Consider the following 71,717-nt stretch of genomic DNA (forward strand, 5'->3'; position numbering starts at 1 on the left):
CAGGTCTAATGTTCTCACATCTAACACTCATTTACAAGAAATGAGACACAATAACATGGTCAATTTGGCCAATAACTGCTTTTTAGAAATATATCTATTGTTCGGCCAAGAATTTAGCAATCTCAAGACCATATTAACATCCCATAAACCTGAATATTTAGGTTGAGGAGGTCTTACTATCTGAATACTCTTTATTAACTTGCACACCACTGGGCGCTCTCCCACCGGTCTGCCATATATTAGGGAGTAACTCGCTTAAATGGATGATCTAAAATTATTTACTGACTGATACGCCCTGCCTGAAGCCACTAATGAGGATAAAAAATGTACAATTACACTGCAATCTGCTCCAAAGAGATCTGCATTCCTTTCACTACATGAACTACACCAGCATCTCCATCCTGATGCATATCTCTTGTGTGAACTTGAAGACCAGGAATAGCTATTGAAGTCTTGAGACTCTTACGAAAGGCCAGGGAGGCTCTATCTTTTCCTTAAATTTCGAAATCGCAAAGGACCCCGACAGGAGTTCCAGGCAAATGGTGTGGAAACTCAGTTCTGCTTTGGACCAACGGCCCCCCTATGAAGATCTGGCTACAGTGGGGCCCCCCACCCCACCCGAACGGCTGGCGTCGGATTCTATTATCATCTCCTGGGTCGAGCAAAATACAGCTCTGGCATTCCAGGCTTCCATGTGGTCTAACCACCGGGATTTTTCTGTCGTGGCTTCCTCCGAAAGAATGACCGGTTCCGAGTAAGCAAGACCCTAGCAGAGATGCTGGATTTTTAAGCGTTGAAGTGTGCGATATTGAAGGGGACCCAGATAGATCGCCTGTATTGACAAGGCCAGCAGACCCACCAGTTGAGCTATGCACCTCAAGGATGTAGCTGCTAGGCTCCAAACTGATCTCAACTCCTTCTTGATGGTCTTCACTTTGTGGGGCAGAAGGATCAATTGGGCTGAACGAGAGTCCACCTGAGAACCCAGGAATTCTAAGCATTTACATGGGCTCAGGATTGATTTCTGAACGTTGATTATGAATCTGAGGTCGTGCAGGAGAAGAATAGTCCACTCAAGGTGTTTTATGGCTAGCTGGGGATATTGGGCCATAATGATGATGTTGTCCAGGTAAATGATTAGGTGAACTCCCTGAGCTATCAAAGATTCCACCACTGGCTTCATGGTCTTCGTGAAGCACCATGGAGCGGACGAAAGGATGAAACGCCTAATTCGTAACAAACGTTTCACCAATGGAATTGGAGGAAATGTCGGTGAGGAGGAAACATAGGAATGGTCAGATAGGCATCCTTCAGATCCAATCGAACCAGCCAGCCCCCTTCTTGTAGGATATCTCTTAAGAGGCGGATTGCCTCCATCTTGAAATGATGATAAAGTGTCCAACCATTGACATCTCTGAGGTTAAGTACCAATCTTGATCCACCACCCTTCTTTTCTACCAGAAAAATGCAACTGATGAAGAAGTTTGGGTGAGGGCACGTCACTTCTATTGTGCCTTTCTGCAAGAGCTCTTGTTTTTCTGACGAGATGAATTTCTGTTCTAGTTGGGAAAAATACATTGTGTGTGCGGGGGAGTTTTGAATGGGGGGATTCATAAAACTCTAGTCTATAACCCTGTATTGATTCTAGAATCCACGGATCTTGAGTCAACAATTGTCTGTTGTGCAAAAACAGGATTGATCTGCCCCCCCAACCCCTCCCCCCAGCGAAACCTCAGCTAAGGGAATAATTCTGACCTGTGGAGCCAGACTCTAGGAAAGCACCTTGTAGTCTTCCGAAGTATGCTTTCAGGAAACACCCTCTGTAGTTTCGGGAATGTGAGGTGTAGAAAATTGGATTGTACAAATCCTGGTTTCCTCCTCTACCTTTTTGGTAGTGTTCCATTTGTGGACCTTGAGGGAATCCATGGCCGAATGTTCGCCCCCTAAAGCGTCTAGCCCTGCCAAAAAGCGGTCAGAAAACCTTTTTAAGGGATCCTGGGAATTGTCTAAATTGGTATAGGTTGATACAAATTTTGATGGCTCTTTTAGAAATGGAGCCCCAAACAGGAGACCCTGGGCGATCGGTCCAGATCAGAAGAGGCAAGTTCTGTGAACTTTAGATCTAACTTGAGAAGTATAGATCTGCAACATTCGCTAGAGATAGTGCAGTTAGCGTTGCCCTGTTGACATACTGCTCTTTGAGCCCAACCAACCAGTACCTCAGTATTGATGGGTGACTTTGATTCTTTGGCTTGATGGCCCATCTTCAATATTTTAGTTAATGGGCCAGATACATACAAGAGCTTATCTTGTTAAGATTGCCAAGCATGACCTTGACCCTTCTTTGGGTTCTTGTCATACTTTTCTTATATAGGCACCATGTTGGGGGCACCTTCTGGTGTGTCTGTGACCTTGTCAGGTAGAGCTGGTCTAGGACATTCTGACCGACATGCGCTCATACTTCTTCATCAAAACTCTGGCGTATATGCGCCTGTGGCATCATGTGTAGGAATGTAGAATGTTAGGAACGTAGATGGTGGAATGTAGGGATTAGGTTGAGGGATTGTGGAACACTGTGGGTGGCGGTTGGAGGTCGGGACACTAACGGTGCGAGTGGTCGGTGCCGCTCTTTATGCGTATCTTCAATAAAGGAATCTCAGAAGATTAATTGCGCTACTGTTCATCTTTATATTGGTGACGAGCATGGGATCGGTACCTGCAGCGGGAACAGCTCTTGTACTGCACCGTTAATACTGGTTGAGTTACAGGAGAGACCTTGGAGGAAGTTGGCAATTGATTGTAAGGGTCCATTTTCTACTTTACCAACGAGGGAAGCGTATGTCATAGTGTTGATTGATTATTTTTCTAAATGGCCAGAAGTCAAATTTCTGAGCACTATTTCCACAGAAACAGTAATTGAATTTTTGTAAAATATATTTTCCAGGGAGGGGGTCCCAGAGATTCTTGTGTCGGACAATGGTGTGCAGTTTACTTCTGCGAAAATGTCTGATTTTTTTTAAAACAAATGTTATCAAACATGCAAAGGTGGCTCTATATAACCCTTCTTTGAATGGTCAGGTCGAGAGATTCAATAGAGTTGTTAAAGAAACTATAAAATCGGCCTGCAAATCTGGTATTTCGTGGAAACAGGCCCTAAGGAATATGCTTTCATCATACAGAGTGACTCCGCATTCTGTGACGGGGAGGATGCCTTTTGAATTGTTAAGAGGAAGGAAGCTGTCTACTGGCTTGGTTCTATGGTGGATAATGGAGAGAAACCAAGTGAAATTTGGCGTAGAGTGTGATAAGGAGATGAGGAACAATGTACAGGATTATCAATTGTGCACCCAACTGTGTCATAATGTGAAATCCAGTATGAGTGGATTGAAGGTGGGGCAAAGTGTCCGTGTTAAGGTATTGTATTGTAATAGTATTTATATAGCGCTTACTACCCCTGACGAGGCGTCGAAACGCTTTTCGGCGAGTAGCACACTACTCTGGAACCCAACAAGAATTAGTGATGGATTAGTATCGGGAAATATGAGTACAGTTTTAGTATTATTATGAGTTAATTTGAGCCGCGGATATGAGAGTTTGTTAGATAGATTGACTGGAGAAATGGAGGGGTGGAGGAGGAAAGAAATCCAGAAATGTTAATTGGGAGTATATCCCTCATTTACCCAACCCAAAGGCTTGGGATGAGTAAAGGGGGATGGAGGAGGGAAGAGTCTGTGGAAGGGTTAGGGAGATCATAGTAGTAGGGTGAGATGAATGAGGGTGAATTTAGTAGGGTTGTGTGGGAGGTCACGGTAGTAGAGTGAGGTTTGGTGAGTTAGATGTGGAAGCGGAGGGAAGAGCTTAGGCAGAGTTATTTAGGAGATGAAAGTAGTAGAAAGGATTTGGGATGAGTCAGAGTGGGAATGGAGGATAGTTTGATATAGACATGGCATATGATGATGGGTAGATAATTGTGATAAGATGAGAGCAGGGATTCATAGATATCTAGTATAACAACCCACCCAGGAGCCATGCAATGATCCACGAACATGACAAGCACAGAAACAACATATACATATATATATATATATATATATATATATATATATATATACATACACACATACACACACACATACAAACACACATGAATACACACATATGCACACATATATGTACATACAATACATAATTAGAACCGTAGGTAAATATACTTAGTCAAACAGGTTTAAAGAGTGTGTGTGTATTTTATTGTTATGACATAGTAGCGATACATATTTTCTAAAGAACTATACATAACTAGAAATAGACACATAATCAGAAAAAATATTTATCAACATAGGCATATGCAGTCCATAGTTGTTTGAATATGGTGGTTATGAAGGAAAGAGCCAACTCTTGAGTAGTTTTCTGAAGACAAGAAAGTTATCTGTGGCTCCTATAGTTGGGGGTAATGAATTGCATAGTTTGGCTGCTTGAATGGAGAAGGATGTACCACCTGTAGTCTTTTTCTTGTATGGTGGTGTTCTAAGGCAGGGTGCCAATCTTGAGCGGAGGTTTCTTTGTTGGATGTATTTGGTAATTTTGTTTCTGATAAAAAGCGGTCCTGTTCCATGTATAGCTTTGTGGGTGATACAAAGCAGCTTGAAAGTGCATCTTCTGTCAACGTGTAACCAGTGTAGTGCTCTCAAGGCAGGGGAGATGTGGGCTTGCGGCTTTACATGTAATAGTAACCTGGCTGCGGAGTTCTGGATACGTTGTAGTTTTTTCATAATAGATAGAGATGATCCATGGTAGAGGCCATTGGCATAATCCAGTTTGGATAGTACAAGCGAGATAGTAGCTTGCACCTTGTGTGGAAATCCGAGGTGGGGGAATATGAGTTGCAAAGTCTTCAAGGTGATGAAGCTTCTTGGTGCTAATTTGTCCACTTGGGCATTCATAGTTAACTTGGAATCCATGGTGATTCCAAGGCTTTTACCTTCCTTGGATAATTGAGGAGGTGGTCCGAGATCGTCAGGCCAGACGCACAAAGGGTCATAACTTTTCCAGTCACCACATATGAGTATTTCTGTTTTGGAGGTATTTAGTTTGAGATGGCTCCAGGTCAACCACTGATCAACGGCACTGAGGCAACTGAAAATTTGTGAGTTTTCAATGTTTTTGGGGCATTCTAATTTAGGTAGTATTTGTGTGTCATCTGCATAGTTTAGCATGTGAGATGGAAATCATTGATCAGTTCTGGTAAAGATATCATGTAGATGTTGAAAAGCAAAGGTGAGATGATTGATCCGTGGGGACCCCTGCTTTTGTGAGGTAGGGTTTGGACGAGAAGGGGGGCGAGTGGATGATATTAGATCTTTTTTGAAGATAGGAAGTAATCCAGTCGAGAGCAATCCCTTGTATGCAGGCTTCGTGGAGTCTTTGAATTAGGGTGTCATGGTCAACCGTATCAAAGGCAGCCGAGAGGTCGAAGAGAAGTAGTGCAGCAACTCCATTGCGGTCGACTGTGTTTTTAAGATCATCCCAGATTGCTGTGAGTGCCGATTCAGTGCTTCTTCCTGGGCGGAATACAGTTTGGAAGTCTGAAAGTATAGAATTGTCTTCAATGAATTGTGACATCTGGGCGAATGCTGCTCTTTCTATCAATTTGCCCAGGAAAGGTCCATTTGTGATTGGTCTGTAGTTGTTGGGGTCTTGCAGGTCTAGGTTTGTTTTCTTTAATAACGGTCGTATGTATGCCTTTTTCAGGTCTACAGGAAAAGTTCCTGTAGTTAAAGAGTTGTTGATGATTCTTCTTACAGGTGTGGCAGCAGAAGTAGATAGAAGAATGTTCTTGAAGATTTGTGGTGGGCAAGGGTCAGAAGGGCAACTGGAAGGTCTGGTTGCTTTGACCAAATCCATAAATTCACCTTGGGATATTTGAGAAGGGGAAATCACAATGGTCTGAACCAAGGAAAATTGTGAACATTTTGAGAAATGCAGTGAAGTTGGATGATGGTAGAGTGTGGAATATAAGGCGGTTGTCAATATGTAGGAGGGATGATTCATGTATCGAGAGTACGGAAGATAGGGAGTGTTTAAAGGAGTGTAATGGGTACTTGTTTGGGAGTGACTTCGATGCAGGGGATTCGACTGCCCATCATGAGAGACATCTGAATGTGGATGGAGCATCGTGACGTAGTGTGAGAGAGAGGAAGAGTCCTGTATATTTAAAAGACTATGTAACAGACCAATGAAGTTTCTATACGTCTTTATGGTGTTCGTGTACACTTAACTTTTTAACTCAAGTTGTATTTGGAGATCTATGTATGTACTACTGCAATTGTTCTTATTGTTGTTGTTCCTTTCTGCTGAACAATTGTATTTAAATGTTGTTGGGGAAGGTGTGTGGCATCGTGTGTAGGAATGTAGAATGTTAGGGACTCAGATGGTGAAATCTAGGAGTTAGGTTGAGGGATTGTGGAAAGCTGTGGGCGGTGGTTGGAGGTCGGGACACGCACGGTGCGAGTGGTCGGTGCCGCTCTTTTTGCGGATCTTCAATAAAGGAATCTCAGAAGATTAATTGTGCTACTGTTCATCTTTATAGTGCCTGTACATATTCTGCCACTTCTTGTGAGGGGCCCGTGTTGTAGCCCTTGGGAGTATGATAACCCCTGGTTCACATGTAAGAACCTTTGGCTGTTTATGGTTTGCGCCATGGTGTGTTTTGCTCTTTCGTTTGCTCGGCCACGGCTGTCCCCTTGGTCAGAACTCTGGGCCGAGGAAGAATCTGCGTCCTCTGTCCTGTGAGTCGGACAGGGTTCTGATGGGATGCTGTAAGCGTGCTCCTTGGTCAGGGAAGCGGGCAATTTATCAAAAGCCTCTGTGTGGGAGCCCTTAATAATGTTAGGGCTGGGCTTGTCCAGTGCGATTCCCTTGCCACCCTCAAGTATCCCTAGAGCTGAGGGTATCCAGCCTTGTTGCTGTGCAAAGCCACATAAGTGACGTTCCAGGGGCCCAATGGCCCTCACTAGGGCTTCATTAACCATATGCCTCACTTCTGTGTCCAGTGCATGCACCAGATTTTGCTCCAAAGATCCTGTGGGATCGTCATAGACATAGCCCTCTCTGTCTTCCTCATACATCATGTCTGCTATGCAGCATCAGAGGGTTAACATATTAATGTGCCCAAGCAGTAGACAATAATATTAGTGACCCCAGGTGAGGCAATCAGGGGAAGTAAGTGCTCATTATACCCCTAAACAGTTAAAAATACTGCCAGGATGGAGTAATCTTTGTTTGAAAGTAGAGGGAGGATCAGTTCATCACTCTGGCCAGAGCCTTTGCACAAGTGTCACTAGAAGCTTGTTTTTGATGGGTTGAGGCAAGAGATTGATCAGGCGTCTCTTCTTGCGTTCAAACTGCCCGCACTTGTGAAAACAGCAAAATGGAGGAGTGCGCATGCGCGCTGATTCCCCTTCTAAAACAATAGAAAGGGGACACCGTGGCCGAAAGTAGCGTCATCCTTGCTCCCTTTCTCCCACTCCACAAGGACTGAAGTGTGGGCGGCACGCCGCCCCGCCGGGAGGATAAGCGCTGCAGAGTAAAACACTGTAACGAGCCCCTTTCTGACGCCCGGAGTAATCGTGCGCTTGGGAAGCAGTGTCGGCAGAATCAGCGAGTATAAAGTCTTGGTAAAAACACAATCGTTTGCGTAGCCTGTCGGCGACCCAAGAAAGCACCTGAAGCACCTGCACGTGTCAGAAATCAAAGCGTCACACAATTCTACTATAGCAATAATACCTGATATACAAAACATACTTATTAATAATGAAAAATGCAATACAATTCTCCTACAGAAATCAATCAATCAGAGAATTTGTAAAGTGCACTACTCACCCGTGAGGGTCTCAAGGTGCTGGGGGGGGTGCTGCTATACCTCCTATGCAAAAATCGTAGGAGTGTATTTAACTGGCTGCAAAGCAGCAAAGAAAGAGGGAGTGGAATTGCAGTAGGTTGGACATATAGGGCTACGACTCTATGGTTGGACATGTGATTATGGGGTGTTCATGGGCTATGTAGTGTTTGTAAAAAAGTTTGTTTGATTGCTTGCTAAAAAATAAAGAGTGAAGAAAGAGAAGCATAATCAGAGCCTCCGGTCCTGACTCAGACTCACTCCAACTCCTTAGTGAAACCCCATAATCCATGCCCCTTTCTGGCTCTTGACTCATCGCTCGGAGACCCGACCAGCAAGGTGTGAGACTAGAGCTCATGCACCACCCTACATGTTTCAATTCAGAGTCTGCCACTGATTCTCTGTTTGACCTGAGGAAAGCCATTCACTACCCTGAGTATCCCCCTCTGACGATAGCCCACTGACCTACAAGATGTGCCTGATTCAGCCTCTTTAGGGTAAGGTGAGCAGTGTCCAGTCACAGTGGTGGCTGCCACAAATCTCAAAGGGGGAACAGGGTGGGGAGGCAGAAACAATAAAATTAAAAATAAAATTAAAAAAACCCTACCTGTCCGCCACAGGCCACCTCACTGCTTACCTGATGGTGTTGATGTTCCAGCAGACTCTGGTACACCAGCACAGGCTCCTCGTGCAATCCTGGTGCTGCTCTCATGCTATATTTAGCATGAGAGCAGTGTCAGCATTGGTCTGAGCTGCTTAGTCTGCTGCTCAGTCAGGGCACTGGAGTCTGTGCTGTTTCTCCAACCTGGCTGTGCAACACAGCCGGGTTGCAGAAACCTAAGTGTGCATGTCAGTTTAGCCAGCCCAAGACTGCTGGCCAAACTTACATGCGCACTTAGGTGCACTCACGCCACTCCTCCTCCTTCCACCCACGGCCCAGCCCCGTTCCTCCCTTCACATGCTGGCTCAGCCAGCAGCTGAAAAATAAAACGATAATCAAATATTGTTTTATTTTTCAACTCTGACTCTGAGCCAGAGGGGGAACGTCCCTTCCCCATTGTGGAGTAGCCCCTCCTGTCCACTCACTACCACTCACTCCCCTGCTTGTGCGGTTCCTTTCTGAGTCACTGACTATGTGACTGAAGAAACCCATTCATTATAACCCACAACTTTCAAAGATCCCCGGTCACCACTGTGGCACCCCTTGAAAATCTGATCCCATTCAATACCCCAATTCTGTGAGACCCACCCAAGCCCGGCCCCTAAACCGCCTCTAAACCCTCCCCATCGCGCTGACCACTCAGTTGAGTGAGTACCTGCATTTCTTTTTTCTCAGTTAAAGCGCTGTTTACAAGTATTCCTCCATCACCATTTGTGAATCTCATTAAATTTTAAAAAAAAGCGCATTTGATGTTTTTCACGTTGTTTACCTCGTTTTCGAATGCATCCTCGTATTTTGTTTAAAAACGAGGAAGCTCAGGAATTTAGTGTGGAAATACGAAGTGGTCCCGAGAGGAAAGACCCCGATTGACCCAGATCAAGCATTTCCTTATTGTGTTGAATCGGATCACATATGTCATTACTGTGTTCACTAATTGTTCTTCTATTGTGAATAAAATGTGATTATTTGAACCCCCTGTAGGCTGCGTTATTAGAAGGGAGTCTGACCTGAAACATCCGCGTCTGACTCAAAGTCTCCCTTAGTTTCAGGTAAAATACATTTTAAAGTGAAACAAAAGACGTCGTGTCCGTGCAGGCCGAGCTCTGATGCAGGCGACCTCTGCCCGGGTCTTAAAATCTTAAAATATCCTGTTGTTTCCACCATCTTCCCATTAAACTTTTCCACGCGTCAGTACAAATTAATTGGGGGTTAAAGTTCCTCGTTTGTTTTGTACATCTGTCTCTTAGTTGTTCCAGAACGTTGTAATTTCATTGTTAAAAATGCAATTTAACACTAAAACATATGTCGTCCTAAAAGCAAAAATATATTCACCCTCCCCGTCGGGGAATTGAACCCCGGTCTCCCGCGTGACAGGCGGGGATACTGACCACTATACTAACGAGGAATTGTTGACTCCCTGGTACCTGACCTCCTACTGATTGTTCTACCTGTCCCCCTGCTGGGGGCGCTGCACCCACATAAATGTCAGTGTTGACCCCGCCTGTGCCAGGAAGGAGCCGGTCTCTGTGTATCACTGATTTACAGCTTCCTCTGCACAGACTCCTCCTTTTCTCTCTCTGACAGTCACTGGGATCAGCGGCTGCACCTCCGTCCATCTGTGCTCTGGCTAAATTCACTTCTTGGTGCCATCTGAGAAAAATGGGGGAGACAAAAAGAATTGTCAAGCTCTAGCGTCGTTGCTTCAAAACATGGCGTATTTTAATTTCAGAATGTGAAAAGAAATATGAAGAGCAAATACGAAAAAAAAACCTTCGAGCCGGATTTGAACCAGCGACCTAAGGATACCAGCTTCACCACTACAGTCCTCCGCTCTACCAACTGAGCTATCGAAGGGACGGAAGCAGCATGTGACTGCAGCCTTCAGGTTATGTACCTGCCAGCAGTGGGGCCCAAGGTAACCATGTGTATGTTTGCTGTGCATTTAAAGACCGAGGTCACATATCAAGCTGTGTCTTCAGGATGCATGCTGGTTATTTTCAGATGCCTATCTCATTCTCCAGCATCACAAACCTACAATCAGCATCATTTCATCTACCACCTGAGTACTTTTTGGAAACTCATCGCACAATAACTACAAAGGGTGACTCTGCATTTTAATCGGCAAGGCGTGCTTTTCCTCTTCATTTGCGTACTCTGGAAAACACATGCCGCTTTAGCAATGCACATTTTCAGTGCTTTTCTAATATCTCAATATTTCAGCAGCAAGCATGGGGGAGGGCTTTCTGTTGAAGTCAGTCATACAGCCATTGTCTTTCCATCTTGATTACCTTTACTTAGAATTCAAAAAAAAAATGTGTCTTGTCGCAGACGCACAAAGTGATTTCTCAGCATTCACAGTGGTTTATTAAAAATAATGGGAACTAACTTTCTTGAGAAAAGTACAGCTCAGGAAATAAAATGGCAAAACCATCACAACAAGTATGTCGGCCAATGAACTCAGCTGGAATGCTGAAAGTTGTGTAGATTCTTAAACTTTGGAAAGCTTGGCGCTCAGTGTAAGAATGATAGGGAGTGTGCGGTGAGGATGCAGGCATGTTGCCCCCCCTGTGATTGGTGAAGGCGTGAACAATGACAATATTAACACTTACCAGTTTTACATAAAAAACCTTTCTCTAGTGCAAGGGTGCCCAACATAAGTCCAGTAGAGTCGTATCCATGCCGGATTTGCAGGATATCCAGAAGATATATATCAATGCCAGAAATGAACAACAGTTACATATTAAGCTCATCAGAGGTCACCTTGAAAACCTGGCATGGACGGCCCCGCCTCCCACTGCAATGGAAACCATTCTCTAACACACAGGATGGGGGGAGTGATACTGCTTCCTACCTGGCCTCGTGCAGAAAGGAAGCCAGAGACAGTGTATATTAAACTCACTACAAACAGTGGCAACTTGTAACCATTTCACATTTAAGGCTACACCCAACATTGTCTGCAGCTTGCCAGGCTGTGAGAGGCCCAGGGTTTGCACAGACATGAACAGATCCAGCTCTGCTTAAGAGGCTCAGCACTGGTTCTGTAAAGTGTCCATCCCTGGCCAGCCACAGTGCACGTGAGGAGCTGCTCATCCGGTTCTGTGCTCTTGTGCAACAAAAGGAAAGTAAAGTGACCTGATTTCTAAAGTGTTTGCTAGTTCCATATGCCACGTTCATAGCACCGTAAATAACAAGCATACATATCAGCCCCTTTATTTACCTTGTGAGGAAAAAGCGTTGAGCCCACTCGGTTTGGATTTAAGAATGTGACCTGTAAGTCATGCTCAGGTACCAGCAGGGGGCACTTTACTAGTGAGCCAATTTGGAGGCTGCCCATGACTGACTCTGCCCCAGCCCACCCCACCTTTTTGAGACAAGCATCTGTTGCGAAAACTCCTCGTCCCCCGGTAGGCGAGACCCCCCCTGGCTCCCAGCAAAGGCCTGACAGCCATCATCTCACCCCTGGAAGCACCTAGAAACTGCTGCTAGGCGCTCTCGAGCACAGTGTCAGTCCCACGGCTGCCTGCGTGTCTTTGACTTCTTCAGGCATCCCTCGCGCTTCCACATAAAGTGTAGCTCGTGACGCGCATCACCAGAAGGGAGATTATGGTTGGGGCATAGAAGCTAGACCCCAGGCGCTACATTACATACCCTGCACTGATGCTACAGCAATTGGGCATCGTCATTTGAACGTATTTGCCCTGGTTAGTCAGCGCAAATGTCTTTTTATTTAGCACGTTGATGTGCCGCACATGTCATCACAAAACTGCATCATTACAAGTGTAACATATGCATCCCAGAAATGCAGAAGCGTTGGTTCAACACTGCAATGTATGTAATCCCTCCCCCCCCCCCCAACCAGGACTGAAAAATGCACTTAAGGAGCAAACACTTTTTTTTTAGCTCAAATCACTCAGCTGTGTTTTTATAAAACATTACTGGTTTCTTGACAGCAGTGTGAATGATGACCCGAATTGCAGTCTGAACAGGGCCTGGCTATTGTTGGCAGCTCTTTCATGGCAGTACCACAATGGCTCCAGATGACAAACAAGCCTTGGTAAAGCTAATAGATCTTGCCTATGTGGGATCTATTGGTTTTGTGAATGTTTTTTTAGCCACATTGTACAGCAGCACTGGCTTCAGTGCAGCATGGATGAATGTAAAAAAAGCGCTATGAAGTGATCAATGCTGGCTGTGTCATATACAGCTTTTTTTCTTTACTTTCAGCCACATTGCAGAATGGCTAAATCACTGGTAAAACCAGTAGCTATCACATAGGCGATACCTATTGGCTTTGCCAATGCTTGTGTTCCTTGCCATTAATAACCTGACATCTGAAAAACATCAGGACTTTTACAAGGAGACGTGCACACTACAGGATACTGTCATTTCACTACTAACGCACCGCACGCTTGTCAATGGAAGGTTCCATGGTGTAATGGTTAGCACTCTGGACTTTGAGTCCAGCTATCTGAATTCAAATCTCGGTAGAACCTGCTGTAGTTTTAATAATTTAACATTCATTTCTTTAGTTTTGTATTATTTTTAAATTTTCAGTCCAGTACTAGTTACAAGCGAGCTAATATCTTTTGCACAGTTTACATCATCTATGCGTTGCTTACCTTGTTTATTTGAAATATGTTACTATATGGATGATATCAATTAAAATTGTAGCACAGAAGTATAGCTCGTCATAGATATTAATAATGCAGAACAAGTTAGGTGGTCATAGATATTAATAATAATGCAGAACAAGGTAGATGGAAGTTTTAAAAGTGTTTCCGCCCAGTTTCAAACCCGCGACCTTTCACGTGGGCAGCGAACTTGATAACCACTACACTGCAGAAACTCGTGTGAGCTGATGTCACCTGTACATTATACTGAGAAGTATAAAGGGGTGGGGCATTGGGGGTGACGAGCAGTGAGGGGAGTGCACTGTGCACTCCCCTCAGTGCACATGTGTGTTTGGCCGGCCATCTGGGGCACACTGCTGCCGGGCTGGAGAGAGCAGGCACAGGCTCCCAGTCTGTCTGGGAGCGACGTGGCTGGGCACTCCCAGCCAATCCTAACGCTTCTCTGAGCAGCGTCAGGATTGGCCGCAGGGCAGGCTGGGAGCCTGCTGCTGACGGAGGAGCAGCGGTGCGGCGGAGCAGGTGAGTTTTTAGTTTTTTAACTTTTTAATATTGTTAATACTCTCCTTGCCTCCCCACACCCGGCTCTCCACCTCACCTCTGGTAACCTCGTGAGTCGCGACCGCCACTTAGTCAAGGAGAGTTATCTTTCCCTTAGAGTCCACTCTAGTCAAGGGGGCAAAAAGATTCTGAATCTCTGCCTAACTAAACAACACTTTAATCACCCCAGAGCCTTCCAGTAGCTGACATCACACCCAAAGAAACAATTACTAACAAGACACCATTGTCAATTATGTCCAATTCACTTTTATCCTCTTCTGAACACATCTGCTCCACCTTGGATTACATCCATGCCCAGGAATATAGTAAGGGAGCCGTTCTTGTAGCTCCTTGTTACCAAGTTTCGTCCTTGGCAACCCAACTCTCTCTTCCTTACCTATCACCTGCAGACGAAAGAAAAATAGCGCACAAACAAAGCAAGTTTCATGTTGAAATTAAACATAGGAATTGGCAGAATTTAACTCCAGCCTGAACAATGGAATGGAAGCACATTTTAGTTATGTTTTTACAAATGCAATTCTCTTAAACACAATAAATGATGAGTGACTATAAAATATATCATTTGTTAAGATACCAAGGTATAAATGCATCTGGTTAACATTTCATAAAAGCAGTTTATATCTAACAAGTGTAATATCACTCACAAAGGCACCATAATGTTGTGGTCTTTTAATGCATCACATTTACATGGGTATAGTTTTTCACACAATATATGAAGGTAAATGCTGTCCTTCTCTTCTTCCAAAGAAAGCATAATGGCACAGCCATGTTATGCTCTGTCACACCCATTGCTGTGAAACATCTGGTGGAGCCATGGGGGTGCATCTGTAATGTTATGGGTACTTGTAAGGCACGCAATCACCTGCAAGGGTTTCCTGGCGCTGAGCAGGCGTGTGTGTGTGTAGCCCTGTCTAAGGTAGGTTGGTTTATTAAAAACGCAGGTCTTCAACTTCTTGCAGAATTGAAGAAGAGAAGAAAATGCTCTGATGTGAAATGGGAGTCCATTCCATGCTTTAGGAGTGATGCAACAGAACACCCATCCTCCTGATCTGGTTCTCTGTATGTATGGGATGTGTGTGAGTAGGAGACCTGAGTAGATGGAGGTCTCTTGGTGGTTGTGGAAAGAGATGCAACTGGTCAAGTAGGTGGGGCCTACGTTGTGTTCTGCCTTGAATGTGTATGTAAGGTGTTTGAAATTAGTTCATTTCTGTGTCGGGAGACAGTGGAGCTCTCTGAGGTGTGGTGTGATGTGAATTCAGAGCGGGAGGTTGAGGATGAGTCTGGCTGCCAACTTCCAGGTAGTTTTCTAGTGAGTTATCTGATGTTTCAAGCATAGAGAGCATCCCCGTCGCCCAACTTGCTGGTAACTTGGTCATGAGTGGCAGTTTTTTTGTGTTGCTGGCTGTGGATTCTAATGATGAGTATTGTCTGCTTTCAAGCCCTGCGGGAGGGTTGCCACTTTTTCAGAGAAGAATTCTAAATATTTCTGTCTAGACTCAGGATACGGAAGGTCCGGGAGATTGTATTTAAATAGTAGTTTGTGTAAAGTTGCACTCCACTCTTTCGGACCTTCATACAAGGAGTAAAACTTTCCTCTTAGCAGTGAACTTACAGCCTGTGATAGTATTCTCTCAGTTCTGAGACTCACACTGAGTAGGGCTTTGAGAAACTTGTTCCAATAAAGAAAATAAAGACGGACTGAAGGGGGCTCAGAAAGAAATGAGGGGTGAAGGAAGAAAGAAGCTGGAATGTGGAGGGAAATAGATTGATGTTGTTAAAGTAATGTTTTATTTTACCAAGTTTGAGAGGGTTTAAAGTTTGACTACTCAGCACTGAAGGTAATGGATATCAAACAAAAAGTCACTATGGAAACCTGGGATCTTTAGAGCTTCAGTCTAACGTCCTAGTCAAGAGCCCATGGAGGGGCTCTGTTGTTTTGGAGAGTTCACAGGTATCTTTACAGGTGTCCAGGTCTCTCATCACCTCCCCCCTTAGTCTGAAAGAAGCCTCGCCGGGGGTCGCTGCTCTCTTTACAGCAGTGTGGACCAGACATCACCACACAGGCTTAAACCTACGCTTTCGCCGACTGATCAAGATATGCAAAAAGCCAGAATAAAACACCAGACATGGAAGACACACTGCATTCATGGAGACCACGAAGAAAGAGATACTGCACATTAAATAGATTTACATTAAATAGATGGAGAATACTTGACGGAGACACAAACTATTAAAACAAGCATTTGCAATGCAACGGGTCTCGCGTTTGCTCATGTTAGAGCTGATCGCGTTGTAAACTCCTAACCCGACTTTTCACCTATCGGGCAAAAGTGCATTTATGTACATAACCCGAAAAAGTGAAGTTAATTATGTAAAGTGCTCGACTTCTGCCAAGCGAGATCGCGCTCGTAAATGAGAGAAAAAGAAGTCCATGAGCCCGATGGAAAACAGCGAGCCTCGCATGTTTTCTGTACTTGGTCGCTGCGCTGGAGGAGGGCTAGCCACGGGAAAAGGCATGACCTATGCGTGCCTTCGACTAATGAAAGCAAGCAGATTTTATTAGGCAAGCCCACGTACCAATAAAAAACACTGACGTGACGTTGACAGGGCTCTGAGCCCTTTTCTAAACACTAAAGCGTCTCGCTGCGATACGCATGCGCGAGCGCATGCAACGCAGGCTCGACCCTAAAAACATGAATAACCAATACACTACTGGGAAGCCTACGTTTCTTCGTTACTACAATTTGCGTTCACTCCAATTTCAGAAAAGTACGTTCGTTATTAAAAAAGATACAGTTTGGTTCTAATTGTTTGTATAGATGATATATAGTTTTAGTTGAAAATCAGAGGCGCAACTAGAAAAAGTAATAGTGATGAAGCTTATAATACATTTAAAATGAACCATGACGCGATTACGTGGAATTGATAATCAAGCAAAACAGCCAGTACCAATTGTTCACCACATAGTACTTTGTTTTTCTGTAAATAATAAACATTTGCTGTCGACAAAGTGGTCCATAACTTAAAATCAAAATTTACAAATGTGTTCCCAAAACTTGATTCCTTCATGTTGAAAGCTTTCTCTGTTGGATTTCCAAGCCTGCCAGCGCTCTGCTGGAGGCGCCTCGGTGTTGGTATTTATTACAATTCTATATGCTGCCACTGATCATATTATACAGTGCACTTCATATACATTAAATGGCAATACTTCTAAAATGTGGAGATTGTAAACTAAAAAAATAACAAAATGTATTTCTAAAGTCTATACGGTGGACATAGTAGATGTCATAAATATAGCCTCCCCGTCGGGGAATTGAACCCCGGTCTCCCGCGTGACAAGCGGGGATACTGACCACTATACTAACGAGGAACTCATGACTCGCTGGTACCTGACCTCCTACTGATTGTTCTACCTGTCCCCTGCTGGGGGCGCTGCACCCACAGAAATGCCAGTGTTGACCCCATCTGTGCAAGGAAGGAGCCGCTCTCTTTGTATCACTCATTTACAGCTTCCTCTGCACAGACTCCTCCTTTTCTCTCTCTCACAATCACTGGGATCAGCGGCTGCAACTCCCTCCATTTCTGCTCTGGCTAAATTCAGTTCTTGGTGCCATCTGATAAAAATGGGGGAGACAAAAATAATTTTATGACAAGACCGGAGGCTCCTATTATGCTTTCTTTTCCTGCTTTATTTTAAATAGCAGCCAAGAGGAAAAGCACCAATCCCAGAGGATTGCAAACAAGCAACCAATGGGATAACGAAACTAAGAACGTTGACCAATCAATGCAGTGCATCACATAAGGTATACCTATCCTGACTGCAGGCAGCCCTCTTTTCTTGCTGCTCGCAGTCAAGATAAGTATATCTTTCATTGCTCCTCATAATATTTGTCTTTACCTTATATATATATTATTTTCCATCTCTATTTATAAGCGTATTATTCTATTTATTGTATTGTGTCCAGCGTGTATCTGTTTTGTTGAATTGTTTAGCGCGTAAACGCTTAATTTTCTTTCAGTCATTTCTGCTCGTGAGGCGGCTGCCGTGAACGTTCTATCTTGAACGCCGGCTGACGCGACCTCCATTTGGCAGCAGGCTTCAGGAGGACTACATTCCTTTCATTCCGGAGAGCCATCATAAAAGCTTTGAAAGCTTTTATTGATTTTTTCAGCTGGTTTCACTTCCTCTTTTCGCTCCACTTTACAGACACAAGTCAAGAGCTTGAAAGCTCTTATTGACTTTCAATTAGACTCCGGTTGAAACATTAATCAGCCACAAGTTAAAGCTTGAAAGCTTTATTGATTTTTTCAGTTACCCTCCCGTTTATAGAACAATTACAGCTTAGGCTGTTCACTAAGAACCAGCATTTATTCTTTTCAAGGATTTCCCTGATTTTCTCTTGGTGAGTCACACTCCATTAATCTTTAAGCTTGTTATTTACATTTAATCCTTTTAAATACCGTTTTAAATACCTTTTTTCTCTCACTCTCCATAGCTATGGATTTCTCAGATTATTTCAAATCTAATGAAGATTCTGAAGAAGATTTCTCCTATAATTTAAATAACTTCATTCAATCCTCTGTTAAAAAAGCAGTTTCTGCTTCTATGGATAAAATTTCCAAACAAATTCAGTGCACTATGTCCTCATGTTTATCCCAATCACAAAAGGCCCATTCTGCGGGGGAAAGCAGAAAGCGCAAAGCCCCGGAGGCTTCTCAAAGTCAGTCTAACGACTCGTCTGCGCTTATGGTTGGTGAGTCAAACTCACACGGGATAGAGGACAAAGTCCCTCAAAGGCCTCCCAGTTCGGAGGGGAATAAAAATTTGGGTCAAAAATGTAAAAGTAAGTCAAAAAATGTCCCCAAGACCCAAAAAATTGTGATTGAGGATATTAAAGATACCGACGACGATGCTGACTCTAATGTCTCCTCGTCAGACATTGAGGACGATAACTACTCTAATTTTTGGATCGGACCTCTCCCTAAAAAATCTAAATTAACTTCATCTAGCCAATCCCATGCCCCCCTCTTAGATTCTGACGGCAACCTCATGTTTGACCCTGGGCTAATCCACCATCCTAATTCTACAGAATGGGTTCCCTCCAATCATGTAGCAAAATATATTTTAGCTAAATTGCGACTTCCTCTAGACAAACAAGTTCGTTCAAGACTACGAGCTGAATGTCCCAGACCTTCTCTCCCGTTACACATTACTGATACCCCTGCCATAGACCCGTCCCTCCTAACATTCTTCTCCAACTTTGGCAAAGACCCACGCAAAGGGGTGGACAGAGCATGGGCTCTATGTCAAGATAAAGTACTGGATCTGGTCGGACCATTATCCCGCATTTTTGATTTAGCTGAATCAGCTAGAACCAATGATGAGTCTATTGACCCAGAAGAACTCTCTCTGGATTCAGAGAGCTTTTTGCTTGTTGGGTAATGCCAACTCAGCCATGACGCATGAACGCCGTAAAGGTCTTCTGCTTAAACTGGACCCTAAACTTGCAAATTTGGCGCCTAAAGATCCAGGAGCTAAAGCCGATGGCTTACTGTTCGGGGACAATTTCATCAAGGAACTAAGTAAATATGTTACCACTTTTGCTTCAATTAACAAAGCCCAACAATCACTTAAAAAGGTTTTTAATTCTCGGGTTTTTGTCAGGGCCGGTAGAGGCAGAAGCCGCTCCACCGACCGCCCTTCCAGAAACCAAGGCTTCAGAGGATCATTTGCTTACCAGCAACAACAGCAACAAGACTTTCATCCCCAGTTCTATCCCCAGCACTCCAGAGGATACAGAGGGAGGAGCCAACGCAGATCCTACAACAATTCAGGTAAACCTTCCTTCTGGCCATCCTTCTGTAGGGGGTCGTCTAAAATTGTTTCTCCACAAATGGATAGAGATTACCTCAGATCCCTGGGTACTCAACACAATCAAAGGTTATTTAATAGAATTTTACGAGATTCCCTATCAAAACTTCCCACTGCTCCCTCTCAAATTTTCAAAAGAAATATCAGACTTAATCTCTGCAGAAATACAAGAGCTCCTTCAAAAACAGGCTATTCAACTGGCATTTCCCCTTCCTTCAGGCTTCATAAGCCCACTGTTTTTAGTAATAAGAAAAAACAAGAAAATCAGACCTTTCATCAATCTCAGGCAACTCAATCACTTTGTTGTATACAGACACTTCAAGATGGAAACCATTCTCCATCTACGAGATTCCCTACTGCTCAATGACTGGATGGTCCGTCTAGATCGCCAAGACGCGTACCTAACAGTTCCAGTTCAGTACTCTCACAGAAAGTTTCTGCAATTTCAATGGAATCTCAATACCTATCAATTTACTTGTCTTCCCTTCGGTCTCTCTTCAGCACCTTGGTGTTTCACCAAGCTAATGAAACCTATAGTAGCTCTTCTTCGATCTCAAGGTTTCAGATTAATAATATACTTAGACGATATTCTTCTAATGCATCAAGACATTTCTATTCTGAAGTCCCAACTCGCTTACACCATCTCTCTTCTTTCAGACCTAGGCTTTCTAGTAAATCAGCAGAAGTCAATTTTTACCCCTTCACAGGAGATGGAATTCTTAGGATTCCTGATCAATTCCCCTCAAGGTCTCCTTCAACTCCTGATCTAAAAAATAAAACACATCAAATCCGAGATAACCCTATCTTTACAGCAGACTTCTCTCTCCCTCAGGTCTCTTGCAAGAATTGTAGGTCTTCTTTCTTCTTCAATTCAAGCAATCTTTCCAGGTCCTCTTCACTATCGGGCTCTTCAGAGTTTAAAAATTCGTCATCTTCGCAAGGGTCTTGCTTATTCAGATTTCATCCCCCTCGATCTCGAATCCCGTACAGAACTCCAATGGTGGCTGGATCACCTCGAAGCCTGGAACGGCAGGACCATCTTTGCCTCAGTCCCAGATCTTGTGTTAGAATCCGATGCAAGCCTAACAGGTTGGGGCGCAAGGTGTGGTCACGTATCGACTGGAGGCACATGGTCTCGACAGGAGTCTTCATTGCACATCAATTATTTAGAGATGCTTGCAGGATCCTTTGCAATAAGGACTTTCACCAAAAACAAAGTTTCTTGTTCCGTACTTCTTCGTATGGACAATCTTACAGCGGTAAGATATATAAATCACCTTGGCGGTACTAAATCCAAACCACTAGCAGAACTAGCAAAAAGCTTTTGGGATTTCTGCCTTCACAGAAAAATTTCAGTTCAAGCAGAATACTTACCAGGTTCTCTCAACTCAGTATCAGGTTGGTTTTCTCGTCACCTTTCAGATTACAGCGACTGGAAACTTCACTCTTCAGTTTTCAACTCTATCCATCACAAATGGGGTCCCTTCCACACAGACCTGTTTGCATCCCGTCTGAACACTCAACTACCTCGTTTCTTCAGCTGGAGACCAGACCCTCATGCGTTAGCGACCGATGCCTTTCTCCAACAGTGGCATCCTGCAACGCACTATGCATTCCCTCCGTTCATAATGATAAACAGAGTCCTCAATCATCTCCGATGACAAAAAGCCACTATAGTCTTAATAGTCCCGTTCTGGCAAGCTCAAGTATGGTTTCCCTCTCTCCTGGAATTAGCCGTCTACTTTCCCGTCCTGCTACCCTCCTTTCCCTCACTACTTCTCAATCCTCAAGGTCTTCCCCACGATCTCATTGTCAACAAAACCCTGTTTCTATCCGCTTGGAAAGTCTCAGGTCTTCATCGTCTTATCCAGGAATTTCACTCAAAGCTTCAGCTTATATCAACAGCTCCTGGGCTCCAGGCACTTCCAAAGCATACAAGTCAGCTTGGTCTATCTGGTCTAGCTGGTGTCTGGGAAAATCATGCGATCCCTTTTCAACAGATCTAACCTTAATAGCTAATTTCCTTGCCTCTCAGGCTAGCGCAGGCAAATCTTACAGAACCATTAATCTATATAGATCAGCATTGTCGCTACATCTTCCTTTTATAAACGGGAAATCAGTAGAAGAACATCCTATGATTTGTCGTCTATTAAAAGGAGTGAAATTTTCCAATCCACCAATTCCCAAATACTCCACCATATGGGACGTCAACCTAGTCCTTCAAATGTTTATCTCTTGGCAAGATAATGACTCCTTATCTCTGAAAATGCTTTCAGCCAAATTAACAATGTTGCTGTGTCTTGTCTCTATAAAACGTTTGTCAGATGTAAGAGTCTTAGATATCTCGGCTCGTCAATTCACTCCGTCTGGTATTCTGTTCAATGTGTCCCGTCGTACCAAAACCAATATTACCTCTGTGTTTTATCCCTTTTTTCCAAATCAACCAAAACTCTGCGTAGGAAACTGTTTAAAGGTTTATGAACAAAAAACGGTCGATCTTAGAACATCTTCTGCTTCCCAACTGTTAATCTCCTTTAGGAAACCTTATAAACCGGTCTCTTCTCCTACCTTGGCTCGTTGGGTCAAATGGGTAATGTCTCTAGCGGGCATTGATACTTCAAAATTTGGCGCCCATTCTGCTAGAGGTGCCATGGCATCAAAAGCCTTTTGGGCTGGTTCAAGATTGGAGGATATTCTAAGATCGGCAGATTGGTCTAATGATTCTACCTTTCGTACATTTTATTGTAAACCTGTTAATTCAGCAACTTCTATTGTAATTGACATGCTTTAAACAAGCATAATAGGAGCCTCTGGTCTTGTCATAAAATGTAGATTTTCCAAGTAGTTTATGATGGAAAGTCTTAATTTTATTAAAGACACGGAGGCGAGTATTATCCCACCACTTATTGTATTAATCTTGTTATCTCCCTCCCTTTCTAGCCAATACCAACGCTTCAACATCCTCCTCAACTTAAGTCAGCGGATGCCTTTCCTTCACGAGGATCTTGTTCACCACGTCTTTCACTAACCTCGGACCTGTACACTCCTAATTTGGACAGAATTCAAGACTTTTTTGCTCTAATTCTAGCAATATGTTTGATTTGTTGTATAGTACCTTTGTTTAAATCTGTTTCTTGACTGTCTCGCAACCGAAAAGAGGGCTGCCTGCAGTCAGGATAGGTATACCTTATGTGATGCACTGCATTGATTGGTCAACGTTCTTAGTTTCGTTATCCCATTGGTTGCTTGTTTGCAATCCTCTGGGATTGGTGCTTTTCCTCTTGGCTGCTATTTAAAATAAAGCAGGAAAAGAAAGCATAATACTCGCCTCCGTGTCTTTAATAAAATTAAGACTTTCCATCATAAACTACTTGGAAAATCTACATTGTCAAGCTGTAACGTCGTTGCTTGAAAACATGGCGCCCTTCAATTTCAGAATGTGAAATGAAATATGAAGAGCAAATACGAAAACACATCCTTCGAGCCGGATTTGAACCAGCGACCTAAGGATATCAGCTTAACTACTACAGTCCTCCGCTCTACCAACTGAGCTATCGAAGGGATAGAAGCAGCCTGTGACTGCAGCCTTCATGATATTTACATGCAAGCACCGGGGCCCATGGTGACCATGTGTATGTTTGCTGGGCATTTAAAGACCGAGGTCACATATCAAGCTGTGTCTTCAGGGTGCATGCTGTTTATTTTCACATGACTATCTCATTCTCCAACAGCACAAACCTACAATCAGCATCATTTCATCTACCACCTCAGTACTTTTTGGAAACTCATCGCCCAATAACTACAAAGGGTGACTCAGCATTTTAATTGGCAAGGCCTGCTTTTCCTCTTCATTTGCGTACTCTGGAAAACACATGCCGCTTTAGCAATGCACATTTTCAGTGCTTTTCTGATATCTCAATATTTCAGCAGCAAGCATGGGGGAGGGCTTTCGGTTGAAGTCAGTCATACAGCCATTGTCTCCTTGATTACCTTTACTTGCAATTCATTAAAATAAATGTGTCTTGTCGCAGACACACAAAGTGATTTCTCAGCATTCACTGTGGTTTATTAAAAATAATGGGAACTAACTTTCTTGAGAAAAGTACAGCTCAGGAAATAAAATGGCAAAACCATCACAACAAGTATGTCGGCCAATGAACTCAGCTGGAATGCTGAAAGTTGTGTAGATTCTTAAACTTTGGAAAGCTTAGCTCTCAGGGTAAGAATCATAGGGAGTGTGCGGTGAAGATGCAGGCATGTTGCCCCCCTGTGATTGGTGAAGGCATGAACAATGACAATATTAACACTTACCAGTTTTACATAAAAAACATTGCTCTAGTGCAAGGGGGCCCAACTTAAGTCCAGTAGAGTCGGATCCATGCCGGATTTGCAGGATATCCACAAGATATATATCAATGCCAGAAATGAACAACAGTTACCTATTAGGCTCGTCAGAGGTCACCTTGAAAACCTGGCATGGACGGCCCCGCCTCCCACTGCAATGGAAACCATTCTCTAACACACAGGATGGGGGAGAGTGATACTGCTTCCTACCTGGCCTCGTGCAGGAAGGAAGCCAGAGACAGTGTCTGTTAAACTCACTACAAACAGTGGCAACTTGGAATGATTTCACATTTAAGACTGCACCCAACATTGTCTGCAGCTTGCCAGGCTGTGAGCAGGCCCAGGGTTTGCACAGACTTGAACAGATCCAGCTCTGCTTAAGAGGCTCAGCACTGGTTCTGTAAAGTGTCCATCCCTGGCCAGCCACAGTGCACGTGAAGAGCTATTCATCCGGTTCTGTGCTCTTGTGCAACAAAAGGAAAGTAAAGTGACCTGATTTCTAAAGTGTTTGCTAGTTCCATATGCCACGTTCAAAGCACCGTAAATAACAAGTATACATATCAGCCCCTTTATATACCTTGTGAGGAAAAAGCGTTGAGCCCACTCGGTTTGGATTTAAGTATGTGACCTGTAAGTCATGCTGAGGCACCAGCAGGGGGCACTTTACTAGTGAGCCAACTTGGAGGCTGCCCATGACTGACTCTGCCCTAGCCCACCCCACCTTTTTGAGACAAGCATCTGTTGTGAAAACTCCTCGTCCCCCACTGGCTCCCAGCAAAGGCCTGACAGCCATCATCTCACCCCTGGAAGCACCTAGAAACTCTGCTAGGCGCTCTCGAGCACAGTGTCAGTCCCACGGCTGCCTGCGTGTCTTTGACGTCTTCAGGAAGCCCTCGCGCTTCCACATAAAGTGTAGCTCGTGACGCGCATCACCAGAAGGGAGATTATGGTTGGGGCATAGAAGCTAGACCCCAGGCGCTACATTACATACCCTGCACTGATGCTACAGCAATTGGGCATCGTCATTTGAACGTATTTGCCCTGGTTAGTCAGCGCAAATGTCTTTTTATTTAGCACGTTGATGTGCCACAAATGTCATCACAAAACAGGATCAGTACAAGTGTAACATATGCATCCCAGAAATGCAGTAGCGTTGGTTCAACACTGCAATGTATGTAATACCCCCCCCCCCCAGGACTGAGAAATGCACTTAAGGAGCAAACACTTTTTTTTTTAGCTCAAATCACTCAGCTGTGTTTTTATAAAACATTACTGGCTTCTTGACAGCAGTGTGAATGATGACCCGAATTGCAGTCTGAACAGGGCCTGGCTATTGTTGGCAGCTCTTTCATGGCACTACCACAATGGCTCCAGATGATAAACAAGCCTTGGTAAAGCTAATAGATCTTGCCTATGTGGGATCTATTGGTTTTGTGAATGTTTTTTTAGCCACATTGTACAGCAGCACTGGCTTCAGTGCAGCATGGATGAATGTAAAAAAAAGCGCTATGAAGTGATCAATGCTGGCTGTGTCATATACAGCTTTTTTCCTTTACTTTCAGCCATGTTGCAGCATGGCTAAATCACTGGCAAAACCAGTAGAAATCACATAGGCGATACCTATTGGCTTTGCCAATGCTTGTATTCCTTGCAATCAATAACCTGACATCTGAAAAACATCAGGACTTTTACAAGGAGACGTGCACACTACAGGATACTGTCATTTCACTACTAACGCACCGCATGCGTGTCAATGGAAGGTTCCATGGTGTAATGGTTAGCACTCTAGACTTTGAGTCCAGCGATCTGAGTTCGAATCTCGGTAGAACCTGCTGTAGTTTTAATAATTTAACATTCATTTCTTTAGTTTTGTATTATTTTTACATTTTCAGTCCCGTACTAATTACAAGCGAGCTAATATCTTTTGCACAGTTTACATCATCTATGCGTCGCTTATCTTGTTTATTTGAAATATGTTACTATATGGATGATATCAATTAAAATTGTAGCACAGAAGTATCGCTCGTCATATATATTAATAATGCAGAACAAGTTAGGTGGTCATATATATTAATAATAATGCAGAACAAGGTAGATGGAAGTTTTTAAAGTGTTTCCGCCCAGTTTCAAACCCGCGACCTTTCACGTGGGCAGCGAACGTGATAACCACTACACTACAGAAGCACGCGGGAGCTGATGTCACCTGTACATTATACTGAGAATTATAAAGGGGTGGGGCATTGGGGGTGACGAGCAGTGAGGGGAGTGCACTGTGCACTCCCCTCAGTGCACATGTGTGTTTGGCCGGCCATCTGGGGCACACTGCTGCCGGGCAGGAGAGAGCAGGCACAGGCTCCCAGTCTGTCTGGGAGCGCCGTGGCTGGGCACTCCCAGCCAATCCTAACGCTTCTCTGAGCAGCGTCAGGATTGGCCGCAGGGCAGGCTGGGAGCCTGCTGCTGACGGAGGAGCAGCGGTGCGGCGGGGCAGGTAAGTTTTTCGTTTTTTAACTTTTTAATATTGTTAATATTCTCCTTGCCTCCCCACACCCCGCTCTCCACCCCACCTCTGGTAACCCCTGTGAGTCGCGACTGCCACTTAGTCAAGGAGAGTTATCTTTCCCTTAGAGTCCACTCTAGTTAAGGGGGCAAAAAGATTCTGAGGGGCATATTTATACTCCGTTTGCGCCGAATTTGCGTCGTTTTTTTCGATGCAAATTCGACGCAAAACTAACTCCATATTTATACTTTGGCGTTAGATGCGTCTAGCGCCAAAGTTCATGGAGTTAGCGTCATTTTTTGCGTGAACACCTTCCTTGCGTTAATGATATGCAAGGTAGGCGTTCCCGTCTAAAAAAATGACTCCGATGCATATGCGTCGTATTTATACTCCTGGGCAAAAATGACGCCCGGGAGTGGGTGGGGCAAAAAAACCCGCATTAGCGCCGGATTTTAACGCCTGGGTCAGGGCAGGCGTTAAGGGACCTGTGGGCTCAGAATGAGCCCAGAGGTGCCCTCCCCTGCCCCCAGGGACGCCCCCTGCCACCCTTGCCCACCCCAGGAGGACACCCAAGGATGGAGGGACCCACCCCAGGGACATTAAGGTAAGTTCAGGTAAGTATTATTATTTTTTTTTTTTTTGTGGCATAGGGGGGCCTGATTTGTGCCCCCCTACATGCCACTATGCCCAATGGCCATGCCCAGGGGACATAAGTCCCCTGGGCATGGCCATTGGGCAAGGGGGCATAACTCCTGTCTTTGCTAAGACAGGAGTCATGTCAATGGAGGTTCGGCATCGTAAAAAAATGGCGCAAATCGGGTTGAGGCGATTCTTTTGCCTCAGCCTGACTTGCCCCATTTTTGGACGCCCAAACGCCATTTTCCCCTACGCCGGCGCTGCCTGGTGTACGTCGTTTTTTTTGACGCACACCAGGCAGCGCCGGACAGCTAACGCCGGCAAACGGCATTCAATAAATACGGCGCCCGCATGGCGCTTCAGAATGGCGTTAGCCGGCGCTAATTTTTTTGACGCAAAACTGCGTTAGCGCAGTTTTGCGTCAAAAAGTATAAATATGGCCCTGAATCTCTGCCTAACTAAACAACACTTTAATCACCCCAGAGCCTTCCAGTAGCTGACATCACACCCAAAGAAACAATTACTAACAAGACACCATTGTGAATTATGTCCAATTCACTTTTATCCTCTTCTGAACACATCTGCTCCACCTTGGATTACATCCATGCCCAGGAATATAGTAAGGGAGCCGTTCTTGTAGCTCCTTGTTACCAAGTTTCGTCCTTGGCAACCCAACTCTCGCTTCTTTACCTATCACCTGCAGACGAAAGAAAAATAGCGCACAAACAAAGCAAGTTTGATGTTGAAATTAAACATAGGAATTGGCAGACCTTACCTCAAGCCTCAACAATGGAATGGAAGCACATTTTAGTTATGTTTTTACAAACGCAATTCTCTTAAACACAGTAAATGAAGAGTGACTATAAAAATATCATTTGTTAAGATAGCAAGGTATAAATGCATCTGGTTAACATTTCATAAAAGCAGTTTATATCTAACAAGTGTAATATCACTCAAAAAGGCACCATAATGTTGTGGTCTTTTAATGCTTCACATTTACATGGGTATAGTTTTTCACACAATATATGAAGGTAAATGCTGTCCTTCTCTTCTTCCAAAGAAAGCATAAGGGCACAGCCATGTTATGCTCTGTCACACCCATTGCTGTGAAACATCTGGTGGAGCCATGGGGGTGCATCTGTAATGTTATGGGTACTTGTAAGGCACGCAATACCTGCAAGGGTTTCCTGGCGCTGAGCAGGCGTGTGTGTGTGTAGCCCTGTCTAAGGTAGGTTGGTTTATTAAAAACGCAGGTCTTCAACTTCTTGCAGAATTGAAAAAAGAGAAGAAAATGCTCTGATGTGAAATGGGAGTCCATTCCATGCTTTAGGAGTGATGCAACAGAACACCCATCCTCCTGATCTGGTTCTCTGTATGTATGGGATGTGTGTGAGTAGGAGACCTGAGTAGATGGAGGTCTCTTGGTGGTTGTGGAAAGAGATGCAACTGGTCAAGTAGGTGGGGCCTACGTTGTGTTGTGCCTTGAATGTGTATGTAAGGTGTTTGAAATTAGTTCATTTCTGTTTCGGGAGACAGTGGAGCTCTCTGAGGTATGGTGAGATGTGAATTCAGAGCGGGAGGTTGAGGATGAGTCTGGGTGCCAACTTCCAGGTAGTTTTCTAGTGAGTTATCTGATGTTTCAAGCATAGAGAGTGTAAGGAAATGCCTCCTTGGCATGGTTACCCCCTGACTTTTTGCCTTTGCTGATGCTATGTTTACAATTGAAAGTGTGCTGAGGCCTGCTAACCAGGCCCCAGCACCAGTGTTCTTTCCCTAACCTGTACTTTTGTATCCACAATTGGCAGACCCTGGCATCCAGATAAGTCCCTTGTAACTGGTACTTCTAGTACCAAGGGCCCTGATGCCAAGGAAGGTCTCTAAGGGCTGCAGCATGTCTTATGCCACCCTGGAGACCTCTCACTCAGCACAGACACACTGCTTGCCAGCTTGTGTGTGCTAGTGAGGACAAAACGAGTAAGTCGACATGGCACTCCCCTCAGGGTGCCATGCCAGCCTCTCACTGCCTATGCAGTATAGGTAAGACACCCCTCTAGCAGGCCTTACAGCCCTAAGGCAGGGTGCACTATACCATAGGTGAGGGTACCAGTGCATGAGCATGGTACCCCTACAGTGTCTAAACAAAACCTTAGACATTGTAAGTGCAGGGTAGCCATAAGAGTATATGGTCTGGGAGTTTGTCAAACACGAACTCCACAGCACCATAATGGCTACACTGAAAACTGGGAAGTTTGGTATCAAACTTCTCAGCACAATAAATGCACACTGATGCCAGTGTACATTTTATTGTAAAATACACCCCAGAGGGCACCTTAGAGGTGCCCCCTGAAACTTAACCGACTATCTGTGTAGGCTGACTAGTTTTAGCAGCCTGCCACAAACCGAGACATGTTGCTGGCCCCATGGGGAGAGTGCCTTTGTCACTCTGAGGCCAGTAACAAAGCCTGCACTGGGTGGAGATGCTAACACCTCCCCCAGGCAGGAATTGTCACACCTGGCGGTGAGCCTCAAAGGCTCACCTCCTTTGTGCCAACCCAGCAGGACACTCCAGCTAGTGGAGTTGCCCGCCCCCTCCGGCCAGGCCCCACTTTTGGTGGCAAGGCCGGAGAAAATAATGAGAAAAACAAGGAGGAGTCACTGGCCAGTCAGGACAGCCCCTAAGGTGTCCTGAGCTGAGGTGACTCTGACTTTTAGAAATCCTCCATCTTGCAGATGGAGGATTCCCCCAATAGGGTTAGGATTGTGACCCCCTCCCCTTGGGAGGAGGCACAAAGAGGGTGTACCCACCCTCAGGGCTAGTAGCCATTGGCTACTAACCCCCCAGACCTAAACACGCCCTTAAATTTAGTATTTAAGGGCTACCCTGAACCCTAGAAAATTAGATTCCTGCAACTACAAGAAGAAGGACTGCCTAGCTGAAAACCCCTGCAGAGGAAGACCAGAAGACGACAACTGCCTTGGCTCCAGAAACTCACCGGCCTGTCTCCTGCCTTCCAAAGATCCTGCTCCAGCGACGCCTTCCAAAGGGACCAGCGACCTCGACATCTTCTGAGGACTGCCCCTGCTTCGAAAAGACAAGAAACTCCCGAGGACAGCGGACCTGCTCCAAGAAAAGCTGCAACTTTGTTTCCAGCAGCTTTAAAGAACCCTGCAAGCTCCCCGCAAGAAGCGTGAGACTTGCAACACTGCACCCGGCGACCCCGACTCGGCTGGTGACGATCCAACACCTCAGGAGGGACCCCAGGACTACTCTAAGACTGTGAGTACAAAAACCTGTCCCCCCTGAGCCCCCACAGCGCCGCCTGCAGAGGGAATCCCGAGGCTTCCCCTGACCGCGACTCTTTGAATCCTAAGTCCCGACACCTGGGAGAGACCCTGCACCCGCAGCCCCCAGGACCTGAAGGACCGGACTTTCACTGGAGGAGTGACCCCCAGGAGTCCCTCTCCCTTGACCAAGTGGAGGTTTCCCCGAGGAACCCCCCCCTTGCCTGCCTGCAGCGCTGAAGAGATCCCTAGATCTCCCATTGACTTCCATTACAAACCCGACGCTTGTTTCTACACTGCACCCGGCCGCCCCCGCGCTGCTGAGGGTGAAATTTCTGTGTAGACTCGTGTCCCCCCCGGTGCCCTACAAAACCCCCCTGGTCTGCCCTCCGAAGACGCGGGTACTTACCTGCAAGCAGACCGGAACCGGGGCACCCCCTTCTCTCCATTCTAGCCTATGTGTTTTGGGCACCACTTTGAACTCTGCACCTGACCGGCCCTGAGCTGCTGGTGTGGTGACTTTGGGGTTGCTCTGATCCCCCAACGGTGGGCTACCTTGGACCAAGAACTAAGCCCTGTAAGTGTCTTACTTACCTGGTTAACCTAACAAATACTTACCTCCCCTAGGAACTGTGAAAATTGCACTGTGTCCACTTTTAAAACAGCTATTTGTGAATAACTTGAAAAGTATACATGCAATTTTGATGATTTGAAGTTCCTAAAGTACTTACCTGCAATACCTTTCGAATGAGATATTACATGTAGAATTTGAACCTGTGGTTCTTAAAATAAACTAAGAAAAGATATTTTTCTATATAAAAACCTATTGGCTGGATTTGTCTCTGAGTGTGTGTACCTCATTTATTGTCTATGTGTATGTACAACAAATGCTTAACACTACTCCTTGGATAAGCCTACTGCTTCGACCACACTACCACAAAATAGAGCATTAGTATTATCTATTTTTACCACTATTTTACCTCTAAGGGGAACCCTTGGACTCTGTGCATGCTATTCCTTACTTTGAAATAGCACATACAGAGCCAACTTCCTACATTGGTGGATCAGCGGTGGGGTACAAGACTTTGCATTTGCTGGACTACTCAGCCAATACCTGATCACACGACAAATTCCAAAATTGTCATTAGAAATTGATTTTTGCAATTTGAAAAGTTTTCTAAATTCTTAAAAGACCTGCTAGGGCCTTGTGTTAGATCCTGTTTAGCATTTCTTTTAGAGTTTAAAAGTTTGTAAAAGTTTGAATTAGATTCTAGAACCAGTTGTAGATTCTTAAAAAGTATTCCAACTTTTAGAAGCAAAATGTCTAGCACAGATGTGACTGTGGTGGAACTCGACACCACACCTTACCTCCATCTTAAGATGAGGGAGCTAAGGTCACTCTGTAAAATAAAGAAAATAACAATGGGCCCCAAACCTACCAAAATACAGCTCCAGGAGCTTTTGGCAGAGTTTGAAAAGGCCAACCCCTCTGAGGGTGGCAACTCAGAGGAAGAGGATAGTGACTTGGAGGACAATTCCCCCCTACCAGTCCTATCTAAGGAGAACAGGGTCCCTCAAACCCTGACTCCAAAAATAATAGTCAGAGATGCTGGTTCCCTCACAGGAAAGACCAACACCTCTGAAATCACTGAGGATAGCCCCAGTGAAGAGGACATCCAGTTAGCCAGGATGGCCAAAAGATTGGCTTTGGAAAGACAGATCCTAGCCATAGAGAGGGAAAGACAAGAGATGGGCCTAGGACCCATCAATGGTGGCAGCAACATAAATAGGGTCAGAGATTCTCCTGACATGTTGAAAATCCCTAAAGGGATTGTAACTAAATATGAAGATGGTGATGACATCACCAAATGGTTCACAGCTTTTGAGAGGGCTTGTGTAACCAGAAAAGTGAACAGATCTCACTGGGGTGCTCTCCTTTGGGAAATGTTCACAGGAAAGTGTAGGGATAGACTCCTCACACTCTCTGGACAAGATGCAGAATCTTATGACCTCATGAAGGGTACCCTGATTGAGGGCTTTGGATTCTCTACTGAGGAGTATAGGATTAGATTCAGGGGGGCTCAAAAATCCTCGAGCCAGACCTGGGTTGACTTTGTAGACTACTCAGTGAAAACACTAGATGGTTGGATTCAAGGCAGTGGTGTAAGTAATTATGATGGGCTGTACAATTTATTTGTGAAAGAACACCTGTTAAGTAATTGTTTCAATGATAAACTGCATCAGCATCTGGTAGACCTAGGACCAATTTCTCCCCAAGAATTGGGAAAGAAGGCGGACCATTGGGTCAAGACAAGGGTGTCCAAGACTTCAACAGGGGGTGACCAAAAGAAAGGGGTCACAAAGACTCCCCAGGGGAAGGGTGATGAGACAACCAAAACTAAAAATAGTAAAGAGTCTTCTACAGGCCCCCAAAAACCTGCACAGGAGGGTGGGCCCAGAGCCTCTTCACAAAACAATGGGTACAAGGGTAAAAACTTTGATCCCAAAAAGGCCTGGTGTCATAGCTGTAAACAGCATGGACACCAAACTGGAGACAAGGCCTGTCCCAAGAAAGGTTCCACTCCAAACTCCCATCCAGGTAACACTGGTATGGCTAGTCTCCAAGTGGGATCAACAGTGTGCCCAGAGCAAATCAGGGTCCACACTGAAGCTACTCTAGTTTCTGAGGGTGGGGTGGATTTAGCCACACTAGCTGTCTGGCCGCCTAACATGCAAAAATACAGACAGCAACTCTTAATTAATGGGACTAGAATAGAGGGCCTGAGGGATACAGGTGCCAGTGTCACCATGGTGACAGAGAAACTGGTTTCCCCTGGCCAATACCTGACTGGAAAAACTTACACAGTCACCAACGCTGACAATCAGAGAAAAGTACATCCCATGGCAATGGTTACTTTAGAATGGGGAGGGGTCAATGGCCTGAAACAGGTGGTGGTCTCCTCAAATATCCCAGTGGACTGTCTGCTTGGAAATGACCTGGAGTCCTCAGCATGGGCTGAGGTAGAACTAAAAACCCATGCAGCAATGCTGGGTATCCCTGAACTGGTGTGTGTGAAAACAAGAGCACAGTGCAAGGCACAGGGTGAACAAGTAGAGCTGGAGTCTGGAAGAATGGCCCAGCCTACCAAGAGAACAGGAAAGTCAGTTGGGAAACCAACTGCAACACAGCAAAAGAAAGGGAACCTCTCTTCTCAGGAAGAAGTTCTGCCCTCTGAGGGAACTGAGCCTTTGGAGCTTGAACCTTATCAGGTTGAGCTCTTAGGCCCAGGGGGACCCTCAAGGGAGGAGCTGTGTAAGGGACAAGAAACCTGTCCCTCTCTTGAAGGCCTTAGGCAGCAAGCTGCTGAAGAGTCCAAGGGCAAGAAAAATGGAACACATAGGGTCTATTGGGAAGATGGACTCCTGTACACTGAGGCCAGAGACCCCAAACCTGGTGCCACTAGGAGAGTGGTAGTGCCTCAGCTGTTCAGAGAGTTCATCCTAACATTGGCCCATGACATTCCCCTTGCTGGACATTTGGGACAAACCAAGACGTGGGAGAGGTTAGTCAACCACTTCTACTGGCCCAATATGTCCAACATGGTTAAGGAGTTTTGCCTCTCCTGCCCCACCTGTCAAGCCAGTGGTAAGACAGGTGGGCATCCAAAGGCCCCCCTCATTCCACTTCCAGTGGTGGGGGTTCCCTTTGAAAGAGTGGGTGTGGACATAGTTGGTCCACTAGAACCTCCCACAGCCTCAGGAAATATGTATATCCTGGTAGTAGTGGATCATGCTACCAGGTATCCTGAAGCTATTCCCCTTAGGTCGACTACTGCCCCTGCAGTAGCCAAGGCCCTCATTGGTATCTTTACCAGAGTGGGTTTCCCTAAGGAGGTGGTGTCTGACAGAGGTACAAACTTCATGTCAGCATACCTAAAGCACATGTGGAATGAGTGTGGAGTGACTTATAAATTCACTACACCATACCATCCACAAACTAATGGCTTGGTTGAGAGATTCAACAAGACATTAAAAGGCATGATCATGGGGCTCCCAGAAAAACTCAAAAGGAGATGGGATGTCCTCTTGCCATGCCTGCTTTTCGCTTACAGAGAGGTGCCACAGAAGGGAGTAGGATTCTCACCCTTTGAACTTCTGTTTGGTCATCCTGTAAGGGGACTACTTGCCCTTGTTAAAGAAGGCTGGGAGAGACCTCTCCACGAGCCTAAACAGGACATAGTGGACTATGTACTTGGCCTTCGCTCTAGAATGGCAGAGTACATGGAAAAGGCAACCAAAAACCTTGAGGCCAGCCAACAGCTCCAGAAGTTTTGGTATGACCAAAAGGCTGCACTGGTTGAGTTCCAACCAGGGCAGAAAGTCTGGGTTCTGGAGCCTGTGGCTCCCAGGGCACTCCAGGACAAATGGAGTGGCCCTTACCCAGTACTAGAAAGGAAGAGTCAGGTCACCTACCTGGTGGACCTGGGCACAAGCAGGAGCCCCAAGAGGGTGATCCATGTGAACCGCCTTAAGCTCTTCCATGACAGGGCTGATGTGAATCTGTTGATGGTAACAGATGAGGATCAGGAGGCAGAGAGTGAACCTCTCCCTGATCTTCTGTCATCAGACCCAAAAGATGGCACAGTAGACGGAGTGATCTACTCAGAAACCCTCTCTGGCCAACAGCAAGCTGATTGTAGGAGAGTCCTACAACAGTTTCCTGAACTCTTCTCCTTAACCCCTGGTCAGACACACCTGTGTACCCATGATGTGGACACAGGAGACAGCATGCCTGTCAAGAACAAAATCTTTAGACAGTCTGACCATGTTAAGGAAAGCATCAAGGTGGAAGTCCACAAGATGCTGGAATTGGGAGTAATTGAGCGCTCTGACAGCCCCTGGGCTAGCCCAGTGGTCTTAGTCCCCAAACCTCACACCAAAGATGGAAAGAAAGAGATGAGGTTTTGTGTGGACTACAGAGGGCTCAATTCTGTCACCAAGACAGATGCCCATCCAATTCCAAGAGCTGATGAGCTCATTGATAAATTAGGTGCTGCCAAATTTCTAAGTACCTTTGACTTGACAGCAGGGTACTGGCAAATAAAAATGGCACCTGGAGCAAAAGAAAAGACAGCATTCTCCACACCTGATGGGCATTATCAGTTTACTGTTATGCCCTTTGGTTTAAAGAATGCCCCTGCCACCTTCCAAAGGTTGGTGAATCAAGTCCTTGCTGGCTTGGAGTCCTTTAGCACAGCTTATCTTGATGATATTGCTGTCTTTAGCTCCACCTGGCAGGATCACCTGGTCCACCTGAGGAAGGTTTTGAAGGCTCTGCAATCTGCAGGCCTCTCTATCAAGGCATCCAAATGCCAGATAGGGCAGGGAACTGTGGTTTACTTGGGACACCTTGTAGGTGGAGGCCAAGTTCAGCCACTCCAACCCAAGATCCAGACTATTCTGGACTGGGTAGCTCCAAAAACCCAGACTCAAGTCAGGGCATTCCTTGGCTTGACTGGGTACTACAGGAGGTTTGTGAAGGGATATGGATCCATTGTGACAGCCCTCACTGAACTCACCTCCAAGAAAATGCCCAAGAAAGTGAACTGGACTGTGGAATGCCAACAGGCCTTTGACACCCTGAAACAGGCAATGTGCTCAGCACCAGTTCTAAAAGCTCCAGATTATTCTAAGCAGTTCATTGTGCAGACTGATGCCTCTGAACATGGGATAGGGGCAGTTTTGTCCCAAACAAATGATGATGGCCTTGACCAGCCTGTTGCTTTCATTAGCAGGAGGTTACTCCCCAGGGAGCAGCGTTGGAGTGCCATTGAGAGGGAGGCCTTTGCTGTGGTTTGGTCCCTGAAGAAGCTGAGACCATACCTCTTTGGGACTCACTTCCTAGTTCAAACTGACCACAGACCTCTCAAATGGCTGATGCAAATGAAAGGTGAAAATCCTAAACTGTTGAGGTGGTCCATCTCCCTACAGGGAATGGACTTTATAGTGGAACACAGACCTGGGACTGCCCATGCCAATGCAGATGGCCTTTCCAGGTTCTTCCACTTAGAAAATGAAGACTCTCTTGGGAAAGGTTAGTCTCATCCTCTTTCGTTTGGGGGGGGGTTGTGTAAGGAAATGCCTCCTTGGCATGGTTACCCCCTGACTTTTTGCCTTTGCTGATGCTATGTTTACAATTGAAAGTGTGCTGAGGCCTGCTAACCAGGCCCCAGCACCAGTGTTCTTTCCCTAACCTGTACTTTTGTATCCACAATTGGCAGACCCTGGCATCCAGATAAGTCCCTTGTAACTGGTACTTCTAGTACCAAGGGCCCTGATGCCAAGGAAGGTCTCTAAGGGCTGCAGCATGTCTTATGCCACCCTGGAGACCTCTCACTCAGCACAGACACACTGCTTGCCAGCTTGTGTGTGCTAGTGAGGACAAAACGAGTAAGTCGACATGGCACTCCCCTCAGGGTGCCATGCCAGCCTCTCACTGCCTATGCAGTATAGGTAAGACACCCCTCTAGCAGGCCTTACAGCCCTAAGGCAGGGTGCACTATACCATAGGTGAGGGTACCAGTGCATGAGCATGGTACCCCTACAGTGTCTAAACAAAACCTTAGACATTGTAAGTGCAGGGTAGCCATAAGAGTATATGGTCTGGGAGTTTGTCAAACACGAACTCCACAGCACCATAATGGCTACACTGAAAACTGGGAAGTTTGGTATCAAACTTCTCAGCACAATAAATGCACACTGATGCCAGTGTACATTTTATTGTAAAATACACCCCAGAGGGCACCTTAGAGGTGCCCCCTGAAACTTAACCGACTATCTGTGTAGGCTGACTAGTTTTAGCAGCCTGCCACAAACCGAGACATGTTGCTGGCCCCATGGGGAGAGTGCCTTTGTCACTCTGAGGCCAGTAACAAAGCCTGCACTGGGTGGAGATGCTAACACCTCCCCCAGGCAGGAATTGTCACACCTGGCGGTGAGCCTCAAAGGCTCACCTCCTTTGTGCCAACCCAGCAGGACACTCCAGCTAGTGGAGTTGCCCGCCCCCTCCGGCCAGGCCCCACTTTTGGCGGCAAGGCCGGAGAAAATAATGAGAAAAACAAGGAGGAGTCACTGGCCAGTCAGGACAGCCCCTAAGGTGTCCTGAGCTGAGGTGACTCTGACTTTTAGAAATCCTCCATCTTGCAGATGGAGGATTCCCCCAATAGGGTTAGGATTGTGACCCCCTCCCCTTGGGAGGAGGCACAAAGAGGGTGTACCCACCCTCAGGGCTAGTAGCCATTGGCTACTAACCCCCCAGACCTAAACACGCCCTTAAATTTAGTATTTAAGGGCTACCCTGAACCCTAGAAAATTAGATTCCTGCAACTACAAGAAAAAGGACTGCCTAGCTGAAAACCCCTGCAGAGTAAGACCAGAAGACGACAACTGCCTTGGCTCCAGAAACTCACCGGCCTGTCTCCTGCCTTCCAAAGATCCTGCTCCAGCGACGCCTTCCAAAGGGACCAGCGACCTCGACATCTTCTGAGGACTGCCCCTGCTTCGAAAAGACAAGAAACTCCCGAGGACAGCGGACGTGCTCCAAGAAAAGCTGCAACTTTGTTTCCAGCAGCTTTAAAGAACCCTGCAAGCTCCCCGCAAGAAGCGTGAGACTTGCAACACTGCACCCGGCGACCCCTACTCGGCTGGTGACGATCCAACACCTCAGGAGGGACCCCAGGACTACTCTAAGACTGTGAGTACAAAAACCTGTCCCCCCTGAGCCCCCACAGCGCCGCCTGCAGAGGGAATCCCGAGGCTTCCCCTGACCGCGACTCTTTGAATCCTAAGTCCCGATACCTGGGAGAGACCCTGCACCCGCAGCCCCCAGGACCTGAAGGACCGGACTTTCACTGGAGGAGTGACCCCCAGGAGTCCCTCTCCCTTGACCAAGTGGAGGTTTCCCCGAGGAACCCCCCCCTTGCCTGCCTGCAGCGCTGAAGAGATCCCTAGATCTCCCATTGACTTCCATTACAAACCCGACGCTTGTTTCTACACTGCACCCGGCCGCCCCCGCGCTGCTGAGGGTGAAATTTCTGTGTGGACTCGTGTCCCCCCCGGTGCCCTACAAAACCCCCCTGGTCTGCCCTCCGAAGACGCGGGTACTTACCTGCAAGCAGACCGGAACCGGGGCACCCCCTTCTCTCCATTCTAGCCTATGTGTTTTGGGCACCACTTTGAACTCTGCACCTGACCGGCCCTGAGCTGCTGGTGTGGTGACTTTGGGGTTGCTCTGAACCCCCAACGGTGGGCTACCTTGGACCAAGAACTAAGCCCTGTAAGTGTCTTACTTACCTGGTTAACCTAACAAATACTTACCTCCCCTAGGAACTGTGAAAATTGCACTAAGTGTCCACTTTTAAAACAGCTATTTGTGAATAACTTGAAAAGTATACATGCAATTTTGATGATTTGAAGTTCCTAAAGTACTTACCTGCAATACCTTTCGAATGAGATATTACATGTAGAATTTGAACCTGTGGTTCTTAAAATAAACTAAGAAAAGATATTTTTCTATATAAAAACCTATTGGCTGGATTTGTCTCTGAGTGTGTGTACCTCATTTATTGTCTATGTGTATGTACAACAAATGCTTAACACTACTCCTTGGATAAGCCTACTGCTCGACCACACTACCACAAAATAGAGCATTAGTATTATCTATTTTTACCACTATTTTACCTCTAAGGGGAACCCTTGGACTCTGTGCATGCTATTCCTTACTTTGAAATAGCACATACAGAGCCAACTTCCTACAGAGAGCATCCCCGTAGCCCAACTTGCTGGTAACTTGGTCATGAGTGGCAGTTTTCTAGTGTTGCTGGCTGTGGATTCTAATGATGAGTATTGTCTGCTTTCAAGCCCTGCAGGAGGGTTGCCACTTTTTCAGAGAAGAATTCTAAATATTTCTGTCTAGACTCAGGTTACGGAAGGTCCGGGAGATTGTATTTAAATAGTAGTTTGTGTAAAGTTGCACTCCACTCTTTCGGACCTTCATACAAGGAGTAAAACTTTCCTCTTAGCAGTGAACTTACAGCCTGTGAGAGTATTCTCTCAGTTCTGAGACTCACACTGAGTAGGGCTTTGAGAAACTTGTTCCAATAAAGAAAATAAAGACGGTCTGAAGGGGGCTCAGAAAGAAATGAGGGGTGAAGGAAGAAAGAAGCTGGAATGTGGAGGGAAATACATTGATGTTGTTAAAGTAATGTTTTATTTTACCAAGTTTGAGAGGGTTTAAAGTTTGACTACTCAGCACTGAAGGTAATGGATATCAAACAAAAAGTCACTGTGGAAACCTGGGATCTTTAGCGCTTCGGTCTAACGTCCTAGCCAAGAGCCCATGGAGGGGCTCTGTTGTTTTGGAGAGTTCACAGGTATCTTTACAGGTGTCCAGGTCTCTCATCACCTCCCCCCTTAGTCTGAAAGAAGCCTCGCCGGGGGTCGCTGCTCTCATTCCAGCAGTGTGGACCAGACATCACCACACAGGCTTAAACCTACGCTTTCGCTGACTGAGCAAGATATACAAAAAGCCAGAATAAAACACCAGACATGGAAGACACACTGCATTCATGGAGACCACGAAGAAAGAGATACTGCACATTAAAAAGATTTACATTAAATAGATGGAGAATACTTGACGGAGACACAAACTATTAAAACAAGCATTTGCAATGCAACGGGTCTCACGTTTGCTCATGTTAGAGCTGATCGCGTTGTAAACTCCTAACCCGACTTTTCACCTATCGGGCAAAAGTGCATCTATGTACATAACCCGAAAAAGTGAAGTTAATTATGTAAAGTGCTCGACTTCTGCCAAGCGAGATCGTGCTCGTAAATGAGAGAAAAAGAAGTCCATGAGCCCGATGGAAAACAGCGAGCCTCGCATGTTTTCTGTACTTGGTCGCTGCGCTGGAGGAGGGCTAGCCACCGGAAAAGGCATGACCTATGCGTGCCTTCGACTAATGAAAGCAAGCAGATTTTATTAGGCAAGCCCACGTACCAATAAAAAACACTGACGTGACGTTGACAGGGCTCCGATCTCTTTTCTAAACACTAAAGCGTCTTGCTGCGATACGCATGCGCGAGCGCATGCAGCACAGGCTCGACCCTAAAAACATGGATAACCAATACACTACCCGGAAGCCTACGTTTCTTCGTTACTACAACTTGCGTTCTATCCAATTTCAGAAAAGTACGTTCGTTATTAAAAAAGATACAGTTTGGTTCTAATTGTTTGTATAGATGATATATAGTTTTAGTTGAAAATCAGAGGCGCAACTAGAAAAAGTAATAGTGATGAAGCTTATAATACATTTGAAATTAACCATGACGCGATTACGTGGAATTGATAATCAAGCAAAACAGCCAGTACCAATTGTTCACCACATAGTACTTTGTTTTTCTGTAAATATTAAACATTCGCTGTCGACAAAGAGGTCCATAACTTAAAATCAAAATTTACAAATGTGTTCCCAAAACTTGATTCCTTCATGTTGAAAGCTTTCTCTGTTGGATTTCCAAGCCTGACAGCGCTCTGCTAGAGGCGCCTCGGTGTTGGTATTTATTACAATTCTATATGCTGCACTGATCATATTATACAGTGCACATCATATACATTAAATCGCAACACTTCTAAAATGTCGAGATTGTAAACTAAAAAAATAACAAAATGTACTTCTAAAGTCTAAACTGTAGACATTGTTAAGTCATAAACATAGTCTCCCCGTCGGGGAATTGAACCCCGGTCTCCCGCGTGACAGGCGGGGATACTGACCACTATACTAACGAGGAACTGATGACTTCCTGGTACCTGATCTCCCACTGATTGTACTCCGTGTCCCCCTGCTGGGGGCGCTGCACCCCCAGAAATGCCAGTGGTGACCCCGCCTGTGCAAGGAAGGAGCCGGTATCTTTGTATCACTCATTTACAGCTTCCTCTGCACAGACTCCTCCTTTTCTCTCTCTGACAGTCACTGGGATCAGCGGCTGCACCTCCATCCATTTGTGCTCTGGCTAAATTCACTTCTTGGTGCCATCTGAGAAAAATGGGGGAGACAAAAAGAATTGTCAAGCTCTAGCGTCGTTGCTTCAAAACATGGCGTATTTTATTGTCAGAATGTGAAATGAAATATGAAGAGCAAATACCCCCAAAAATCCTTCGAGCCGGATTTGAACCAGCGACCTAAGGATATCAGCTTCACCACTACAGTCCTCCGCTCTACCAACTGAGCTATCGAAGGGACGGAAGCAGCATGTGACTGCAGCCTTCAGGTTATGTACCTGCCAGCAGTGGGGCACATGGTGACCATGTGTATGTTTGCTGGGCATTTAAAGACCGAGGTCACATATCAAGCTGTGTCTTCAGGATGCATGCTGTTTATTTTCAGATGCCTATCTCATTCTCCAACAGCACAAACCTACAATCAGCATCATTTCATCTACCACCTGAGTACTTTTTGGAAACTCATTGCACAATAACTACAAAGGGTGACTCGCCATTTTCATTGGCAAGGCGTGCTTTTCCTCTTCATTTGCGTACTCTGGAAAACACATGCCGCTTTAGCAATGCACATTTTCAGTGCTTTTCTAATATCTCAATATTTCAGCAGCAAGCATGGGGGAGGGCTTTCTGTTGAAGTCAGTCATACAGCCATTGTCTTTCCATCTTGATTACCTTTACTTAGAATTCAAAAAAATAAATGTGTCTTGTCGCAGACACACAAAGTGACTTCTCAGCATTGTCAATGGTTTATTAAAAATGAAAGGAACTAACTTTCTTGAGAAAAGTACAGCTCAGGAAATAAAATGACAAAACCATCACAAGAAGTATGTCGGCCAATGAACTCAGCTGGAATGCTGAAAGTTGTGTAGATTCTTAAACTTTGGAAAGCTTGGCGCTCAGGGTAAGAATGATAGGGAGTGTGCGGTGAAGATGCAGGCATGTTGCCCCCCCTGTGATTGGTGAAGGCGTGAACAATGACAATATTAACACTTACCAGTTTTACATAAAAAACATTGCTCTAGTGCAAGGGGGCCCAACATAAGTCCAGTAGAGTCGTATCCATGCCGGATTTGCAGGATATCCACAAGACATATATCAATGCCAGAAATGAACAACAGTTACCTATTAGGCTCGTCAGAGGTCACCTTGAAAACCTGGCATGGACGGCCCCGCCTCCCACTGCAATGGAAACCATTCTCTAACACACAGGATGGGGGAGAGTGACACTGCTTCCTACCTGGCCTCATGCATCAGTCCAAGTGTAACATATGCATCCCAGAAATGCAGAAGTGTTGGTTCAACACTGCATTACCATTGGTGCAATGTATGTAATCCCACCCCAAGGGGGACTGAAAAATGCAGTTAAGGAGACAACTTTTTTTAGCTCAAATCACACAGCCGTGTTTTTATAACTTGTTACCTGGTTTCTTGACAGCAGTGTGAATGATGACCCGAATTGCAGTCTGAGCAGGGCCTGGAGATTGTTGGCAGCTCTTTCATGGCACTAGCACTGACAGCGCGTCTGAACCTTAATAAGTAAACTTACAAGGAGACGCGACGAGGTCGATGAACCTTTTGACCAACGTTTGGGATGTTACCACCGTATATGCCCAATCCCATCTCAAATCAATAATCAATAGACTTTTACCATCAATGATGAATAATATTAGTAATGAATAGAAGTCAGTAATTGACGCACCATGCCCTTTCAGTCATGAATAACTGCACCTTTGGTTAAATGTTAGAATGTTTATTTCCCTATATTAACAATGCTAGCGTCACGTACGTCAATCTCAGAATCAAATGATAAACATACAGCAACAAGACTGGCGATCCGACTGCGGAAAACCTCAATCTAATCAAAGCTTGCACTACTACACACTCTGATATCACAGTGCAAATTAATAATAAGAATATCTGTGCAACGGTTATCTTATACATCTAGTTTCAGCAAGGTAAAGACTTTAATTATTAATTCAAATAGAAGGTCTCATTAGTGAACTCCTCAACTAACATCAGATTAGCATCAGCATGTTGGGCTCCATGCAAAACAATTTATTCAACACAAATTTAGAAAACCATCCAGCTATTGCTCTGTCAAAATATAGCGCTTGGTACCTAGAAAGAAAAGCAAATAGACAATACAGTCGACATTCTAAGATATTACCTATCCTCAGTATGGATCAGCAAGCAGAGTCAGTCTTCGTCGTCAGGACATCAGCTCGGTCAACAAGGCATCAGGCAAAGTTCAGAAAGGGCAAAGTCTTTAGCATTAAAGTTAAGCAAAGTCTCTTTTCAAGACGCAAAAATAAAGTACTGTCCGTTCGGCTAGCGAGGAATGGGTCAAAAGAACCTGTCTCTCCTCTGTGCAGTGCGGATATATCAAAGTCCGTAAAACTATCTCCCAAAACCCTATTGGTCAAGGGATCGCATGTTAGCACTTTGTCCAATAAAGTTAAAACATTCAGTTAGTGATTTCTAGTATTTCACAGTTCACATGTCAAGGATTGGTCCAGCTTGCGATGTCCTCATCATCCGGCTCGTCAGGTAACAATATTGTTGCATTTCGTACCACAGTCAGTGTCTCTATAGTTGTCTCCTGAGAAAGTCCGTCTAGCACATGATCATTCTAATATGTAGCGAAAGACAGGAACAACATTTTCTAGCAAGCAGTTCTCATGGGAAGAATGTAGTCACAAGCACATTACTTCATCCAGTGGAAAAATACAGTTTAATCCCTTCAAGCAAACAGTTTATTAAACGCGTTAAAAAATGCAGTTCAACATGAGGCCGGGCGACTAGGCCAAGACCTCCGCTAAGTTAAAGCTTTCAATTAATAAAGCTAACACTTAATATATAACTCAAAATGTGATGTATTACTACATTTGTAAAACATATGCTCAATATTTCATTTTTAATATAGCATTAGTATTACATTTTGTGTGCATTGGCAAACACTTCACTTGGGCACATTTCAAATGCGTGCATTATTTTCCCTACGTTATTCCAATTTCTATGCAATCTCATCACTTGTATACATGAATATTCATTAATAATTCTTGTTAAAACTCCTGCACTAGCAGCACAATGGCTCCAGGTGACAAACAAGCATTTGCCGCGGTAATAGATCTTGCCTATGTGGGATCTATTGGTTTTGTGAATTTATTTTAGTTATATAGTGCAGCTGCACGGGCGTCAGTGCAGCATGGCTGAATGTAAAAAAAAAGTGATATGACGTAATTAATGCTGGCTGTGTCGCACAACTTTTTTCTTTACTTTCAAACATTTTGCAACATGGCTAAAACCTTGGCAAAATCAGTAGATCTCACACAGGTGAGACCTATGGGCTTTGTCAATGCTTGTGTTCCTTGCAATTAATAGACTGTAATTCCTGTAATATAGCACAGTGAGCTATGAAGGACAAGTGACTCCTACACCTTGTAACCCTCACTGCATTATGCAACAATCATCGTGTACATTGATTTACATACTGCATGATTTATTGTCCAAGTACACGGCTGTGTGTAAAGGTGGTTGATGCTGAAATATGTTACACACTCCCCGAGCAGCCCGTGTACATTGTACAGCTGCCCTTTGAGTGGGTGAAATGATTTCCCCAATCACACAAATTCTATGTCAGGACCGGCGGCTCTGATTATGCTTCTCTTTCCATGCTTTTAATATTCAGCAGCCAATAGGAAAGGTTATACAAACAAAACTACAAATCCCATGAACCCCAAGGGACACAACTACAACCATAGAGACCAACCCTATAAAACCCTCATGACTCAGTGTCTCTTCCTCTTTCTTTGCTGCTGCGCAGCCAGTTAAGTCGCTTTTTGCCTTAGCGCGATTTGTTACATATAATATTATTGATTGAAGTTGTTTATACATAATTTACTAACGCGCACTAACGCGCACCTTACTGCCGAAGGGCGACTTGCCGCCCGCAGTTGCTGTGGAGTGGGAGCCGGTATCGGGGAGCGGGACTGCGCGACCTCGTCGCGCAGTCCTATTTCTATTTCTAATTCGAACGAAGGGCGCGCGAGCCGACCGGCATTTCTCCTTCTATTTCAAGGACTTGCCGATCGACTCGCACGCTTGCTGTTGGGCTGTGAGTGCCCCAAAACCCTCTTCTGGGCACTGAAAACTTCGTTTTTTAGAAGTTTGGACATTTCTATGTCATAGCCCTGTGCTCCCCCTGAACGCCCTGTCAGAAAGTGTCTGCAGGGTTGTAAAATTATAATTCAGGTGTTTTCATCTAGAGCTTGGTGCAGGTGCTCCCTCCACATTTAAAATCTCTTTTTGTTCTCACCTGCATTGGGGTCAGATTAGTGTATGTGTATACTCTTTTATATATTTATATTTACATACACTGATAAGCTCCCCCTCTTCACCAGTGCTTTGGTGGGTCCTTTACCTTGAAGGTATTATGTATGAAGAAGAGCTTGAGGGTGATGAAAATTACTTCTATGAGGAAGTCCATCCAGGCTCCTTCGAACAAGATCTGGCCCAAGCTCTGGACGCAGGCGTGCGCCAGACAGTGAATGATGCCCTAGCCAAGGCAATCACCCCTCTGAAACACCACCTTTTCGGGTTTGCACAACAGCAGGGATGGCTTCCCCCCAAAGGAAGCATGTTTGAAGGACAACCCAATCCTCCCGCAAAATCCATTCACGCCGAGGCATTCGAGAAATTAACGTCATCTTTAATGACGGAGCACCCTTATAGCATGTCAACTGATCCTCCCTCAGACCCTTCGGAGGACTCGGAGGGTAGCTCATCTCACAGCCCTCCTATGGAGGATTCACAACCTCGTAAGCGCAAAGCTAAATCCCACCATACCTCCGGGGCTAAACAACCTAAACTCTTAACATTTGAACCGGGGGAGATCATTCACCCCAAATCCTCTGCTTGGATTCCTCCCCCGGAGGTCTTAGATTACGTAAAAAATCACCTGCGCCAAGAATTTGATAAGGAGGTAAGAGCTCGCCTTCGCTCTGAGTGCCCAAGACCTGACCTCCCAGACAAAATATCAGAAACTCCAGACATAGACCCCTCCATGATTACTTACCTCAAAAGGTACACTAAAGACCCTAAGAAGGGAATCGACAGGGCCTGGAAATCCTGTCAGGATAAACTTTTGGATTTAACAGGCCCCTTGACCAAGATCCTGGAACTCGCTTACCAAGCGAAAGAATCCAATGTCCCGATAGACTCGGATACTCTCATTGGATGGTCTCAAAGAGCAATCTGCATTCTGGGCAATACCAATTGTGCCATTTCCAATGAACGCCGCAGATCCATTCTGATGAAAATGGATCCCAAGTTAGCCGACCTGGCATCTTCGGAAGCGGGCCCAAGGTCTTTTATTTGGAGCCCCCTTCTTAAAAGAACTCTCCAAATTCGTTGCTACCTTTTCCAGCCTGGATAAAGCACAGGGCTCTATTAGGAAAGCTCTTCGCCCTCTTTTTTCCCGGGCCGGACGCTTCAGAGGGCGATCGTTCGGCCGGAGATTTCACAACCCCACTGGAGATGGCTTCCAGGGCCATCAAGGCAGAGGTGGTTACCAAGATCAGCCCTCCACCTTCTATCCCTCAAGAAGGTCCTTCCGCGGCCGCTTCCGCAGAGGAAGATTCAGAGGGGCAGCTGCCGCCATTCAAGACTCCTCCTCTACAGGTGAGAATCATTCCTTGGGAGGAAATTTCTTTGGGGGGGCGCACTCGACTCTTCTATCACAATTGGCTAAAGATATCAAACGATCCGTGGATACTCGAGACCATTCTTGGTTTCAAGATAGAATTTTTTCAATCCCCCATCCAGAATCTTCCCACAAACACAATGTATTTTTCCCTCTCAGATCGGTCTTTTATACACAAAGAAATTATTGCTCTCCTGTCAAAAGAGGCGATAGAAGAAGCCACTTTACATCCCAGGGGTTTTGTAAGCCCCATCTTTTTGGTAGACAAAAAGGGAGGCGGCTCAAGATTGGTCCTCAACTTTAAAGAATTCAACCAATGGATCCTCTACCGACATTTCAAAATGGAGGGGATCCATTTACTTCGAGACATCCTTCGAACAGGAGATTGGATGGTCCGCTTGGACCTCAAAGATGCTTACTTGTCCATCCACATCTTTCCCCCTCACAGACGTTTCCTACAATTCCGCTGGGAGGGGAGGATATTCGAATTCAAAGTTCTCCCTTTCGGCCTATCGTCGGCTCTGTGGTGCTTCACGAAGTTGATGAGACCGGTGGTGGAATATCTGAGAGCCAGAGGTGTTCGTCTCATCATCTACCTGGACGACATCATAATCATGTCCCAATGCCATCAGACGCTCATGTTACATCTCGAATGGGCGATTTCTCTCCTTCAAGATCTGGGTTTTGTGATCAATGTCCAGAAATCCATACTGGTCCCGTCTCAATCAATAGAATTCCTAGGATTCCTGGTGGACTCTCCCTCTGCTCAACTGATTCTCCCACAAGTGAAAGTGAAGAGGATCAAGAAAGAATTGAGACTTGCATTGTCCAAAACGACTGTATCATTGAGATTCCTAGCCCATATAGTGGGTCTGCTAGCGTCCTCTATCCAGGCGATCTTTCCGGGTCCTCTGCATTACAGAGCCCTCCAGCGTCTGAAGAGCCTTCACTTGAACAAAGGTCTGGCCTACTCCCAATTAGTTCCTCTATCAGAAGAAGCGAGACTCGAGATCTCTTGGTGGTTAAACCACATGGAGGCATGGAACGGCTGAGCCATTTTTTCATGTTCTCCAGACCTGACCATAGAGGCGGATGCCAGCCGTTGGGGTTGGGGTGCTCGCTGCGGTCCCCTCTCCACCGGGGGTCGTTGGTCCCAGGAGGAACTTTCAATGCATATCAACTGCCTGGAGCTCTTAGCGGGTTCCTTTGCCATCCGCAGTTTTTCTGCAGGCAGAGCGAAATGTTGCATCCTTCTTCGGATGGACAATGTATCAGCAGTGCGATATGTGAACAAACTAGGGGGAACCCGGTCTCAGATCCTGACGGAGATCGCCAAGGATTTTTGGCACTTCTGTCTCCAGAACCAAATTTCGGTGACAGCAGAGTACCTTCCGGGTCAACGGAATGTTATAGCGGATTGGCATTCCCGTCATCTGAGGGATGCCAGCGATTGGAGATTACATCCTCGAGTCTTCAAGACGATTATGCGGATGTGGGGCCCTTGTTCAATAGACCTATTTGCCTCCCGACTGAACACACAACTTCCGTCTTATTTCAGTTGGCGTCCGGACCCGGGAGCGAGAGCGTCAGACGCTTTTCTCCAGGATTGGTCTCCCTCTCTGAATTATGCGTTTCCTCCCTTTGTAATGATCCCCAGGGTCCTAGCACATCTTCGGAGACAAGAGGCGGAATTAGTGTTGATTGCTCCTTTTTGGAGAGCGCAACCTTGGTTTCCCATCATCATGGAGCTGACTTGTGCTCCCCCCTTCCTCTTACCTTGGTCTTGGGACCTCCTTCTAGACCCAGGGAGATCGCCCCATCCCTTGATCTTATCGGGCCAACTCTCTCTCCTGGCCTGGCGTCTTTCAGGCAAAATTGGAACCTCCCAGGCCTTTCGAGCGAAGCTCAGGAATTCATCAACCAGGCCTGGGCCCCCAACACTCATAAACGCTATACCTCAGCCTGGCGACGTTGGTGTAGTTGGTGTTCTTCACGGGGTTCAGATCCCCTTACTGCCGATTGCACCATGATTTTGAATTTTCTAGCTTCATTAGCCGCCTCAGGTATGGCTTATAACTCCATCAACAATTTTCGTTCGGCCATTTCGGCTGGTCATGTGTTTGTCGAAGGTAGACCTATCGGTCAGTTGCCTATGGTTTGTAAACTGCTTCGAGGTATCAGAATGTTGAATCCTCCTCGCCCCAAGTATTCTTATCTTTGGGATGTTAACGGTGTTCTACAATTTCTAGATTCCTGGCCTTCCAATAAGTATCTTTCCAGAAAACAGCTGTCGGCAAAACTTACCTTTTTACTCTGTCTTGTATCATGTAAACGAGTGTCTGATGTTAGAGCCTTAGATTTGGCAGGGAGAAGTTTTTCTCCGGAGGGTGTCTCCTTTATTATTTCCAGGAGAACTAAATGCAATACAAGGGTAGTATCTTACCCAGCCTTCCCCGATAATCAGAAACTCTGCGTTGTGCAATGTCTGAAGGACTACGAGGTGAGTACGGCAGAATTTCGTACTGATATGACAGGTCAATTGCTTATTTCCCTTCAAAAGCCTTTTCGACCAGTTGCATCTGCAACCTTGGCTCGGTGGGTAAAATGGATTTTAGCAGAGTCAGGTATTGATGTCTCCAAATTTGGTGCTCACTCAGTGAGAGGTGCTATGGCATCAAAATCTTTCTCTTTAGGTTCTCGTCTTGAGGACATCTTAAACGCTGCAGACTGGTCTTCGGATTCCACATTTAAGAGGTTTTATTACAAACCCATTTTGGATGTAGCTTCTGTGGTAATGTCTAAACTTTAAACTAGCATAATCAGAGCCTCCGGTCCTGACATAGAATATAAAATTTTCTAGCTGTCGCGTCTAGAATTTTCAATTCTATTAAGGACACGGAGGCGAGGATTATCCCACCCTGGCAGAAAAGTTCAATTATACAAAGTATATTATACAATGTGCTGTTTGAATTGACTATTTGTTTCTACCCTCCCTGAATTTCAAGTTGTTTTAAAAACGCAAAAAAAAAAAAAAAAAAAATGTAATATGTCTTTTAGATGATAATGTTTTTATAACGATAAGACAGTTTTTATGGCTATGTGTTCTGTGCTTGTCTTAGGTCAAGAAGAAAAATGATGCTGTGAGCTTCGTCAGGATTTCTCCCAGGATTTTCTCCTTGGAACCCGTTTTTCCTCCTTCCTCTGTGATCTTCTGCTTCGTTCCGGTTGGATGTTTTGTTCATGATTCTGGACTTGAGGTTTTTCGTTTGTATAACTTTGAGCATCAGTGAATTAACTGTATCTATATTTGCAAAGAAAGAGGAAGAGACACTGAGTCATGAGGGTTTTATAGGGTTGGTCTCTATGGTTGTAGTTGTGTCCCTTGGGGTTCATGGGATTTGTAGTTTTGTTTGTATAACCTTTCCTATTGGCTGCTGAATATTAAAAGCATGGAAAGAGAAGCATAATCCTCGCCTCCGTGTCCTTAATAGAATTGAAAATTCTAGACGCGACAGCTAGAAAATTTTATATTCTCAGTAACGAACTGAATGAAAACAAGACAAGCGTGAGGGGGGGGGCAGAACAAACCCTCCCCCTCTTCTGAGGCGGACCCACAGCTCAGATTGTGTTATAATTTACAACTAACAGGTTTTGCTCCGCCCTGCAAACTTGGGCAAGTTATTTTCACAACCGTGTTCACATACTCAGTTGACGATCAGTCCTGGAGACCGAGGGAGTCTCTCTTCCCACCCACAAGACAGAAGTTTTTTGTGTCGGCTCCCAGCGCACTGTGCAGAGAGAGGGGCAGGTGGTGTCCTTTGTGACATATGCAGCACCTGTGATCCTGGACAACTCAGGGGGTATCGGCCGCACACACTGCCAGACGGAAACCTGAAATCTGAAAAACATCAGGACTTTTACCAGGAGTGCCCGCTGGGGGACACCGTCATTTCATTACTAACTAAACTGTCGTCAGCCCACGGATGGTTCCATGGTGTAATGGTTCATACTCTGGACTTTGAATCCAGCGACCCGAGTTCAAATCTTGGTAGAACCTGATGCGATTTTATTTATGTAACATACTTTACTAGACATGAAAATTATGAATATATATATACATTTGTCAATGATCGTATTGCGATTTTCTGCCATTCATATCTTCGTCTTTCTATTATTTTTAAATGTTCAGTCCAGTAATAATTAAAAGCGAGCTAATATATTTTGCAAAGTTTACATCATCTTTGCGTGGCTTATCTTTTTTATTTGAATATATGAGTGATATCCATTAAAATTGTAGCGCAGAAGTATCATTCGTCACATATATTACTAATGGAGAAGAAGTTAGGATAGAGTTTTAAAAGTGTTTCCGCCCGGTTTCGAACCGGGGACCTTTCGCGTGTGAGGCGAACGTGATAACCACTACACTACGGAAACTACCATGGGAGCGAAGTGTGGGAGTTTTTCATACATAATGGTATTGCTGGGATGTACTCTTGTGTTATGTTGATTTGTTCTAATTAGCCCTTCTATGTCTATATTTACAGATTAAACGGACTCTATGATGATTCTCTTTCTGCCTAAAGCAGCCTTGGATGGAGCATCCCTGCTTAATTTTCTTACAATAAATGAGCCTTTTTTTGTTAAACTGTTTTTAACTTGCTGCTCTCTCCGATGCGCCGCTCTTCAGTCTTTCATTACCCATTTTACAAACAGCCACAAAACAAACACGAGTGTAAACTTCACAGAGGTGTTTCCACCCCTCCAGAGGGCCTGTCTCAGCATTAGTGGCTGTTCATGTGTCTCTTTAAAACCCCTCTTGGCCTCTCTCTTCTCCTTGCTTCAGGCAGACCTTTGGCTCTTTCTGTTTTTGACACCAGAAAGCCCATAACAGCAACTGGACAATATCATTTCCGGCTGTTGACGGGCTTTGTTCTCTGTGGAGTTAAACTTGTCACACACACTTCATGGCTTCTTAACACCTCCAGGCTGCTCTGTCCGGATCTGTTGTGTGCAGAGAGGATGGGCTGTCATTGGGGGGTCTCCAGGGGTTGCAGCTGCGACCCCTAGCTTACCTCCTGTGCCCCCAGCACTGTGTTTGCGACCCCTGGGCTGAAAAGAAAGCAACATACTTGAAAAAACAAATATTTAGTGTTGAAAGTGAAGCAGACCCCAGTGAAAAGCGTCTCTGTGACCCTAGAAACGTGAGGAGAGATGACATACAAGAAAGAGGGGGTGGGATAGAGAGGGGGTGAAGGGAAAGACCATGAGAGGAAAATAACTAACTGTTGAGCAGTAAGGAGGCGCTACAGAGAGACACGTGATATCTTGTGAGACAAGACAGCTGTGTGAGTGTGTGTGAGGGAGACGGGGGGATTAAAGAGAGTCAGAGACAGGTGCCCGGAGTGAGAGGGATATAGACAGGTGTGAAAGGGAATGAGACAGGTGAGAGCGACAGGTGACAGACACATAGTGCCTGATTTAAGAAACGTGGCGCTGTATCCAATGCATTCAATGTAGCACCACTTTTCTTGCGCCCCTTAGCGCCCTCCTAACGTCACCATGTGTGCACCTTATTTAACATACAGCACACCACGGCAGTAGTTAGAGAACTAGAGTCAAACATTTTGACGTCAGTTTGGCGTTTTGCAGGATTAGTGTCAAAAATGTTGACGCTAATCCTGCAAAGCACATTGAGTCCCATTGAAAACAGTGGTGTGCCTCCTTTTAACGCCTGCTCTGTGCAGCCATTAAAAATGCCGTTATAAATGGCACAAATAGATCTTTTAGATTTAATTGCACCATTTTTTTGGCTCCCTAACCAGGGAACACCCCACTTGCACACATTATGCCTGGCGCAGGTATAATGTGGCACCAGGTATTATAAAGTGTTGCAATGCATGCATTGTGCCGGTTTGTAAATATGGCGCGGGGAAAAGGCCACCTTAGCTCCGCCTTAGCGTAAACAAAATGATGGTAAGGGGCGCTAATGTGGCACATGCGGCTCTTAAATCTGCCCCGTAGACAGGTGACAAAGAGCCAGACGAGAGTCAGCGAGAGGGAACCCTGGTGAGAGGAGATGACGGTGTGAGACCTGCGGTAAAGGAAGAGACCGATGAGAAAGAGATAGCTGCGAGAGACAGGAAGAGATGCAAGTGACAGGTGTGAGAAAAGTAAAGTGCTACAGAGACAGCTTGGGATAAACAACAGAGAGGCGGAGGGAAGCAGGTGCATCTTGTCAGGAGGATGAAGCTCACAGATGGACAGTTCAGCGAAGTGGTGTGAGAAATGGGAATGTTAGCTGTGGGGGTGAAACCCAACTCAAGCAACAACCACAGTCTTTGTCAGGGTGAACCACAAACATTCCCAAAATGAACCCGTGCTTAACCCTCAAGTAGCTTGGCACAAGAGCAGTCAGGCTTAGATTACAAGCAATGTGTAAAATATTTATGCATAAAGGAAAACACAACACAAGGAAAATCCCACACCTATTTAGAAAAAACAGACTAGATTTAAATCAATTATTAGACAGCAAAACAACAAAAATGTAATGATTAGAACTGGATATATGTCATTTCATAGATTTAAGGTAAATATAGTGCCTAAAATCACACAGCGCCTCTCATGGTTATCTGATCATGTGAGACTAGGTGAAAGAGAGAAGTTCAGGCCAACAGCGATGGAGCGTGGTCTGGATACAGGGACCTTGTTAGTTCAAATGAAAAAGTTACTTTCTAAAGTCCAGAGCAAATAGTTCTATTCCTGGTGGAGTAGGTCACGAGGAGCAGGGAGAGCGTCGTGGATGGTTGTCACTGCAGCACGAGGAGCCGCCTGGGAATTTAGGACAGTAGTTGCTGTAGCACAAAACTCTTGTTGGGTGTCATGGAGGGTCGTTTCTGGATCTTGGCACACTTGGACTCGTTAGCAAAGAGCCAAAAACATTTTGATTAAGAGGAGTGCAGTAGGAGGCTGGCCTGGCTTGTATTGGGTACCAATAGTACTTACACCTTGTGCCAGGTCCAGTTATCCCTTATTCGTAGAGTAGTAGCGTTCTAGCAGCTTAGGCTGGTAGAGGTAGCTATAGCAGAGCAGCTTAGGCTGAACTAGGAGACATGCAAAGCTCATGCAACACCACTTATATCATATAGGTACTATATCATAAGAAAGACAGTACTCAGAGTTACTAAAAATAAAGGTACTTTATTTTAGTGACAATGTGCCCATAATATCTCAGAGGATATACTCCATCAGGAGGTAAGTAAAATACACAAAATATACACAGAAAACTAAATCAGTTAAGTAACACAGTCAGAAAGTAGCTCAAACACTGTAGAATACAGTGGGATGCAATAGGCCTAGGGGCAACACAAACCATATACTAAGAAAGTGGAATGCGAACCATGAATGGACCCCTAGGCTAGTGTAGTGTGTAGAGGGTCGCTGGGAGTGTAAGAAAACACTAAGGGTGTCCAAGATACCGCACCCAAGACCCTGGAAAATAGGAGTAAAGTACTACTATTTCTCCAGAAACAAACTAAAGTCATGATAAAGGATTTTGCAAAGACCACAACAGACTGCAAAGTACTGAAGACGGATCCCTGAACCTGAGGACCTGCAAAGGAAGGGGACCAAGTCCAAGAGTCGCGAAAGTGTCCGGGGGGGCAGGAGCCCACTAAACCCCAGATGAAGGTGAAAAATGGCTGCCTCTGGATGCTGGAAGATGCAGAGTTGATCCCTTGGCAAAATACCGCAAACAAGCCGTGCTAGCTGCAAGAGTCGTGGTTAGAGAAAAAGGGTGTTGCCTGGGCCCAGGAAGGACCAGGATGTCGCCACTTGGGAGAGAAAACAGAGGGGGCCCTCACCAACGTACAGAGTCCACGCACAAGAAGGGAGAACCCGCAAAAGTCCTTGAACATGGGTTCAAAAAGTCTGAACACAGCGGTCATCTCAACACTGCAAAAGGAGGTCCCACGACACCGGAGATTAACTCAGGGAGCTGAGCATCACAGGACAGAGTGCTGGGGACCTAGGCTCAGCTGTGCATGAAGGATGTCTTGGAAATGTGCACAGAAGCCCTTGTAGCTGCAGTTCACGGGGTGCACAGGATTACTGTCTGGAGAGGGGAGGCAAGGACTTACCTCCTCCAAATTTGGACAGTTGGACCACTGGACAGACTGGGTCACTTGGGTCCACCACCTGTGTTCCAGGGGCCATGCTCATCAGGATGAGAGGGGTCCCAGAGTACCGGTGACGCTGAGGTTTGGTGCCTGCTAAAGCAGGGGGAAGATTCAGTCAAACCACGGGAGATTTCTTCATGGCTTCTAGTGCAGGATGAAAGCAGGCAGCCCCCAAAGCATCCACCACCAGGAAACAGTCGAGAAATCCGGCAGGATTAGGCGCTACAATGTCGCTGGTAGTCTTCTTGCTACTTTGTTGCAGTTTTGCAGGCGTCCTGCGGCACTCAGCGGTCGATCCTTGGCAGAAGTCAAAGAGAGAGGTGCAGAGATACTCTGGTGAATTCTTGCAGGTCATTATCTGAGGAAAATCCCACTGGAGAGACCTTAAATAACCCCCAGAGTAGTATTGGCCACCTAGTAAGTTAAGCACCTATCAGGAGGTGTCTTTGACGTGACCTGCGGGCACTGGCCACCCAGAGGCCTCCAGAGTGCCCTCACACCTCTGGAAATAAGATGGCAGAGGTCTGAGACACACTGGAGGAGCTCTGGGCACCACCCCTGGGGTGGTGATGGACAGGGGAGTGGTCACTCCCCTTTCCTTTGTCCAGTTTCACGCCAGAGCAGGGACTAGGGGTTCCCTAAACCGGTGTAGACTGGCTTATGCAAGGAAGGCACCATCTGTGCCCTTCGAAGCATTTCCAGAGGCTGGGAGAGGCAAACCCTCCCAAGCCTTTAACACCTAATTGCAAAGGGAGAGGGTGTAACACCCTCTCTAAGAGGAAATTGTTTGTTCTGCCTTCCTGGGACTGGGCTGCCCAGACTCCAGGAGGGCATAACCCTGTCTGTGGGGTGGCAGCAGCGGTAGCTGCAGAGAAAACCCCAGAGAGATGGTTTGGCAGTACCCGGGGTCCATAGTGGAGCCCTGGGGATGCATGGAATTGTGTTCCCAATACCAGATTTGGCATGGGGGGACAATTCCATGATCTTAGACATGTTACATGGCCATGTTCGGAGTCACCATTGTGAAGCTACACATAGGTATTGACCTATATGTAGTGCACGTATGTAATAGTGTCCCCGCACTCACAAAGTCCGGGGAATGGCCCTGAACTATGTGGGGGCACTTTTGCTAGTGCAAGGGTGCCTTCACACTTAGTAACTTTGCACCTAACCTTCAGCAAGTGAAGCTTAGACATATAGGTGACTTAGAAGTTAATTAAGTGCAGTGAAAATGGCTGTGAAATAACGTGTGCGTTATTTCACTCAGGCTGCAGTGGCAGTCCTGTGTAAAGGTTTGTCTGAGCTCCCCATGGGTGGCAAAAGAAATGCTGCAGCCCATAGGGATCTCCTGGAACCGCAATAGCCTGGGTACCTAGGTACCATATACTAGGGAATTATAAGGGTGTTCCAGTGTGCCAATTGAAATTGGTAAAAGTGGTCACTAGCCTATAGTGGCAAATTTAAAGGCAGAGAGAGCATAAGCACTGAGGTTTTGGTTAGCAGAGCCTCAGTGACACAGTTAGTCACTACACAGGTATAGACATTCAGGCCACAAACTATGAGCATTGGGGTCCTGGCTAGCAGGATCCCAGTGAGACAGGCAAAAACAAACTGACATACATGTAACAATGGGGGTAACATGCCAGGCAAGATGGTACTTTCCTACAAGTGCACTGTGATGCCAGACAGGAGTCCCGGACCTGGGAGGCATCTCTTGGGAATCACTCTTGCAGAGACCAGCAGGGTTCAAGCACTTCCAATTGCAGGGCCAGTAACAGGTCCAGGCAGCAGGTCAGCTGGGCAGAGGCAGTAAGGCCTCTGGAGTATGGTATGTTCCAGTACCTCATAACAGGAAGTGTATTGGACTGGCTGCTGGCAACCAACCCAAGTGCTATCAATTAGTTACAAATCAATAAAGTCACTCAGTAAGGAGCAACACACACCCATAGCTGACGCAATTTTACTTTAATAAAACACTAGCATAACCACAAATATTGCCAATATTAGTCAAAAAAGGAGAATAACATTATTATATATATATATATATATATATATATATATATATATATATATATATATATATATATATATATATACACCCACAGACACATAGAAATGGGGTCTCTAGTTGGCAGTCAGTTTGCACCCTGTCCAAGTAGGAACCCTCACTCTAGTGAGGATAGGGGAGATACCTGCTCAGATAAACCCTGCTCACCCTCTTGGTAGCTTGGCACAAGCAGTCAGGCTTATCTCAGAAGCAAAGTGTAAAGTATTTGCACAGAACACGCAGTAATACAGTGAAAACACTACAAAAGGACCCCACACCAGTTTTACAAAAATAGGCAATATTTATATATATAAAACAAGACCAAATACGATAAAAATCCACCATACAATAATAAATATATGAATTCTGCAAGATTAACTCAAAAATAGACTTTGAAGTCAATAGCTCCACCTGAGGCTATCACGGCGTCGTGATCAGCAAAACTAACAGTTCAGGCCAGCCACGGCGTCGTGGGCAAGCTATGGGGTCGGGAAGACCCGCGAACAGTACCTTTGGAACTGCAGGGCATTGTGATCCTCGAGGTGAGCGGCATCGCTGGCGTTGCGGTGTCGGTTCCGGAGTCGGTGCAGGAGTCGTCAGGCCATTGAAGTCACCCGCCTTGTGGATCGAACTCCGGGCTGATGAAGTCAGGAGATCTGGTGTGGATGCTGCAGTGCTACAGTACAATTTACCTAGGGAGCGCTTGCAGTTTAGCACTGATCAGCAGTGGTTAAGTGCACAGAGACAATAAACCAGCAAAAACAGAGTCCAGTAAACCATAAAAACAGGTGATCAGAAGGCAAAAAGACAGGGGAGACACGCCAAAAAAGCTGCCAGATCTAACAATACATATATATATATATATACCTATATATATATATATATATACACACATTAGCAGAAATGATTATAGGTAGTTCATGAGCTGGCTCAATTCACTCATGATGCAGTAAATTAAAGGCACAATACTGACCAAAGTCCGTCACTCCCTACTGCGTGGCTGCTGCCGCTGTTGTGCCTGACAGAGCTGTCCAGCTCTATGTTCGAGGCCCACCTCCACCCGAAGGCAGTCGCCTGCACCTTATCACTGGTGGCATAGTGGCCATCTGTGTCTGTCTGCATTTTCTCTTTTTCCTCTTTTTTGCTGTTTTTCTGTTTTTCTGTTTTACTATTTTTTCTGCTGTAGGAAAGTCCTCCTTTTTGCCCTGGTCACCCCCACACTTTTTGGACAGGTACTGGTGGTTACTGACTCTAGGCTGTGCCCTGGGTACTGCTTACCAGTCCCAGGGCCAGTGCTCTGTGTAAAGTGGATATGCAAATTAGGCTAATTATAATTGGCTAAGTCAACCTACCAATAAGTCGTAGGTGTAGGGACCCCAGCATAGGTACTGCACCCATAGGTGCAGTGCTGAGGTGCCCAGTGTCATTTTAAAGGCAGGCCTGCCTTGCTGGCTGCTTTTAAATTTAAGTTATATGCAAATTCGACTGTGGAATTAAAAGTAGTTCCAAAGTCTTAAACTACCTTATTTTTACATATAAGTCACCCCGCAGGTGATGTAAAAACAGCCAGACTCGTTTTTCCCTCATTGTAGTGAATGGCCTTCATAGGCTAGAATGGGGAGACTTTATTTTAATTTTAAAAGTCCCCTTAAGTGACAGATACAAAGAGTTTGGTATCAAATTAATTGTTATAATAAATCCCACAACTTCCAGTTGTGGAATTTAATATAACTTGTTCATGTAAAGAGTTTTAAACTTTACCTGAAAAGTTGCCAACTTCAGCCCTGCATTGTTTTTGCTGCTGTGCTCTGATCGGCCAGCCTCTGGCAGCCTGGCCAGGATGCCTTGATGAGGTGTGAAGTGGCCTGGCTTCACAGAAGGAGATGTGCCTGTGGGAGGGGATCTCCCCTCAACAGATGGTGCGGTATGAAGGCTGCCAAACTGGTCTTCAAAAGCCGAGAAGGACATTTGGAGCAACCCAGCAACACCCCCACATCCTGCAACCCAAGACAACTAGGTGCCCCCTTGATTAGATTGGGAGAGGGCAGGAGAAGGGTGTGTTTAGGATTTTTAGCCACACCAGTGGGTGGGCTCAGCCAGATGTAACCTCCAAAAATCACTTTCAGCCATGATGGATTTTTGAGGAATGTTGCCTCCTGGGATTGATTTTTGCCACACTTCCCAGGAAGTGGTCATCACAGGGGGAAGGACCCTGCACCTGATTGGAGAACCAGGACCCCCCTGTTTTTCACCCAGGAGCAGGGATAAAACTGGCAGACCTGCACCCACACCTCAGATCCCCATCAGATTCCAACAAGGAAGAACCAAAGGAGAAGAAGGACTGCCCTGCTGGACCCCTGGCATGCACCTGGACCCTGCTCTCTGAAGGACTGCACCAGCTGCACACTTGGCCTTCACCACAAGAAGGACTTTGCCTGGCTTCAACTGGTTCAAGGAGGGACTCCCTGTTTGCTACAGGTGAAAAATTGCTAACTAGAGTCCCCTGTACCAACACCTGAAGAAATCAACCAGCTGACCACTGTCCGGTGGCAAAAAATAAGTTTGCGCCAGGTGCATTCTGGGAGTTGTAGTCCATACCCCCAAGGATCATCTCAGAGCTTCTGGAACCTTGGGGTGAGCTGTGGACCCCAAAAGAACCTTAAAGAAACATCTGGAAGAAGATCCAGAAGTTTGGCGAAGTTTGGAGAACTTTTTAAAAAAAGCTCCATAGAGGGACGGACCCGTCGCGGCAACTATAGCCGGCTTGCCTCAACCGCGACCCGGCCTGATTTGCAGGTTCGTCCCGGTGAATAAAATCTCCAAGAAAGAGACTAAGTCCGAACGTAGAAAGTTGACCGGGGCCTCTCAGCCAGAGTATCCGAGGAAGGCTCCAAGGATGTCGGATCAAGATCCAGGTTTACCCCGGTCGAAGGATTTTCACCTCGAAAAAAACAACTAAATCCGAAGGTAAAAGTCTCCACTGAGGGCTCCCGCAACGCGTATCCGGAGAAGAGTTCCAGGAGGTCAGATTGGACTGGCAGGTTCGTCCCGCTGAAGAAAAACTTCAGAAAAACGACTAAGTGCGAAGGTAAACTTTTGACTGAGGCCTCCGGCGGGCTGTAGCCGAACCCGGCTCCATCGCAGTCGGCCTTAAACTTTGACTTTGCCCCGGTCGAGGTGTGACCAGATGACCAGATTGGCGCTTTCTGTTTCTAGGCGCTAGAAAACAATAATTCTTTAAAAATTCATATCTCCGGTTCACCTTATCCGATTTTATTCGTTTTTGTGTCATTTTAAAGATAAAATTATAATCTATTTTGCATAAAGTGGTTTTGGATTTTTAAACTGTTTCCTGTGTTTTATTTAACCACTGTTTTGTGATATTTGAATGCTTTACACTGTGTCTCCTAAGTTAAGCCTTGTCGCCCGTTGCCAAGCTACCAAGGGTTGAGCTGGGTTTAATTTACTGAGACCTAACTGGACCTAAGTGGAGGTTTGTGGCCTATTGCTAAGTGTAGGTACCTACCTGCCCTTACCAATGACCCATTTTCCAACATTTTTGGTGCGCAGTGGTGGGATCCTGTACTTGTGTTCAGTATCACATTACAGTTTTAAGTAAAACAAATAAAAAATCCTTTACATTGTCCTAGTGCAAAAACATTTTTTTATTTTTAATTTGGATTCATTTCAATTATTGATTTTTTGTGAATTTTCTAACTTCTTGTTTCCAATTTTTGCAAAACGTTTTTGTTGACACAAAACTAGGGAACCATGGAGCTTGATCTGGCTAGCCTACCCACACTGACAGTAGTCCAGCTTAGGGGGTTGTGTACTGAAGGAGGGTTGCCTGCAACCACCGACCTCAGGAAGCATGTCCTGATCAAATCCCTGACAGCATGGGCTGAGGCCCAAGAGGAAGACTCAGAGGAAGCTCCAGAGGAGGAAGAAGCAGGGGAGGATGCTAGCTCCAACCACTCAGGGGAGGGAGGGCATCTGAGCCTAAGTGAGGAGGAGGAAGACAGGTCCTCACTGCACACAGTTACTAGGGTCATACCCAAAGCTAGTTGGAGGAAGGGGGTCCCTTCAGGAGGAGAGAACCTGTCCCTCAGGGAAAGAGAGCTGGAGGCCCAGCTAGCATTTATAGCTTTGGAAGCACAGAAGCTGGCCCTAGAAGAGAAAAAGTGGGTAAGGGAAGAGAAAAGAGATGGTGGCAGTGACAGAGAAGCTGAGGTGTCCATGGGTGTTTTTTTTTGCCCCAGATTAACCCAGGGGGTGGTTCCTGCCTATGTAGAGGGGGATGACATAGACAAGTGGCTGGAGGCCTTTGAGAGGGCCCTCCAGATGAGGAGAGTCAAACCGCAGTATTGGGGTTCACTTCTTTGGGAGTTGGTCCCCAAACTCTGGGAGGGATAGGCTCCTAACCTTGAGGGGGGAGGAGGCAGATTCATGCCCCAGTATGAAGAAATGCATGACTAAAAAGTTTGGTCTGACCCCAGAGCAGTATAGGCTCAAGTTTAGGGACACCCAGATGACAAGCACCTAGACCTGGGTGGACTTTGTGGACATCTCAGTTAAAGCACTAGAGGGCTGGATACAGGTCAACAAGGTAAGTACCTTTGAGGGGCTGTACAATTTGATTAGGAGGGAGCACCTTCTAACCAATTGTGTCCAAGAGGAGCTCCACCAGTATCTAGTTGACTCTAAGTTGACCAGCCCCAGAGAGCTGGGGGAGGCAGCAGAGGACTGGTTAAGAACTAGGGTTAACCAGAAACCCACAGGGGGTGATCAGAAAAAGGGAGGACATGGTTCTTCTCAGGGGAAGAACAAAGGGAACGATGACAAAAAGCCCAAGGAGTCCTCACAAGAGTCCCCAAAAACTTCTCAGGGTGGGGGAGCCCCGAGCCATTCCACTTCTAAGGGGAAAGGGTATCAGGGGAAGCATTATGATCCTGTTAAAGCAGGAAAGTTTCTGGAGCTTGCTAAGGCCGGCAAGTGTTTTGAGTGTCATCAACCTGGACACAAAATAGGAGATGCGATCTGCTCCAAGAAGCCCCCAATGGTGGGCAATCCCATGGGATTGCTAGTATAGGGATGGGGGTGGAAGGTGGCCAAGGGCTGGGATCAGGGTACACAGAGGTTACCTTAGTATCCGTGGGTGGGGTGGATATTGCAACTATGGCCACCTTACCTCCCAGCATGGAGAGGTATAGGCAGAGGCCTAAAGTCAATGGGACTGAGGTGGAAGCTCTGAGAGATAGAGGAGCCAGTGTGACAATGGTCACAGAGAAGCTGGTTTCTCCAGAACAGGTCTTACCTGGTGTCTTCCACCAAGTGACTTATGCAGATAGCAAAACCAAACTCCATCCCATGGCCATGGTGAGCCTGGAATGGGGAGGTGTGACTGACCCTAAGAAGGTAGCTGTAGCTCCTGCCCTTCCAGTTGAGTATCTGCTGGGAAATGATCTTGAAGCATCTGAAGGGTCAGAGTTGGAGAAAAGGGTCCATGCACAGATGCTGGACCTCCCTGAATGGGTGTGTGCTGTGACCAGGTCACAGGCAGCACAACAGGGAAGTGCTGGACACTTGGACCCTGGAACAATGGGCTAAGCCTCCAAGGAGAAGAGAAAGGGCACTGGGTCTGGCTTGCCAGCCCCCACAAGTACAGAGGATCAGGGGGAATCCAAACCTGAGGGTGAGGATCTGACCTCTGAGGTAGGGCCACTTCCCCTGCAAGTTCTGCCTGACTTGGCAGACCTGCAAGAGGCTGGTGGGCCCACCAGAGAAGAGTTGTTCCAGGGACAAAGAGAGTGTCCCACTCTTGAGGGCCTAAGGCAGACTGCTGCCAGGCATGAACAAGGGGATACCAGTGGGACCCACAAGGTGTACTGGGAGGAAGGAGTTCTCTACACCAAGGCAAGGGACCCCAAACCAGGGGCAACCAGGAGAGTAGTGGTCCCCCAGAAGTATAGAGAATTCCTCCTTACTTTAAGCCATGATATTCCCTTAGCTGGACATTTGGGACAGACCAAGACCTGAAACAGGCTGGTCAACCATTTTTATTGGCCCCAAATGTCGGAAAAAGTCAAGGAGTTTTGCAGCTCCTGTGGTATCTGCCAAGCCAGTGGCAAGGCAGGGGGCAAGCCAAAGGCTCCCTTGATACCACTGCCAGTGGTTGGGACTCCCTTTGAGAGGGTAGGGATTGACATTGTGACCCCCTAGACCCACCAACTGCCTCAGGCAACAGGTACATGTTGGTGGTTGTGGACCATGCCACCAGGTACCCTGAGGCAATACCCCTCTGGACAGTCACTGCTCCCACAGTGGCTAGGGCCCTACTTGGTGTGTTCACCAGAGTGGGGTTTCCAAAGGAGGTGGTCTCAGGTAGGGGCACACATTTTATGTCTGCCTATCTGAAAGCCATGTAGGATGAGTGTGGTGTTACTTATAAGTTCACCACCCCTATCATCCACAGACCAATGGTTTGGTGAAAAGATTTAACAAGACCCTGAAGGGCATGATCATGGGTTTGTCTGACAAACTCAGGAGGAGATGGGATGTTCTCCTCCCATGCCTGTTGTTTGCCTACAGAGAGGTGCCACAGAAGGGGGTTGGATTCAGCCCCCTTGAGTTACTGTTTGGGCACCCTGTAAGAGGCCCATTGTGCTTGGTGAGACAGTCTTGGGAGAAGCCTCTCAAAGAGTCCAAGGAGAATGTGCTGGATTATGTGCTGGGCCTGCGGTCACGCATGGCTGAGTACATGAAGAAGGCAAGCAGAAACCTGGAGGCCAGCCAAGAGCTCATGAAGCTCTGGCATGACCAAAAGGCTACCATGCCCGAGTATCACCCAGGACAGCTGGTGTGGGTTTTGGAACCCATGGCTCCTAGGGCACTTCAGGCTGAATGGACTGGGCCCTATCCAATTGTGGAGAAAAAGGGTGAGGTCACCTACTTGGTGGACATTGGCACCCCCAGGAATCCTCATAGGATCCTGCATGTCAACAGGTTGAAACCCAACCAGGACAGGGCAGGCATGACCATGCTGATGGTCACTGATGAAGGGAAGGAGGAGGAGTGTGAACCTCTGCCAGATCTCCTATCCTCAAATGAACAAGATGGGTCAGTGGAGGGAGTGGTACTCTCTCCCAAGTTGACAGGCAGCAACAAAAAGACTGTAGACACGTTTTGGAGCATTTTGCTAGTCTGTTCTCCCTGACCCCTGGACTCACCAATTGGTGTGTCCAAGACAATGATACTGGTGACAGCTTACCTGTCAGAAACAAGCTGTACAGGCTGTCTGGCCAGGTCAAGGCCAACATCAAAGCTGAAGTGGCTAAAATGTTGGAGCTCAAGGTAATTGAGCCCTCTGACAGTCCTTGGTCCAGTCCAGTGGTACTGGTGCCCAAACCTAATCCCCAAGGTTGGAAGAAGGAACCGAGATTTTGTGTGGTCTAAATGCAGTCACTAGGACTGATGCTCACCCCATACCTAGAGCTGATGAACTCATTGATAGGTTGGGGGCTGCCAAATTCCTGAGCACGTTTGATCTGACCCCAGGATACTGGCAGATTGTCTTAAATCCAGGAGCTAAGGAGAGGTCAGCATTTTCCATACCAGAGGGCCACTTTCAGCTCAAGGTGATGCCCTTTGGCCTGAAAAATGCTCCTGCCACCTTCCAACCATAGGTGAATAGAGTGCTGTCTGGGTTGGAATCTTTCAGTGCAACGTATCTGGATGATATAGCTGTATTTAGTTCCACCTGGGAGGACCACCTGGTCCACCTGAAGGAAGTGCTTCAGGCCCTGCTTCAAGCAGGCCTGACTATCAAGGCAAGCAAGTACCAGATAGGGCAAAGCTCAGTTGTGTACCTGGGCCACCTTTTTGGCAGAGGACATGTACAACCTCTCCAGCCCAAGATCCAGACTATCCTGGATTGGGAGGCTCCTAAAACCCAGACTCAGGTCAGGGCCTTTCTTGGCCTGACTGGGTACTACAGGATATTTGTTCAGAATTATGGAACCATAGTGGCCCCTCTGACTGGGCTTACCTCAAAGGAACAGCCTGAGAAGGTCATTTGGACCCCAGAGTGTCAGAAAGCTTTTGACACCCTAAAACAGGCTATGTGTTCAGCACCAGTGTAACTGGCCCCTGACTATGGCAAGGAGTTTATAGTGCAAACAGATGCTTCAGAGGAAGGGATTGGGGCAGTGTTAGCACAAGTTAATGAAGAGGGCCAAGATCAACCAGTTGCCTTCATCAGCAGGCGAATACTCCCCAGAGAGAAAAGATGGAGTGCCATTGAGAGGGAGGCCTTTGCTGTGGTCTGGTCCCTGAAGAAGTTGAGGCCATACTTGTTTGGCACTCACTTCTGTTTACAAACTGACCACAGACCTCTCAGATGGTTGATGCAAATGAGGGGGAAGAACACAAAACTGTTAAGGTGGTCCATTTCCCTACAGGAGATGGACTTCACAGTGGAGCACAGACCTGGGACTGCCCATGCCAATGCAGATGGCCTTTTCAGGTTTTTCCACTTAGCTGATGAGGAATACTACCAGGGTGTAGGTTAGTACTCATCACCTTTCATATGGGGGGGGGGGGGGGCAGTGTAAGAGAATCCTCCTTTTTGCCCTGGTCACCCCCACACATTTTGGACAGGTACTGGTGGTTACTGACTCTTGGCTGTGCCCTGGGTACTGCTTACCAGTCCCAGGGCCAGTGCTCTGTGTAAAGTGGATATGCAAATTATATTTGGCTAAGTCAACCTACCTATAAGTCCCTAGTATATGGTAGGGCATGTAGGTTTAGGGACCACAGCATAGGTAGTGCACCCATAGGTGCACTGCTGAGGTGCCCAGTGTCATGTTAAAGGCAGGCCTGCCTTGCTGGCTGCTTTTAAATTAAATTAATATGCAAATTCGACTTTGGAATTAAAAGTAGTTCCAAAGTCTTAAACTACCTTATTTTTACATAGAAGTCACCCCTAAGGTGTGCCCTATGTGCCCCTAAGGCTGGGTGCCATGTAACTATAAGCAGGGACCTTATAAAAATCGTTTTATAAGCCCTGGTGAGGTAAAAACAGCCAAATTCGTTTTTCCCTCATTGTAGTGAATGGCCTTCATAGGCTAGAATGGGGAGACTTTATTTTAATTTTAAAAGTCCCCTTAAGTGACAGATACAAAGATTGTGGTATCAAATTAATTGTTATAATAAACCCCACAACTTCCAGTTGTGGGATTTAATATAACTTGTTCAGGTATAGAATTTTAAACTTTACCTGAAAAGTTGCCAACTTCAGCCCTGCATTGTTTTTTCTGCTGTGCTCGGATTGGCCAGCCTCTGGCAGGCTGGCCAGGCTGCCTTGATGAGGTGTGAGTGGCCTGGCTTCACACAAAGAGATGTGCCTGCGGGAGGGGATCTCCCCTCAACAGATGGTGAGGCAGGAAGGGGGAGGGCTGCCAAATTGGTCTTCAAAGGCAGAGAAGGACATTTGGATCAACCCAGCAATACCCCCACATCCTGCAACCCCAGACAACTAGGTACCCCCTTGATTAGATTAGGAGAGGGCAGGAGAGGGGTGTGTTTAGGATTTTTAGCCACACCAGTGGGTGGGCTCAGCCAGATGTAACCTCCAAAAATCACTTTCAGCCATGATGGATTTTTGAGGAATGTTGCCTCCTGAGATTGATTTTTGCCACACTTCCCAGGAAGTGGTCATCACAGGGCGAAGGACCCTGCACCTGATTGGAGGACCAGGACCCCCATGTTTTTCACCCAGGACCAGGGATAAAACTGGCACACCTGCACCCACACCTCAGATCCCCATCAGATTTCAACAAGGCTGAACTAAAGGAGAAGAAGGACTGCCCTGCTGGACCTCTGGCCTGCACCTGGACCCTGCTCTCTGAAGGACTGCACCAGCTGCACACTTGGGCTTCACCACAATAAGGACTTTGCCTGGCTTTAACTGGTTCAAGGAGGGACTCCCTGTTTGCTACAGGTGAAAAATTGCTAACCAGAGTCCCCTGCACCAAATTCTTAAGAAATCAACCAGCTGACCACTGTACAGTGGCCACAAAGGAGTTTGCGCCAGGTGCATTCTGGGAGTTGTAGTCCACACCCCCACGGGCAATCTCAGAGCTTCTGGAACCTTGGGGTGAGCTGTGGACCCCAAAAGAACCTTAAAGGAACATCTGGAAGAAAATCCAGAAGTTTGGAGAAGTTTGGAGAACTTTCGAAAAAAAGCTCCATAGAGGGACTGACCCGTCGCGGCAACTCTAGCTGGCTTGCTTCAACCGCGACCCGGCCTGATTTGCAGGTTCGTCCCGGTGAAGAAAATCTCCAAAAAAGAGACTAAGTCCAAACGTAGAAAGTTGACCGGGACCTCCCAGCCAGCGTATCCAAGGAGGGCTCCAAGGACGTTGGATCAAGATCCAGGTTTACCGCGGTCGAAGGATTTTCACCTCGAAAAAAACAACTAAGACCGAAGGTAAAAGTCTCCACCGAGGGCACCTGCGACTCGTATCCGAAGAAGAGTTCTAGGAGGTCGGATTAGACTGGCAGGTTCGCTGAAGAAAATCTTCAGAAAAACGACTAAGTGCGAAGGTAAACTTTTGACCGAGGCCTCCCACGGGCTGTAGCCGAGCCCGGCTCCATAGCCGGTCGGCCTTAAACTTTGACTTTGTCCCGGTCGAGGTGAGACCAGATGGCCAGATTGGCGCTTTTTGTTTCTAGGCGCTAGAAAACAAGTTCACAATGTGAACATCGTTTTTGTGTCATTTTAAAGATAAAAATATAATCTATTTTTATAAATTGTTTTTGGATTTTTAAACTGTTTCCTATGTTTTATTTAATTACTGTTTTGTGATATTTGAATGCTTTACACTCTGTCTCCTAAGTTAAGCCTTGTCGCTCGTTGCCAAGCTACCAAGGGTTGGGCTGGGTTTAATTTACTGAGACCTAACTGGACCTAAGTGGAGGTTAGTGGCCTATTGCTAAGTGTAGGTACCTACCTGCCCTTACCAATGACCCATTTTCCAACATCTGCTCTCTGTTTTTTTGCACTTCTTGCTTTTTTCCCTCTCCTGCACTTCCCACTCCCTGGTGCTGCTCCCTGCACGGCCCCGCCCTCAAGCACTTTCCCGCCCTCCCACCTCCAGCTGAACAGTTCCTCTCTCCATTTCATCCAGTTGCGATTTGTTGTAGGATAGGCTTAGTCGCCTACAGACAAAAGTACGGTCATCCTTTAACCAGCAGTCTTGCCCAGAGCAAGAGTCCAAACTACGACATGGCGCCACCAACGATGGTGTTTAGGCACTAATTTATGGACACCCCGACTATCACTGTCTCACAGACAACAGGTACCCTAAGTACCATTTTACAGAGACGTCCGTGGTCTTTGGGAAAATCCTTCTCAACTGAAAAGGTAACACCTGATTAAGCTGTAGGTTGTTCGAGCTCGAGTTCCAGCTCATAAAAGGACTTATACTCCCCATTTTTGGTGTTCCGTTTCTCTAAACAAAATGGCTGCTGCCATAGACATTCCTAAAAATGCTAGACATGCTAGACATGCACTAACACAACATTTATTAACGCATGGCCTTACAGATGAGGGCGGGGGTGTTACTCTTATAATAGAAGCTAATGAAGCATACCAAACAGAAACATTTTACTTTTGGGTCACCTTTCCTGAGGTAGACCAAAGAACACATACATTCCACACATATGAAATTGCAAACGTACCTTTACCGTACCGAGCATTCCAATATCATGTAATATCACTCACATACCAAGAGCATCAGAACTAGTTTGAAGGCGCCCTACCACATGCACTACAAAGAGTGAGGCTAGGTCCCTTAAGTAATGACGGACCTACATGGCCTATGTTTGCCACATACACACCTCACCCAGGCATACAGAATATGCAAATAGCAGCTCAGCGAGATTTATATAATGAATTGGTGACATTATATAGGCGATTAGTTCAGTTTGTAATGCGAACATTGAACACAACACCAGCGCATCCAGCACCACCATCACCTGGTGGTTATCAATTGGCTACTGGGATTAATCCACAAACAGTGCATTCTATTATGGGTAAAGTGCCCGCGGAACGGGAAAAAATACCGTTCTCGGTTGCCCAGAAAACGAATCAGCTGGAAGCTGTGTTTCCCCATAAGGGACCATGGGAAAAACATAGACTTTTCACTATTTGCTTGCCCTTTGGAATGGTTCCCTCAGTGGATGACTGTGCCACATGGGGAACATACAGTCTTCGCTGCCATATATACTACCACACATGGTACCCCGACACTAGCCAATTTACTGGAAGTGTTAAAACAAATACAAAATTAGCATGGGCTGCACCAGCCCTGGATTTGGGGATGAAATTAATGCGTAACTTTGACGCAGTTTCCTCAATAATACTCATTAACATTAAAGGGGAAGTGTTAACACTGGCAATTCGCCAGCATCTCTGGGAAAATCCACAACAGGAACAAGAGAGACAGCTACCAAACATTATTTCCGATACCTATACTAGTATAGGATGGGATAGTTTGGGATCCAAACCAAAGAAATTGGAGTTAGAGGGTACCACCCATAAGGACGGTACAAAGCAGGCCCAAGAGGGCCCTAAGAAGCGCTGGGACAAACAAAAGGATTTCAAAGATAGAAATAATAAGAGAGCTGATTCTCCACACCCGGAGAACTCCGAAAGGAGATATAATCTCAGAAATAGGGAGAACATTAAAACTCCAGACAGATATACTGAGTCACGTCCCTTTCGTTCCTTTCAGGATGCACCGGATAGACGTAGCGAGAGAGGGGGCCGTCAAGATCGACCTCCTGAATACGTGAAAGAAAAGAAAGACTCGTAGCAGCCTGCCATTAAAAAAGAAGAAAAGACTCCTCAGCAAAAGCCACAGTTTAAAAAGAAGAAGGTGGCAGCACTGACAGCTAAAAATGCCACTATACTTGAGAACACTGTTGAGGAACAAGATGTGGGCTGTGACTTTGTCAGACAGCGCAGCAGAGGTCACGATACGTCGCCAGAGTCTGAGAGATTATCTGGATGCGACAGCAACAAACTATTTCAGCGCAGTTGAAACAGCGGATGGCCGCGTTCTCCTCCCCCGATAGGGTTTATGATTTAAAAATTCAGATAGAGGGAGACGTGAAGTGCACTATTATTGTGATATTTTGGGATGAACTTACTAGTGATATCCTATTGGCCGAAAGAGACTGGCCACCTGAACACGTCCACAAGCTCCCACATGAGGAAGATGTAATTTTGCCTTCTTTCTCCGATCTTGTTCCGGAAGCAGAAAAAGAAGCCTATGCTGCTGAATGGGCTTTAGCGCAGGCACCTGCACTATATCGCAATCATGTAGGCCGGGACAAGGAGTTTCCCTGTAATTTTATTCCTGTTAGGTCTAAAACCCAACAGCAGCCACAATATCCTGTCAAACATGAAGCAAAAGCTCAGGTGAGGGAGATCCTCGCCCAACTCAAGTACCAGGGAGTGATTGAGCCCTGTACATCTGCAATGAATAATCTGTTATTCCCTGTTGCAAAACCGGACCATTCATATAGAATAGTCATTGATTATAGACATTTAAATAGTCATACACGCACATATGCTATACAAAATTCACACAGCACAGCACTAATAAACAATATAGTGCGTAAAAAATATAAAACAACATTAGACATATCTAATGGTTTTTCTGCCAGAATTTAGCACATGAAAGTCGGGACCTGAGTGCATTCTCATTTGACTCTCAGAAACGCTTTTGTCGTTTACCTCAGGGCTATAAAAATAGCCTGGGGCCCGTGTAACATCAATATTACATGATATTGATTCCGAGGCGTTATTCTACGTGGATGACATATATCTCACAGACAACGTCCTTGACATTCATCTTACAAGGATCATTCTGGGATTTGCAGACCTTGGTTACAAATTCAACTTAAAGAAAAGCAAGATCGCCTTTCTCAGTGTATTATTCCTGGGACATGAGCTAACGAGGGAAAGATGCATTCCAGATTATGCACAACATATCAAGCCACTTTATGACTTGGTTCAGCCACATTTTTCTAGCAGACACTGGACGGTTGAACACACCCGCATCCTTAGGGAAATGCAACAGGACATGCTAGAAGCTAAACACTTGCACACACATGACAATAAAACAAATTTGATCATCAGAATAATTGCTGGTGCCATTGGATTTACTTATGTCACCTTCAACGAGGGTGACACGTTACCCATAGCATATAAATCACATTTATACCCAAATGCAGAACAACGTTTTGCACCTACAGAAAAGATGCTGACAGCAGTTCAGATGGCCGTCATAAAAG

The 71,717-nt window shown here is 45.9% G+C and overlaps 1 protein-coding gene and 7 non-coding genes across 8 annotated transcripts; 1 reads left to right on the forward strand and 7 right to left on the reverse strand.

Moving 5' to 3' along the window:
- Positions 1–9,888: 9,888 nt before the first annotated feature.
- On the reverse strand, positions 9,889–9,960 carry TRNAD-GUC (transfer RNA aspartic acid (anticodon GUC)). Its single transcript has one exon. It is a non-coding gene; the product is annotated as a tRNA-Asp (tRNA).
- Positions 9,961–10,323: 363 nt separating this feature from the next.
- TRNAY-GUA (transfer RNA tyrosine (anticodon GUA)) lies at positions 10,324–10,409 on the reverse strand. Its single transcript is given in 2 exon segments — positions 10,324–10,359; positions 10,373–10,409. It is a non-coding gene; the product is annotated as a tRNA-Tyr (tRNA).
- A 6,633-nt stretch (positions 10,410–17,042) lies between these two features.
- On the reverse strand, positions 17,043–17,114 carry TRNAD-GUC (transfer RNA aspartic acid (anticodon GUC)). The gene has a single exon. It is a non-coding gene; the product is annotated as a tRNA-Asp (tRNA).
- Positions 17,115–17,583: 469 nt separating this feature from the next.
- On the forward strand, positions 17,584–22,937 carry LOC138293589 (uncharacterized). The gene is made up of 2 exons (XM_069232861.1): positions 17,584–19,579; positions 22,557–22,937. The coding sequence occupies exon 1, from the start codon at positions 18,243–18,245 to the stop codon at positions 19,185–19,187; it is 945 nt and encodes a 314-aa protein (XP_069088962.1). The 5' UTR covers positions 17,584–18,242; the 3' UTR covers positions 19,188–19,579; positions 22,557–22,937.
- A 154-nt stretch (positions 22,938–23,091) lies between these two features.
- TRNAY-GUA (transfer RNA tyrosine (anticodon GUA)) lies at positions 23,092–23,177 on the reverse strand. Its single transcript is given in 2 exon segments — positions 23,092–23,127; positions 23,141–23,177. It is a non-coding gene; the product is annotated as a tRNA-Tyr (tRNA).
- Positions 23,178–41,151: 17,974 nt separating this feature from the next.
- On the reverse strand, positions 41,152–41,223 carry TRNAD-GUC (transfer RNA aspartic acid (anticodon GUC)). The gene has a single exon. It is a non-coding gene; the product is annotated as a tRNA-Asp (tRNA).
- A 363-nt stretch (positions 41,224–41,586) lies between these two features.
- Positions 41,587–41,672, reverse strand: TRNAY-GUA (transfer RNA tyrosine (anticodon GUA)). Its single transcript is given in 2 exon segments — positions 41,587–41,622; positions 41,636–41,672. It is a non-coding gene; the product is annotated as a tRNA-Tyr (tRNA).
- A 9,824-nt stretch (positions 41,673–51,496) lies between these two features.
- TRNAV-CAC (transfer RNA valine (anticodon CAC)) lies at positions 51,497–51,569 on the reverse strand. The gene has a single exon. It is a non-coding gene; the product is annotated as a tRNA-Val (tRNA).
- Positions 51,570–71,717: the final 20,148 nt, after the last annotated feature.

Source organism: Pleurodeles waltl, chromosome 4_2 (genome assembly GCF_031143425.1).
Source record: "Pleurodeles waltl isolate 20211129_DDA chromosome 4_2, aPleWal1.hap1.20221129, whole genome shotgun sequence".
Classification (NCBI taxonomy): domain Eukaryota; kingdom Metazoa; phylum Chordata; class Amphibia; order Caudata; family Salamandridae; genus Pleurodeles; species Pleurodeles waltl.

Coding starts and splice junctions, on each gene's coding strand:
- LOC138293589 (XM_069232861.1), top strand. CDS start 18,243: ATGGATTTCTCAGATTATTTCAAATCTAATGAAGATTCTGAAGAAGAT.